This window comes from Brachyistius frenatus, unplaced genomic scaffold, assembly GCF_029030835.1.
Source record: "Brachyistius frenatus isolate BFR_SWC_R1_liver_20210118 unplaced genomic scaffold, ASM2903083v1 Contig_138, whole genome shotgun sequence".
Lineage (NCBI taxonomy): Eukaryota > Metazoa > Chordata > Actinopteri > Embiotocidae > Brachyistius > Brachyistius frenatus.
In genome coordinates, this window is record NW_027210737.1 from 1 (window position 1) to 65,000 (window position 65,000).

The window sequence follows — 65,000 nt, forward strand, 5'->3', positions numbered from 1 at the left end:
TGTATGTATGTATATGTATGTATGTATGTATGTATATGTATGTATGTATGTATATGTATGTATGTATGTATGTATGTATGTATGTATGTATGTATGTATGTATGTATATATATATGTATGTATATGTATGTATGTATGTGTATGTATGTATGTCAATGTATGTATGTGTATGTATGTGTATGTATGTGTATGTATATGTATGTATGTATGTATGTATGTATGTATGTATATGTATGTGTGTGTGTGTATGTGTATGTATGTATGTATGTATGTATGTATGTATGTATGTATGTATGTATGTATGTATGTATGTGTATGTATGTGTATGTATGTGTATGTATGTGTATGTATGTATGTATGTATGTGTATGTATGTGTGTATGTATGTGTATGTATGTGTATGTATGTGTATGTATGTATGTGTATGTATGTATGTATGTATGTATGTGTATGTATGTATGTGTATGAAGAAGTGTGCTTCAGGCTGTGGTGAAGAACTGTGCGCCTCCAGGAATGGTTTCTCTCTCAGTCCACTGCTGCTGCATCTGTAATGTGAGCCTGCTGTCATGTGACCGGCCCAAGCCTCAACTAGAAGTTGTTTTGAGACTGTTTTGTTCCCTCTGGTGAACTTTCACCCACTTTTTTTTTTTTTTTTTATAGACGCCATATTGTCATCAGGAGGATTTCCACCATAAAACCTTTAAAGGAACACAAACCCTCAGCGGTGACAGCTGAAGCGCTCACAGGGACAGACGTGTGTAATGAGACAATTAATACATAAATAAACACAAAATGCAAGTAACCAGGAGGAGACAAACAAAACAACCTTCAGATGAACAAAACAAACACAAAGACAAAACAACAGGAAGGACCTACAAACAACATGTCACTGTCTCTAAAATCTGGTTCATACAACACGTTGATAAAAGAAAAAGGAGAACTGCTGAGATGTAAACTGTCCCTCCATGGTCTCCACAGAGAGAGACACTGAGAGACACACACTGAGAGAAACTGAGAGAGACACACTGAGAGACACAGAGAGACACACTGAGACATACTGAGACACACTGAAAGACACACGGAGGCACAGAGAGAGACACTGAGATATACTGAGAGAAACTGAGAGACACAGAGACACAGAGAGACACACTGAGATATACTGAGAGAAACAGAGACACAGAGAGACACAGAGATATACTGAGAGACACACAGAGACATACTGAGACACACTGAGAGACACTGAAAGACACACTGAGACAAACTGAGACACAGAGACACACTAAGAGAAACTGAGAGACACTGAAAGACATAGTGAGTGACACAGTGAGAGATGCACTGAGAGACACACAGAGACATGGTGAGTGACACATTGAGTGAGACACTGAGACACCTGAGAGACATACAGGTCATCTGTTTGCAGTGATTGTCTCTGAAGGTTGTGCAACAAAACGTGATATTAAGGGTTCCATCAATTTTGTAATTTTCAGGTATTTATTTGAGATATTCTGTTGAATCAGAAATCCAAAGCAAATTCTGATTGATATTATTTGTACCTTTCAAAGGTCTCACTTTATGAATGGACTCAATGTCAGAATGAGTGGGTGAGTGAGTGAGTGAGTGAGTGAGTGAGTGAGTGAGTGAGTGAGTGAGTGAGTGAGTGAGTGAGTGAGTGAGTGGATGGATGGATGGATGATGGATGATGGATGGGTGAATGGGTGGATGGGTGGGTGGATGGATGGACGGACGGAGGGATGATGCTCTGCTATAGAAAAATAACTGAACTACCACAACCTGCTCAGGTGAAGGACACATCAGATGCTCCACCCACCTAGACCTGCAGGGGAACCATGGAAACGATACTGACATACTCATGCAGCATACTATAAGTCCTATAAGTACGATAAGTACTGTAAGTACCCAAATGGTTTAGTCAATATGGTCCATGAAGAATGAAATGATGGAAACTTTTCACCATCTCGGCTGCTTGGTAGAAACTACAAGCAGTACGACATCCTGCTGTTGTACTGAAGCACAACAGAGTGAGTTCATCACAGAACACTGAAAATAACACAGTAACCCAGCCTAAGCTCCCAATCACTTACTACATTTACTTTCAGTACGGACTGCAGTTACTCTTAATAAGCATATACTGTTGCATGTAGTATGCGTACAACTGGGAAATGCTACTTCAAAATAAAAATGTGCCTTGACCTTTGACCTGCTTTGTCGTATCCGTAGCGATCTGTATATAGTCAAAATAAAAGGATGCGATTTGGAACGAGTAGGCTTCCTATTAACGCCTCTTCTTCTTCTTCCTTTTGTGGGCGGAGCATCAGCGCTACCTACTGTCTCGACGGCTCAGTCAATGTGACGCATCGTCCACTGCGCAAAGGATTGTGGGTCAGAACATCCAGAGTATCATGCTAGCCTTCAGACTACAGAATATGACCCGATGTAGTAGAACATCCTGGTACTTTCGATGTTTTACAAGTATTGGGACATACCAAATGTGTTTCTGGCATACTAAACAGTATGTTAGTATAGTAGTCTGGTAGTATAGTAGTATGGATACTGGGACACAGAATGCTCTGTCCCAGTGCATGCTGGGAAGGCATCTGCTAGGAGGTCCTGAGTTCGATCCTGGATAATGAAAGCTGCAGATATTTTGGCATGTTACTGAGGTCATTTCCTGTCAGTGCAGAACAGCGGTGATTTGAAACAACAGGACTCTGTAAGAGTCGAACATGGAGGAGCACCATCAGTTAGTGACCTGAGGGAAGCGTGTCTTCAGGAACACTGTAGGATGATGTCTCAGGGAGGACAAGTCCTTCAACCGGTGGAAATCTGCTGCTCCCTGGTGAAGGAAACATGCTGCTACATGCACGCTGGTCGCAACTCCTCATGTCAAACCTGGGTTTCCCAATCTGACTGAGCACGTTGACATGTGACCTGAACATGGAGGCAGGACGGATGTGCTTGTAAAAAACACAACTGTGTGAACTGAGCTGAAGTTGAAAGGCTTATAATGCAGGGGAACAACATGGACTCCATTCAATTCATTTATTCTTGGATATAATCTAATGAATTGCATAAAAGGTTTTTCCTTTCAGCTGCAGCTCCGGAGGCCTCAAACAGGCTGGAGAGCAAATATTTCATATCTTAAAAGTACGAGTTCAATGCTTTCGTGTTTCAGTCAGTTTATCGGATGATATCATAAAAAAACGATGAAATGGAATTTTTTTCGTAAAAAAAAATTCTCAGCAGAACAAAGACGTCCGTCAGTCTCTGAACACTCTGCCCTCCACAGAGGACCGTCTCCCTCCAGAGAGGACCGGACCGTCTCCCTCCAGAGGATCCTCCACAGAGGACCATCCATATTTCAAAGACAATTGATCGGTATCTCAAACTTGACCTGCTTCAGAGCAGGTTCCTCTGCAGCATTAATAACCATGGCAACATATCCGGTAAGAAGTGAACCATCTTCATGGTACTGAAAACCCAGTTTAACATGAAGTTATCAATAACTGGAAATCCTGCTAAGCAGTAGACCGAAGAAAGGACTAGTTTGTTTTAGCAGTTAAACTCACTTCTACTTCAGAAATAATTAAGAGGAGTATTAAAATGTTCCAACAAAATCATTTTCTAATGACCGACTGTTTCAATGGAAGAAAAGCTGACAAACAGCAGCTAGTGCCTGTAAAGTCTGTTAATATTTGGGTCCAGGTAGTGAGAGACTACATGTAGTGGTGGGACAGATTCTCTAACTGTCCAACTTGCACTTTCTTGCCAGACACCATGAAGACACATTTTTAAAATGTAATATGAATCAATGATGCAGAGACCAAAAGATGAGTTCTGATATTTTATTTGTAGAGTTTACCACAGTTCATCACATTCAGACATTTACTCCCGTTTCATTTCGAAGCCAGCAGATGATATCGCTGACTCAAGAGCTGCATCACTTCCTGCTCCTGAAAATCAAGGAACGCAAAGTTCAGCTGGTTCATTGGAGAGCAGAGATCAGTGATAAAGATGGTGAAACATTTACATCCACAGATTGAACATGAAGAGACGGCTCATGTTCCCAGCAGGTCTTCTGAGCCGGCGGCTGCAGAAGCCCACTGGGAGGAGTTTTAATTTCTGGTCAATTCCACAGCAAATCAGGAACCAAGAATCCTGAGAGCCTTGGTATATGACCAACCACACACCACGGAGAGATCTACTCACAGAGGCTGCTGACTCTCCATCTCCACGACACGCAGGAGGCTGAAACAAAGGATTATCACATTAGTCACGGTTTTCTTTCATTTTATTATATTGTCTGGATTATTTCTGCAGTTAAAATCCCTGGGACTCATTTCAGTCATTATAAATGTACTTCCTCTGTAGTGGAAACATGTTACAGCTGCTCTCAGAAAATCAGGACCCCTAAAGACTCTATGGAAAGGGCTGAAAACATTTTAACATGTTTAAATAAACATCACTGGTGTGAAGAAAAAAAAAAAAAAAAGGGACTCTAGCAGAGAAACGGAACTAACTGGATTACGTTTTAAAAATGACGAAACACTTCTTGACTCCCATCTCCGGTCATTTGATCAGTTTCTCTTTAATAAAAATGTCATAATGCTCATGTGTTCTGCAGTAATATCCCACAGTGCTCATGGCAGTGAACATGTGGGTAAAGCGAAACTGCAGGTTTCCTCTCCGAGGTATTTCCAACGACACGGCCCTACAGTGAAAGGTCAGTCGGGATAGACCTCGGTGGACGCCGCTCCTCCAGTCAACACTCACCGTCACACGGATCCCTGCTGAAGCTGAAGGTCCGGAGGAGGAGCCTCTACTGCAGCGCCAAGCTGGAGGAACAATAAGCACATCTAGTTCATCATTTCATTCATAGCAGCCACTTCTCTTTAAATCACATAAAACCGGTCATGACAGAGCCAGCAGGCGACCAACTGATGTGAACAGGAACAACTCAGGACCTGACCGACATCATGACTTCATCAGTTTCAGTGATGTGTTCAGACTGAAGACTAAATAAGTCGGAGGAGTCGTGCATGTTGAGCAGTACAGATGCATGAAGTGTTTCAACAACAATACCAGGACTCCAGACACGAGCAGCCTGGAGACCAACGATGCCAGATGTTGACGTAGTCTAGCACTGACTTATGAACAAAACCAGCTGATGGAGCAGCTGGCTGCAGATACCACACAGTGCTGTCATGGTTACCAGACCAGTAATGGAGTACCACATCTGTCCACATACAACAACCACCTGTAGATGTTGGTTCAAACCAGCAGCCGACTCATTGTCTCATTTATTTAAACATAGTTAGTGTGGTCGCGTTCCTGATTAACGTTACAGAAATACAAAACCTCAGCATTAAAATATATGAGCACACGTATGACGAGGATTCATGTTCTTGTATCGTTCATTTGCATTCCTGATATATGACAACATTTGTGGTTTTAAGTACCTAAAACCTTCCCACTGTAGTATTCAGTCTTTAACCACTTACATGTGCTGGGATTCAGTGACATGTACATGAAAAGCGACTACACGCCCCCAAAAACAGGTCTTCTTGAATCTTCTTTTCTAATGAATGAGGGATTATTTTCAGATGGACCTCCAGAAAACTAAGAAGAAGGAGTGACTTTAGCTAACAACACCGAGATAACTGATGGACACATTTTATTCACTTTGGATTTGATGAGAGAAGTTGAATGGGAGTCTATGGAGCCGGAGGCTTTTTGGAGCCGACCTCTAGTGGCACTCGCTGGTATTGCAGCTGAAGACACTTCTGGATCAGAACCATTTTACAGACCTGAAGCGACAGGTTTCACTGCAGTGGTGTTGAAGCTTCTGTTAAACGTGTACATCCCAACTGTAGTAACTAGCTAACCCACAGAGAAGCCCTGGTTACTGCAGCACACACCTCAGACACTAGTGGCATAATATGATTAAAATCAATGAAGTGTTTCAATGTAATTTACCTCGTGGGGAGAGGGTGGGGGGTCCCAAGTCGAGCACACTGTGGCTCACTGATGAAGTTTTCCTCCTGTGTGAACAGAGAAAGTTTGTAGGCTTTAAAATAAAGACGGTGTGGATGAAACTCATGAATTGACATCATGACTTCATCAGTTTCAGTGATGTGTTCAGACTGAAGACTAATAAGTCGGAGGAGTCGTGCATGTTGAGCAGTACAGATGCATGAAGTGTTTCAACAACAATACCAGGACTCCAGACACGAGCAGCCTGGAGACCAACGATGCCAGATGTTGACGTAGTCTAGCACTGACTTATGAACAAAACCAGCTGATGGAGCAGCTGGCTGCAGATACCACACAGTGCTGTCATGGTTACCAGATAGAGTACCACATACAACAACCTCTGAGGTTTTGCTTCCTTCAGAGAATAAATGACTTGACGACTCCTCTCGCTGACCAACGTTTAGTGGACTATTTACAGGACGCCCCGGTTACTAATGTCAACGCACCCCGTCTTTACTTGCATCATGTTGCTGCATCAGTCCGGGCGGTGAGGACACCTGCAGGAGGAGGAGGAGGGATGAAGGTCAGAACATCTCTCCAGAACTATCAGCATGTTCAGCTAACAGTACAGTAGCATGTTCAGAGAGGCAGCTGTCACTCACACTTCAGAGCAGTTGAACATATTTTGCCAATCATCATAACACTCAGACAAGAGCATGTTTAGTATGAAGACTCACCGAGCTACACCGAGGACATGTCCAGAACCCGGAGGACCGAGGTCATGTCCAGAACCCGGAGGACCGAGGTCATGTCCAGAACCCGGAGGACCGAGATCATGTCCAGAACCCGGAGGGGAGACCGAGGTCATGTCCAGAATCTGGAGGACCGAGGACATGTTCACTTCACTGACATCAAATAAAATATATAAATATACACAACTTGTAAAATGTAGCAGTTGTCAGTTCCCATAAGTAACACTGCTGCAGGAAATCACAGCAGTGAGTTGCAAGAGAATTGATTGTTCTGTGCACTGTGTGAGCTCGACGGCCCACCGGCAGGACCGAAGCGCACACGGTGCCGCCAACAACAACAACAACACTGTTTGCACTGCTGGTGTCTGGACACAACTTTGAACCCTCAGGTAGTCATTTCTCTAACAATCACATACTGCTGCACTTATATGGAACCTTCAGTGAATTAAAATAAATACAAAATCCAACTGGTAACCTTTCTAACAAAAAAACAACAACAACATCAACATGGCAATTTTTCTTATTTCTTTGTCTTATCATACCCACTTCTAATTCAGTGATAAAATAGGTTCAGGCTGAAGATAGCCACGGTAATCGTGAGCGTCCCACAATCCCTCCTACCTTCTCTCAGGAATGCTGACTCAGCAAGGCAACACCTCCAAATGGGTTCTTTGAATAAAGAGTTTGTGCACAAAGTATTTAAAGAAATCGTGTTGATAAAGAACAGAGAAACTGACCTCCTGTCCCAGACGGGAGGAGAACTGCTCCCCATCAGTCAGCAGCCGGGTCACAGCCTGCAAAACAAAAAGCTCCGTTTCATCTCAAGTCACTTGGACTGTGAAGCAGCGGTTTGTTTGTGAAGCAGAGGGAGTGTGCCAGGCCTCATTGTCACCATTCAGCCACCAACAACGCAGAGGTGAAAGCAAAACCTGACATTCTGTAGCCACCGCTGGTCTGAGATCAGCCCACCGCACAGGACCACCCCGAGACCAACCAGCAGGTGGCGCTGTGGTGTCAGACAAACGTAACCGTTTTAAGACGGGCTTCAGTGCCATGAAACAAAGACTGAAGGACCAACCTCTGAACACACTGGTGGTCGGTCAGCTGGGTTCAGAAGATCACGAACATTAAAACGCCTCGTTTCAAACTGAATTCATGTTTTTATTCTTTAAACAGCAGCTTTCAACCAACCAGTTCAGTTAGCAGTAAATCTCGACTTGAGTCTTCGTCCGGACTCACAATCACTTCGATGTCTGAGATGTTTCAGATCCACAAACATCCTGAAGATTTAACTCTGAGCGGTTCATCAACTTACAGCCGTTCAATGTTTGAACATTATTCTTACCTCTCGGGATTTTCTCCCAGTTTGACCGCGAAATTATCAGAACAAACAGTACAGCTGTGTGTGTGTGTGTGTGTGTGTGTGTGTGTGTGTGTGTGAATGTGTGTGTGTGTGTGTGTGTGTGTGTGTGGGTCAGACGGAGCTGAAGTTAGCTTCCGATTGGAACCACGAGGAGTTCAGTGAAACTTGCAGCATCATGGATGCTTTTAAATCTGAAACTGACCTGCAGTCAGAAGTGAAATCTTTCATTGAGATATAAAAGGTTTCACAGACTTGAAAGCTTTTTCAGATCCACATTAAAGTCCAACACGCTTTAGGAGGTGGAAAAAAACAAAACCGTGAATCCCTCCAACACCGAAGCGGAAGCGAACTTCCACGTTTCAAATTGAGGAGGATAAAGAAAATGAACCGGAGGGAAAGGCGCGTGAAGGGGAACTTAATTCACAGACAAGTTGAACTCTCAGACAGCCGATGGTCCATTGTTCATTTAAAGAAGCAGTTCTAGCATCGTGCTACATGACAGCTAGGTTGCTATTGCTAACTAGACGAGGACAACGTGGTGGATAAAATGTCAGAACTTCCCGTCGCAGTTGCCGAATAAAATCAAATGTCATATCGTGTATCGTGTCTCTGTGTCTCTGTGTCTTTACCGTGTCTGCCGAATGACTCGGATAGTCTTATCACCCACTGAGTGATCTTTCTGGAAAGGCTGGTACATCATACACCGGCAGGAAGGCATGGAAAAAGGACCCTGAAGACTGCTGCAAAGTTATTTATAGGAGGCGTTACGTCAGTTGAAGTCGCTTTTCGACAACCAGGTCTGCGTTCAAGGCAACTCGGAAATTCAAGTTTCATTGAGCTGAATGAGAAATCCGTCCGATATATCGACCTATGGATGTCAACAATACATTGAGCACAAAATTAGTAGATTAGACATGAGTGGCACTCAAGTACAAGTACGTTTACTTTGTAAAAATAAGTACTCAAGTAGAAGTATTAAGACGAGTCATCAAAATAACGGATAGAGTTGAAGTAACTTAGTTTACAAAATCCCCAACATGACTTTTCCCGTAATATTACACTCTAGAAAGACTTTCTATTGCATTCTGTGCTTGATTTTTCCTATATTATATTATGTTAAATTATCAATTGGAAGGAAATGTCAGATAAGGATCTTAAACCATGGCATTGTTTCAGTAGTCAATAAGATTTAAAGAAGTGGCCAAATTCAACTGTAATCTTCCAAGAAAAAAAAGGGATTGTGGTGAGCCACACCAGTGATGTAGTTATCAGCCTCATTCAGCTGCAGAGCGCCACCAGACCAGAGATCAGCAGACCACCAGTCTTCATAGTGAACATTTCATCTGAATGTTATAAAGTAAAATAAAAATCTAGTCAATCACTAACCAGTCTGCATTTGTGCTGCTCAGTTTGGGATCAAACCAGTCAGTTGAGGAAATGAGGCACCTCAGAGGGTTAGGATTTAAAATCTCACAACTGTTTAATATGTAGAGCTTAGTGCAGTTAAAAAAAAAACATGCCATTGTTTTTAACTGTGACTCAACAGCCATGGGATATTGAAGCCTTTTTAAATCACAACCCTCTGAGGTGACTCACATTTCTTCAACTCAAATATCTGCTCGAGTCAGAGTAAAATCCTGCTGCACAACTCAAGTGTTGATGACTTTGTATAAAGTTAAGAAATCAAATGAATTATTTGGATACAAGCAGTCAGTCCTTTCTAGTTTACTTTATATCATGGTGGTAAATGGTCCTTCAAAGTTATAAATTGTAAACTAAACGGAGTCCCGACACCAGTCCAGTTTTAGGTCACACGATCCTCACATAATTCTGGATGTGAACATCTTAATACTTTTAGCTGTTCTCCTCCATGAGCCGACCTTCGATGGTGAAACACCTTCAGGAGTCAGCAGAGTCGGTACATCACTACTGACCTTCAGCCTTTGTCATCTTTCATCGTCCGCAAATTCAGGATCTAATTTCAGCTCATTTTTGGACTTCACTGTATACGTCACCTTATAATTATCCACTCTGAGACGGACAACTTTTCATCTACGGTCACATTTACAGTAAAACTCATACAACTGACACTACGAGGGAAAATCTTTTCCTCTTTAATTAAAACATATTTAACTTGCTTTGGGGAATACAAATGCTCTGAAGCCTTCGGACTACTACACCTTTTAAATACAAAATGAAAAAAAACGATACTTGGCTTAAAAACTCTGCTTACATTCGTTTGAACAGAGAAAGTTTAGCATTTCAAGTCTTTTCAAGATAAGCCAATGCAGGAGTGAACACAAACACGAAAAATCTATTTAAAAAAAGAAAAGAAAAGAAGTGTAATTGAGAATTGGTTTCAACAGAAGGTTTGCACAACATCACTGACCAGTTTTACATGACAGATAATTGGCCCAAATATAAAAAAACAAAACAACAAAAGTGTTTTTTTAGGTCATTAAAAAAAAAAAAAAAGCTCGTCAGCCAGACGGTCTACAGACGGCAGGTTTGTTAACGCTTTCAAACATCTCTCCACTCACTGTTGTCAGAACTAGCAGGGAGCAGGTCGATGCAGAAGTCAGTGGTGGTCGAAGGACATTCAGGGGACACTTTGGTTTTCAGAGTCCTGAAGTGTCATCACTCATCTAAGTTCTCAGTACATCAACATTACACTGTACATGTGACTTCAGCTAGAAAGTTCTGCAGTGACGCTCCGGTCCTTCACTCCATGCTGTCCGGGTCTGCTTGGGCCATGTAGGCGTCCAGTTCTGCGTCCAAATGTCCCTTGGTCTTTGACATGTAGGCGTCCAACTGGTTGTCCAGCTGTTCCCGGGTAACGGAGGGTCGACCGATGCCTCTGCCCCGCCCACGGCCACGCCCGCCTCGCCCGCTGAACCCGCCGCGCCCACGCAGCCCGCCGCGGCCTGTCCAACAACACGGCAGCAAACAGTCAGCAGCTCCGAGTTTTCTCTTTTCAGAATAATTCAGTTATAGTAAAAAGTACACGCTTTATTTAATACTTTAATTATGTAAAGAATAGAAAATAGGGGAGAGGAAAAAAAGGTTCGCCCCTGACCTCTGGCTACTCCTCCTCGAGCTACTCCTCCTCGAGCTACTCCTCTGGACAGAGGTCCTCCTCTTCCAACAGGTCCTCCGTGATGGCGGCCTCCTCGACGCATCGCTGGACGGCCAGTGGGACCGCGGCCTCGCATTGGACCACCTGGAGTCATTCGCTTCCCTGCGTGACATTAAGGGTTAGGCTTTGTGTCTACTGAGGAGTGGACGGAGCCGAGTCAGACTCGTATTCACGACTGACACACCTCTCAGAGACAGCGCTCCCCTCATCACTCCTCCTCTGGCTCGTCCTCGGAGGCCTCCCCTGGTCATCCCCCGCATCCCTCCTCGGCCTCCAGGAGCTCCTCCACGCATCAGAGCGCCGACAGGCCGGCCCAGCCTGGCCTGGATGTTGCTCTTCCCCAGACGCTGCTTGAGGCTCTGACACAAGTTCATCACGAATGCAGTTACGACAAAGGAGTTCAGCCAAAGCAGCTGGGCAGTTGTGAGTCAGTAATCCTACACGTGGGGTCACGGGAGCTCCGCTAACTACAGCTAACCAGCAAAAAATGCAGCCGGTACACCAGCTTGACTGTGAGGAGCTTTTTCACGGTCTCCAGAGGGTTCGTGAGAGCAGGGACAGACATACAAACATGATTTCATTACCATCAAAGATATGTGTTCAGATGATGTTTTCATATAGAACCAAATCCCTAACGGCAGCATTAGTTGAGACAATCCCGTAGGAGGTGGATTTAACAGACTCCCATCTTGGACATAGAGTGTCAGTGTACATTCACGTCTCTGTGGACATGTCCACTAACACTCAGCCCGGCTGGTCGTTGCCCTCACCTGCTTGTGGTTCAGAGCAGCTTGCACTGAGGGCCGGTTCTCCATCTGCTGGGCCAGCCGGCGATTGCGGGCACTAGCCAAATGCTGCTGTTGCATGGTGGCTCGAATGCTTACCGCAGTGGGTTGCTTGTTCTTCAGCATGTTAGTGAAGCTTTAGAGGTGGGAGGGAAAAAGAGGGAGGAAGTAAAAGAGGGGGACAGGGGATACACAGAGGAGGAGGAGGAAGCAGGGTTCCACATCAACTCATTTCTCATGTTATGGACCGTGTCGGCTCTTTTGTCACAAAAGACTTACGCCCACTTGTTGGCACTTGTTATTTTCTCTCTCAATCATATGACAATTAATCCAGACTTATTTGGACTTAAATTGAGCATGTGTTTTAAACGAGAAGAAGAAGAAAGCAAACAGATCAAGAGAGAAACTCAAGAGAGCAAAAACATACTTGAGGACAGAAGCAGAGAGAGAAGGTTTCAGAAGAAGAGCCACGATGTGCCACTTACAGGCCTCCGGCTGATCGGCTGGGATGTCGTCGCACTGCAGCGGAGGCCCGGGACATGAGGTGCGCTTGGCCACTCAGCCACTTACAGCATGGACCGTGACTTATAGTTACACCACTGAATGAGTGGTGCGGGAGCAGGGAGGGGGAGGGGGAGCTCTGTCACGTCCAAGCTTGGACTGAGCACTTGGTCTTTTATAGATTGGAATAGAGAGAAAGACGGAGAGAGAGAACATGAGGATAAAGGAGCACGAGCTTCACTTTCATTGGTTTGAGAGAGAAACGTGTGAGAGGCAGAGACGAGCCCGTCTCCCTGGTTTGCCTCACGCCTTCCTGGCCCCTTTAAAGGCGTATACTGGACGTATACAGTGCTGAGTAAACAACAGGGAGCATGTGTGCCAAGCCATTTGTAGGACAGTGGTCTGGTCCAGCATAGGCTTACCAAGCATGACCACTACCCCCTCCCCTCGTCTCTGTATGTACACTGCTCATACAAGACGTTTGGCCCAGGAAAGCCCTTCCTATCCCACAATGCAATCTGCTTTAACGTGTCAACAAATGTAGACAAAGTTGTGTGAGCAGTGCACACACAGGGAACAGTAGGAACAGCATCCATGTTGGTTCCGGTCCCCAACAGTAGCCTCCAGTAGAGAGTATTAGACCCTTCACAAGCCAAGGCTGGCCCCGGCATCAGGTGACTAACTGCTGACAGGGTGCGTGGCGCCTCACCGCTCATTCAGGGACACTTTGGTGGTGCTTTTCAGGACAACTTTTTGGGAGGAGGCTGCACTCATTTTGAAAGACTTTGATTGTAGGTCTCCTGGAAACAGACAGGACAGAAAACAAAACAATGTCGTCAGGTAGTCATGAGAGGGGATGTAAGCTGAATGGTATCAGTGTGGACAAATATAACTGCATACAGCATATGAACAAAAAGGAGAGTTCACATGTATATGATGTTGTACAACACTGCTGTGCTGTCTGATACCAACTATCTGTTCACAGCAATATGTTGATTTAGGCAAACGAGCACCAAACAAGTAGCCTGGATCCACCAGACTGCCACTCAGCCTGATTTGCATGACTTTAAACATATGTAAACATCCTTCCCCAGCCACACCTCCTCCTCATGTCACTATATTATCATGGCATTGAATCCAGGACTTGCATGTTAAAGAAACAGATCACGTTTGACTGGTCAAACCAGACCTCTGTTGCTGTTTCTTTTACATTAAAATGATACTAAATACTTTCACACTCAACCGGTGGAGAAAGTTTCCCTGAGATACAAATACCCTGCACAGGAGGAGAGGAGAGGAGGGGGAGAGGAAGAAGAGAGGGAGAGGAGGAGGAGAGGAAGAAGAGTGGGAGAGGAGGAGGAGAGGAAGAAGAGAGGGAGAGGAGGAGAGGAAGAAGAGAGGGAGAGGAGGAGAGGAAGAAGAAAGGGAGAGGAGGAGGAGGAGAGGAAGAAGAGTGGGAGAGGAGGAGGAGGAGAGGAAGAAGAGAGGGAGAGGAGAAGAGGAAGAAGAGTGGGAGAGGAGGAGGAGAGGAAGAAGAGAGGGAGAGGAGGAGAGGAAGAAGAGAGGGAGAGGAGGAGGAGGAAGAAGAGTGGGAGAGGAGGAGGAGGAGAGGAAGAAGAGAGGGAGAGGAGGAGGAGGAGAGGAAGAAGAGTGGGAGAGGAGGAGGAGAGGAAGAAGAGAGGGAGAGGAGGAGGAGGAGAGGAAGAAGAGTGGGAGAGGAGGAGGAGAGGAAGAAGAGTGGGAGAGGAGGAGGAGGAGAGGAAGAAGAGAGGGAGAGGAGGAGGAGGAAGAAGAGTGGGAGAGGAGGAGGAGAGGAAGAAGAGAGGGAGAGGAGGAGGAGAGGAAGAAGAGTGGGAGAGGAGGAGGAGAGGGAGAGGAGGAGAGGAAGAAGAGTGGGAGAGGAGGGGGAGAGGAGGAGGAGAGGGAGAGGAGGAGAGGAAGAAGAGTGGGAGAGGAGGAGGAGAGGGAGAGGAGGAGAGGAAGAAGAGTGGGAGAGGAGGAGGAGAGGGAGAGGAAGAAGAGTGGGAGAGGAGGAGGAGAGGGAGAGGAAGAAGAGTGGGAGAGAAGGAGGAGAGTGTTTTCGGTCGTCGGAGTGAGACACGGTAAAAGCCTCCATGTTGTTTCTTGTTTATAGGTCGCAGGTTTTTACTCTCTTCTCAATCAGAGCAGAAAAGTATGAATGTTTAACCTCTAACCTGCCAGATATCAAGGCAGACACAGACGGACTAGCCTTTTCCTTCACATTTGATAAAAACGTGTACTTTCGTTTCCAGATCCCCGAGCAGGTCACCGGGAGTTATTATTCTCTTGTGGAGCGAATATTTAGTTTAACACGACTTCCATTCGCAATTGAATTTGTCACATTTAATTGCACATATGTTTAACAAGAGTTCAAATGTGTAATAATGTTCAGCAGTTCTTACTTACAGTGGATATTGTTTCGGTGGAGAAAAGCCTGTCAGCCCGCTAGCGTTAGCTTTAGCAGCTAGTTCCAGCACGGTGTGTCCGTCCTTGTATTCTTCTGTTTAAACGGAGGTTAACATGAGTTAACTTGCTGAATAAGAGCTATTAAAAAACAACAACAACTCTAAAGAAAACTTCGGCTGAAGTAAATAGTTTTTCAAATGTTCGTGACACGGTGCTCTCGACACGTCCACCTAAAATGGAGCTGCTGGCTGAAGTGACTCCTGACGAAGAAAATGGAGATCTTCTCGTGACGCGGACTCGCTGGTTCGTCACTTCCTGTCTGGCTGTGTTGACGGTTGATTAAAATGGCTGCAGTGGCTTTAGTCGAGGCTTCTTCAGGTAAGGACGTTGTCGCCGAGGGGCTGCTCGACCTCCTGAGACCAGCCATCCAGCAGCTCGATTTGCATGTGCACTCAGTCAGGTAAATTACATTTGTCATTGGATCCTTAATAAACGTCAATAAACTCATCTGCGCGAACTAATTCATCTTTGGGAATCCCCTGAGTCTCTCGTGACTTCCCTGATTCCGACCTGTGTATGGTTTTATTAATAACCGAAAATAAAATTGCTCTAAATACGGAACTCATCTAAAATTTTCTTCAGTGTTTAGTTTTCAACGTGTTTTAAATATTGTCATGTCACTTCCCATCATGTGATGTTTTGTTTGAACCCGCAACACCTTCATCATTTGATGAGTGTTGTTTGTTTCAGGGAATCTGCTCGGTTTTAAATGAAGCTGCATCGTTGTACTGCATCTAAACTGATTTATTGTGCTACATTCTTTATTTGGTATTATTTATTTCCCTGGATGAATGAAATCATTTTATTCCTTGCAGAGAAAGCCAGGTAGAATTACGAGAACATATTGACAATCTGGCCACAGGTAATGGCCTGCTTTTACATTTAATAAAAAAATATATATATATATATTTTTTTAACACGTTTTTAATATTACATTTACGAAGTAGCTCCACTAAATAACATTTGTGATTTTATCTTGTGCAGAGTTATGCAGGATAAACGAACATCAGAAGGTGGCTCTGGACCTGGACCCTTATGTAAAGAAGCTGCTGAATGCAAGACGTAGAGTCGTGCTGGTAAACAACATCCTGCAGAACGCTCAGGTCAGTGTGGGGCTTCTTCTGGAGGTCCAAACCTTTGTCTCTCCTGTCAAGTGAGAGTAAATAAACGGGGACCTTAGCAGTCTCCAGAGCTTTACAGTGTTTCCTGTTCACACCCGCTTACAGACCAATGACATCAGAGCTGCCCTTCAAGGTGCTCACCAGCCACGGGAAGCAACTCCGGGTTCATTTTATTGCCCAAGGACACTCCAGCCACCTTTTTTAAAAAAACGCTGTTGACACATAGTTTTGTCATAGGCTCCCCCTACTATACCGCTGTAAAAAGTTAAAGGGGCAACAGTAGGGGGTGTTGCTTTTTGTGCCACAACGCCCATGAAATATATTGTTTCACTCAGAAATTGATCCATTGGGTCTGAAATCATTTGATAAGTCTAGAAGAGCTGCACAGTTGAATTACATTATTCACATTCAAGTTCTCATAGGGCTAAACTGTAGGTTAGCTGCCTCAGCTGGTTCCGGATTCTGGTGCTCTGCTCAGTGTTCAGGGATGTCTCACCACACACCACATTTAGAAAACTCTGAATACTATGACATGCAAAGAGGTTTATCTGATGGTGGTAGGCATATTCAGCATTGTGCTAACTCATTAGGCAAGAAAAAAAAATATCCTTAACTCAGAAAAAAAAATCACTTTGGTGTGCACGGTGGGTGGTTGCAGCAGTGGTGGAGTGTTGGCTGGTTTCGGTGCCTGCTGATTGGTTAAAACGAAGCCAAGGTTTACACCCAGTAGGATGGAACGACTGTGATATGATTCCCTGTGGAGCATATTGAGACCAGATATTCATGCAGTGAAGTTGACTCTTGTTCCCACCGGGCTACCTGTTTTCATCAGCACTCCAGATCTTTTTAACAACTTCAACTTGTTGTTTTGTGGTTTCCCGGTAGCCGACCCACTCTACACTATGTGCTCAACAGCAGACAGACGACATCAGAGAGTAGAGAATGAACATAGTGAAGAAACGTAGCAAATATAAAGTCAGATATTTGCCTCAGGGGATTAACGGAGAGTTAAAAGGAGAATGCTGGACTTACAGGGGGACACAAACAACACCTCAAATGGTTGCCTTTCTTGTTCTACTGCCCTCTGGTGGCTAAAGATTCAGTTCATGCACCTTTAAATATTCCAGCTAACGCTGCCTCCACTACTATACCAGTGTTATCACTATTTCTGCTGTCACCTCAACTACTTTTATTTTACTCCATTTCTGACTGCTACTACTGTAGCATGTATGGTTCTTATTCTTCCCACTGACATGACTTTTTACTACAAATACTCTAGTACCATTATTAATACCAATATTATATGACTGCCACCGCAAGTACCACTCTGCCTCTACAACTTCTGCTATAACTACTAGTATTACTATCAATGTTATTCGACAAATAACAACTTAACCTTATTATTCGGTCCCCAGGAACGTCTGAGGCGACTCAACCACAATGTGGCCAAGGAGACTGCGCGGAGAAAGACCATGCTGGAGGCATCAGGAGTGTTCACCTCCCGCTCCCCCAGCAAACCCTGAGCCTCCTGCTGCAGCGCTGCACAGCCAATACTGTGAGCTGTCCTCACCAGGAGGGACATGTCAGCACGGGAAACTGCAACACCAAGAGGACATGTCTTCCTTTGAAATGTACTTATGTTTGTTAAATGACTTGCTGATGTCCTACACTGCTTTTGTCGTGATACAAGCCCAAGCTGTTACCTGCTTCTCATCAAGCAGCTTTAAATAGGTTTATTCTTATCATCTGGGGAAGAAAAACAGAATCAGATTGATATAATCACTAGATTATACATTATGGCGTATGATGAAGAGGTAGAGGTGTTTTGTACTCAGAGGAACAGTTATTTCATATTTCACACACTGATTCTACAGGTAAAATAAATACTTCTATCCAGGAGCAAAATATTATAAAGGATTGCCCTGGTAACAACATGCAGGATAGAAGGAGATCTTCTGGACTGGTCTCTGCTGCTGGAGAACTCTTCTAAGGGCACAGAGGACCTAGTCTTAGAAATGGAAATCAGTCCTCACGCCTTCTGCTCTCTGGCCTGCGAGAGCAAATGTGATCTGAATGACTCTCGATGACTTCAGAAAATTTAAAGACTCTTATTTCCATATTAAAAAGTGCAGATATGTTCAACTTCAGCTGTGAATGCTTGTGATTTTCCGATTTAAAAGAAAATATTCACTACATGATAATGAATGTTTATAAAGTATATGTAACATATTGTCTTCTATTGCTCATTTCCTAACATGCGGATGTTTTCATTAAAAGTTTCACTCCATAATAGGAAGGTTTTCCCCCGAAAATTACTGTTGATAATTTACCTGTTTTTTAGTTCCTTATAAGCAACACGGTCCAAAAAGGCAATCGGATCATTGACGGAATAGAAAGTGATCATCCCAGCGGGAGCCTGAATGTGCTCATCAATTTCCATGACAATGTTGAGTAATTGGGAAATTAGATTCTCTGTCTTGTATTGTGTGCTTGCCAGTAGACAAACTGTATATTTTCCCAGGTTGAGCTCACGCTGTGAACCCAGATATTTTTTAGTTTACTGCAGTTTAGCAATTTGTTTTAAGTGTACTACTGGACCAATCTATTTTGCCTGTTTTGTTACCAAATTTGAGTTTATTTTCTCTGCATTATTAGGTAATACAGATCTGTTAGACAAAGATATAGCATCTGGCCATTGTATTATGAGAGCTACCTTGTCTTCACAGTTCTGGTAACCAACATATTTTCTGTGTAGTCTTTCTGAAAGGTAGTCATGGTCCAAACTGTTTCAAAATAATATTTACTGACAGTTTTACACCCATCCAGCATACAGTCCTTTGCACTCAGGCTGAGTCCCCCCAATCATATCATTTGATAAAAACAGGCGAGGTCCTGGTTGATTTCTAAAACGTATTAATTTAATTTTGTTACTGTATACATGTGGCCCTCCCTTCATGCTCCTCCAAATAAAATTCACACATGAACTACCCCACTGTGGCCTACTTGTAAATTGTCTACGTTTGAACTACATATGCATTAAATCTTTCCATTATCACTACTTGAAGATCACAGCTGAAAAAAAAGGTAAACAAAAGATAAGGTAATAGTTTTGTTGTTAACTTTGACCATAAAAGAGTGGAGTTGTGTGTCTGTGTGTGTGTATGTGTGGGGTAATCTCAGCGGCGCCCATAGACTGTATATAAAAAAAAAAGTGGCGGCGCCACTTTAAAAAAACAGTCTCGCGGGCCTGTCAATCTCGACGAGCAAGACAGACTCGGGCTAGCGGTCTTGCCGTGAGAACTGCTGCTTCATTGGTCGAGAGCGGCAGTCTCTGTGAGACCTGACCGCCTATTGGCTGCAGTTTGTCGAGACACAGACACGCACGACGTCCCCCCCCAATTGTTATTGTGGTGTGCGCGAGAGGAGCTGGCAAGATGCACGAGGTGGCAGTGAGCTGATAAAAGGATAAAATAACTGAGAAACACCGAGCTAGCGTATTACACCGTGTGAGAAATAAACATAGCTCCTTCCACTACAGGAATTCACAGAAATCCCCCTGTGAGCACAGAGCCACACAGGTCCGATACAAAGGGCTATAAACACACAGCAGCTCCGGTCAGCACACAACACGGAGCGCTATCTGAGTGCCACTCTTGAGGCAATTGTCGGATAGCATAGCGATCTTTCTGTCCAAGTTGTCCTCTCCAGCCCGGCTGATGTGTAAGTAGAAATCATTTATATCGATCGTCGTTTCTCCTTCTCGGCCAGTATCGCCACCAGCCCACCAGTGTGTAAGAATAGGACGGGTCAGATTAGCCTGCTAAATTGTTGCTTACTGTAACCTGCTTTTGTCCACAACAATTGCTGCTCTCCTTCTTGTCTCCGTGTCTCCGTGTCGCTGCTCACACTGACCGATGTCTGCTCCGTCTGCCGGGCTCTTCACGCCTTTTGGCTTTCTATCGGTTAAACTTGAAGTGTACATGGATTTCATGCTTCATCTGTATTTATCTGTTATATATCAGCTGTGTCTCAAACATGTTGAGACAGCGGACTTGGTGACGCATGTTAATAGACACGGGATGTCATTGAAGGGGACGTGGATGGCCTGAAAGGGCTCCTCCGGCTTTAGGAGGCACACACATGATGGCTCATCTGGTTCGGCTTTCCTGACACATCGATGCAAGTTTTCATGTGATGCCCTCCGGGTTTCACATTGTTGTAGAGGTTGGGGCCTGTATCACGGACAATATGTTTGAGAGGAGACATGGAATAATGGTGTGTGTGTGTGTGTGTGTGTGTGTGGGGGGGGGTGGGGGGTGGGGGGGTAGGATGTGCAGCAAACACTGTCTACATATCATGCTGAAATAAAAGGTTATATAGTGGGACATGCCATGTTTCCACATGATTCACTGGTTGCAAATTTGAGTTTTGAAACTCCTCCGAGAAAAATGAGAAGTTCAAATATGCAGCATGTTACACATCAGGCTGTGGTCTACAAAGGGGCCATGTAAATTGGCACATGTATTCACACACTGAATGCAAATGATGATTATTTTTTATTATCAATTAAACTCATTCAATCTATCTTCTCAGTTAGTAATTTAGCCTTTAAAAAGTCATACATGACTATTTGTTTCAGTTCTGGTCACGTTACAATTTAAAATATCACATAAAACTGCTGCTTCATTTTAATTTGACAGATTATACCCTCCAACTGTTTACAAATGAGTTAAAATTAGCTCCACCTGTAGCAATTACAACATTAAAGGAAAGCTGGTGTACATGAGGTGCTGTTCGTTTCCAGGCAGCTACTTTCTGTGTTTACATGGAGTTCGACACAGACAAGCGTTTCAAACAATTTGTGTAGAATTATCTGGAAATCTGTGAAAGTCTTGTGCTACTTGCCCCAATACACGTTGTTTGCGCGAGTATTTGTTTCATAAATCTGTACAACAGGTGACAAATGCAAAGTTAACTTTAAAGACTTATGTGGAATAACTTGCAATAAGCTTGGACGTCTTCTTTAAAACTACTTAAATGTAAAGGCATCTGAAATAATGATTCAGTCATCCAATACCAATCAGACAAAAATCTTATATTGGCCAGAATATATTGCTGATATTACTCATTTACATTTACTTAAAGGAACAGCCCACCAGTTTTACATGTTAAGTTTACTTTTACTACTCAAGCCTGTTTTATTATGTTTTTATTATGTGGATGTTTTTAATGATGTTTTAATTTAGCTTTTTTTCTGACAGTGTTATGCTGTTTTATCAGATTATGTGTTGTCCTGTGGTTGATGCTCTTGTGCAAAGCAGATTCCCTCCAGAGGCATCACATGTTTTCATTCATTCATTCGTTCATTCTGGATGGCCTTTACACATCCTGAGTGATGCCATCAACATTATGTTTGTTTGTGCTGGATAGTCTAACGAAAATGTTAATCACTTGATTGCTGCTAGAGCTTGACCTGCACTACAGACAGTGATGTGATGTGAGCGCATCTCTGCCTCCTCTGCACAGATTTGGACCCTTCTGTCTTTTAAATCTGTGTCTGCAGTACTCACATGGCAGACCTGTACTTACAATGCAGTTTTACTGTGGGATTACAACTTTCACCGTTGTAAAGCATTTAAATACTTTGTGTACCACTTGATAGTTTCCAACAACTGTTGGATTTACACATTGAGCTCTCATCCACTAACTCCTGGTCTCTTTGTTCTCCGGACAGGGAACGACTCAGACCTGGGCCATCATGATGCCAGTGAACTTTCTGGTCACTCATTGGCTGACCAACTTAATACCAGGTAAGGAGGACAGCAGGATGTGTATAGAAGCAATACCAAGTGTTTGGGCTCTTACCTACTGCAGTATCTTCAAATGAAGAAGATTCATACAAACACAGCTAATAAGCCCTTTAGTTTATGCACTTCTCAACTGTGTTGACTGCAAAATTTAGATTTAAAGTCTGTGTGACTTTTCATTTTAAAATTGGAGGAGAATATGCAGTCTCTGCTGCTCTGACCAAGAAAGCCCCGGCTGACCGAGCTGCTGTAAAATATAGTTGGAGCTGGTTTTCTACCAGCCTTTGCTTATTTTAGGGCTTGTTTGTGCTGGGCTAAATGAATAATAGCCAATTGTAGACTGAGTATTAAAAAAATGGCCGTAGCCTCCAGGTGTGAAACATCAAACCAATGCGGAAGTGACTTAAAGTGCAATACCAATAGCTTCTGTCTCCACAGACTTCCTGTCAGCTTCTCTCATGAAAGACTACAAAGCAAACTCCTTCTGATCAGTCCTCTGGTGGTCCATCTGAAAATAATTGAATAATTCCTTAGATATTGGGCCTCAAAAAGTGGGGCGTGGCTTGTTTGATTGACAGGCCTGCGGTGCAGTCAGGTTTCTGCTGTAGGTGGGGGGTCAACGTGCTCCCCCCCCAGCTCGTCCAAATATGGGCTCTTCTGGCTCCTAAAAAAAGCCAAGATGGTGACGGACTAAATGCCAAACTCGAATCTTCAAAAATGATATTTTACAAACCGGTGGGTGATGTCACAGTAGAGCGCCACTAGCTACCACACAGGAACACCCCAATGGCATCTAAAATCTGATATATCCTCATTTGTTGTTCAGTTTACTGTTTAAAATCATGATCTGTATATAAAAGTGTACTCTGCACACGAGTATGTAAAAGTACATTTCAGATTTGAAACTAAATTCAAAGGAGAAAAATATTGAAGTTGGGAGAGTCATGTATGTCACGCTGTGATTGGTTTGCTTCCCTGTCACCTATGACAACTGGCCTCATCGTTTGAGGGCCACGGGTGTATTGCGACTACGTACTGTATATACTGACTGTGTGAGTGAGTGAGCACTTCACCTTTGCCAAGTTAATCCATCCACCTGACAGGTGTGGCACATGAATATGTTGTTTAAACACAGATGTACATCGGTCTGGTCACAATAAACGGCCTCTCTAAAATGTGCAGTTTTATCACGTAACACAAAGCCACAGATGTCACAAGTGTCGAGAGTGTGTCCAGGTGGCATGTTGATTGCAGGAATGTCCACTACAACTTTTTCCCGTGAATTGAACGTTCATCACTACCATAAGCTGTAGATCCCAGCAGCCTCACGCCCACAGACCATGTGTAGCCACACCAGCCCAGGACCGCCACATCCACTGGCTCCACCGCTGAGATGGTCTGAGACCAGCCACCCAGACTGCTGAAGCAACAGGTGGTTTACACAACTGAGGACTTTCTGTCCAAGCTGTCAGAAACGGTGTCGGGGAGCGGTGCGCTGATGTGAACGCTGCAGACAGAGTGGCCCACGGTGGCAGTGCGGTTGCGGTCTGGGCCGGCATGAGCTGCAAACACAGGGGTATTTTATTTATGGAAATTTGCCAAGATCACATAGATATTGTGAGGAGATCCCGAGGCCCATCGGTGGGCCATTCATCAGGGAGTGGAGCCTCGATGGTATCGAGACAACGAAGAGGCCGAGGCGCCGGGCAACCGAGGGCACGGTGTCGTTGATGCTTCCTTTTGGGGAGCTTTTTGAAAGCCAGACAAGTGGCTCAGGATAGTGATTGTGTTGGGGTGCAGCATCAGGCAGGGGGCTGCTGAACTCTGTGCTGGCAGACTGTATGGTTGACTTGAGGCTGGCAGACCAGAAGTAATCACAGGAACCAGGGACACATTGGCCCAAACACTGAATGTTGGAGAAAGATGTGTTTCCTTGTGAGGCTCTTTGAAAGATAATGAGTCCCACGCTGAGCCAACTCTTAGCAACTTTCACATTTGCACTTGTACAGTTTTTTTGTACTTTTTTGTGAAATTTAACTTTTATATACCACCTGTTTTGTGTTAGTTGTATTTTTCTCTTACTTTGTAGGTTTTGATTGCTCCACAAGACCAAAACAACGTTTTTGTATGAGAGAACTTGTCATTCATCTCATTCTGAAGAATACATACTGGCAACCCTCTAATTTAATAGAATACACTTGTAGTCTACTTGTGCTCTGATGATGGGGAAGGGAGATTATGAATTTATTAACTATAGGATTTTTTTTCCCAGTTGTCTTTCCTGCATTTGGCCGCTGCAGCTGTGCTGTTTTTAATCTGGATTATGTGTTTAATTTTAAATTTATTATAGTTTGTCCTTTCCTCGTCTGCTGCTGTTACACTTGTCCATGTTTGTGATGGCAAACTCCACCCTTATTATGTTGGTAACCATCTTTGTGTCAACGCTCGCTCAGTGTGATCACGTTGGTTAGGTTTAGTTAAGCCAGATAACAAAGATATCCCAGATATGTTGATCCTGCTCTGGTTGTGTCCAGCCAAAACACAAGGACTTCAATCAAAGGCTCATTAAAGAGGACTTGAAACAGATCTTAGCCTAATGCTGGCTGCGTACAGAGAAGAGTCCATGTGAACGGCGCCCTCTTGTGGTATTCAGATTGTCGGAACGAGAAATTTTCTTTTAAACCTCGAGTTCACGAGTTGTGACGTGCTTACTGACGTTTACAGAAAGGTCAGAGGTTATGGAAGTTCATTTTTCGTTGGCTGTTAAGCTAATATATTGTAGTTTTAGTCATCTAGAGTTTGTCTTCATAATTTAGATCAAGGGTGGGCAATTAATTTTCCCCAGGGGCCTCATGAGAAACTGGGACTGTTGTAGAGGGCCGGCCCAATAGGCTGAACTCCATTCTGCTCAATATTATTTATGTCTTTATAAAAAGCAGTAAATTGTATGTTTTTTTTTATTAGCTGCTACTGGTAGTAGTAGATGTTACAATTAGGCTATTAAAATGTGGTGCAAGCATTTTAAAAACGTCAACATTATATCACAATTCAATCAACTTTCACAAAAAGATTTTGAAAATGAGCATATTTTTGCAGTATTTCAAAGAACAGCATTAAATTAACTTTATACAAAAATGTAGTAAGTGCTATTGATATTTTGTTTGAAGTGTAATTACCCCATTTGTGTTTTTCAGTTATTTGTTTTTGTTCAGTGAGAGAAGGGTTAGTAATAAGTATAAGTATAAGAGCAATGACACCTCCAGCCCACAAAGCACACAACCAATGATTCAAGTCTGAAAAAGGGTTTATAATTACTGACTTACTGAATTAAAGACTGGTTTTTACTTTGCCATGTTCCTCAAGGTAAATTACTCACAAGTCTCTGACACAACTTAGTTAACAAGTTAACCTCAGGTAGCAACTTAATGGGGAAGAAACGCCCGACGGAGTTGGTCCCGGTGAGAACTTCTCCCTCCACAGCTCTGCTGCGGCTCAGCAGGTAAAACTGGAAAAACTGATAAATTCACTCGATATCTCTTGGGAATCTCAAAATGCTGTACTTTGCTCCAGATCTGCTTCCTGTACCTGTTTTAGCTGCAGGGTCTCCGGTAGGTGAGTGGTGGTTCAGAGAGGAGGAGGCGTGGCTAAGGGCTCTGCTACGTGCAACCGCCAGGACGTTCAGACCACTAGCTCACGTGGTGAGACGTTTAGGGAATGTCTGTAAATTAGGCTACTGAACTACTATGCCTAGGTCTGACTGAGATTATAGTCTACATCGGAGGAAAATGTTGATCTTCCCAACGGCCTCATCTTTTCACTCCCTGTTAGCTTAATAAATTGTTAGCGTCTGTGGCTTCTAGACGCCATCCATGTTGCTGTTGCCCAGCAACGATGTTACGACTTAACCACTTAAACGCCAAGCATACGGTGCACATGAGCTCCCATGTTGTAACCACGAGCTCAAGTGTTCCATTTGAACGCAGCATGGCTAGAAGAACACACTGAGTCGCTGACTGCAGAGTGTCGGGGGAGGTTGAGAGCTGAGAGCCGTCCTCCCTGCACATCTACCACATCTTCCTCCACTAAACATCTCCACCATCATCAGTAACTACTCTGGTGTCTCTACGATTCGAGTGTCAACTCATTATTATGAGTTGTTCACACCCTTTCACTGTTTTCACACATTGTGTGATCCCTGACTACAAGTGGAATCAGTTGTCTGTGGATGAATTGATACCCAAAGCTGGATTTAAGTGACCAAAGATCAGAAATTTCAGAGAATCAAGATAAACAAAACCTAGAATCTTATTTCAGTGTGGTGGAGGCTGAACTGTTTTATCTTTAACATTTGTTTCTTGTTTTATATTAATTTTTATTTTTTAATTTTTTAAATGAACTATAGCGCTTGTACAAATAATGAGGTGGGCCAGTGGCTTGAACCAGAGGGTTTCCGTTGTCAGCAGGATTTTTTTTTTGCTAACTAAAGAGTAATTTGAAATTACTTTATTTAAAAAAAATTATTTAAATAAAATTTGTGGGGTTCCCTCACTTTCACCTAATTGTGTCCAGTGTATGAAGTGGAGGTCTCTGTTGTTCTGCCTCTGTGCCTTCAACAGTCATTAGTTTTTCAGGTTGCCAATGGATCTGTCCATCTGTCTATCCGTCCGTCATCTGTCTGTCCATCTATCTATCCTTCCGTCCATCTGTCCTATTCTCGTAAATGTGATATCTTAAGAAAGGCTTGATGGAATTTCTTTAAATTTGGCACAAGCTTTCACTTGGTCCCAAGGATGAACTGATTTTATTTTGGGGGTCAAAGGTGAAGGTTACAGTGACCTCACCCCCTCCCATCCTTGTCCATGCAATATTTGAGGAACGCCCTGAGGGATTTGGCAAAAACATTTATGTGAATTCAACTATGAACTGATTAGGTTTTAGTGGTCAAAGATGAAGGTCCATGTGTAGGTACAGCAGGCTCAAAAGGTCAGAGTTACTGTGACCTCATGTCCATCATTTTTTTTTTAACGTAAAAAAACATTTATCACAACAGCTCTCTTGGTCTGATTCCGTTTTGGTGATCAAAGGTCAAGGTCATTGTGTATGCACATCCATCCCATCTGTCTGTCCCAACTTTCTTGAAAAGTGTTACTGGTATGAATTTCAACATACAGTGGGTACGGAAAGTATTCAGACCTCTTTAAATTGTTCACTCTTTGTTTCATTGCAGCCATTTGCTAAAATCAAAAAAGTTCATTTTATTTCTCATTAATGTACACTCAGCACCCCATCTTGACAGAAAAAAACAGAAATGTAGAAATTTGTGCAAATTTATTAAAAAAGAAAAACTGAAATATCACATGGTCATAAGTATTCAGACCCTTTGCTCAGTATTGAGTAGAAGCACCCTTTTGAGCTCGTACAGCCATGAATCTTCTTGGGAATGATGCAACAAGCTTTTCACACCTGGATTTGGGGATCCTCTGCCATTCTTCCTTGCAGATCCTCTCCAGTTCCGTCAGGTTGGATGGTGAACGTTGGTGGACAGACATTTTCAGGTCTTTCCAGAGATGCTCAATTGGGTTTAGGTCAGGGCTCTGGCTGGGCCAGTCAAGAATGGTCACAGAGTTGTTCCGAAGCCACTCCTTTGTTATTTTAGCTGTGTGCTTAGGGTCATTGTCTTGTTGGAAGGTGAACCTTCGGCCCAGTCTGAGGTCCAGAGCACTCTGGAAGAGGTTTTCTTCCAGGATATCTCTGTACTTGGCCGCATTCATCTTTCCTTCAATTGCAACCAGTCGTCCTGTCCCTGCAGCTGAAAAACACCCCCATAGCATGATGCTGCCACCACCATGTTTCACTGTTGGGATTGTATTGGGCAGGTGATGAGCAGTGCCTGGTTTTCTCCACACATACCGCTTAGAATTAACGCCAAAAAGTTCAATCTTGGTCTCATCAGACCAGAGAATCTTATTTCTCATAGTCTGGGAGTCCTTCATGTGTTTTTTGGCAAACTCTATGCGGGCTTTCATATGTCTTGCACTGAGGAGAGGCTTCCGTCGGGCCACTCTGCCATAAAGCCCCGACTGGTGGAGGGCTGCAGTGATAGTTGACTTGTGGAACTTTCTCCCATCTCCCTACTGCATCTCTGGAGCTCAGCCACAGTGATCTTTGGGTTCTTCTTTACCTCTCTCACCAAGGCTCTTCTCCCACGATTGCTCAGTTTGGCTGGACGGCCAGGTCTAGGAAGAGTTCTGGTCGTCCCAAACTTCTTCCATTTAAGGATTATGGAGGCCACTGTGCTCTTAGGAACCTTGAGTGCTGCAGAAATTATTTTGTAACCTTGGCCAGATCTGTGCCTTGCCACAATTCTGTCTCTGAGCTCCTTGGACAGTTCCTACGACCTCATGATTCTCATTTGCTCTGACATGCACTGTGAGCTGTAAGGTCTTATATAGACAGGTGTGTGCCTTTCCTAATCAAGTCCAATCAGTTTAATTAAACACAGCTGGACTCCAATGAAGGAGTAGAACCATCTCAAGGAGGATCAGAAGAAATGGACAGCATGTGAGTTAAATATGAGTGTCACAGCAAAGGGTCTGAATACTTATGACCATGTGATATTTCAGTTTTTCTTTTTTAATAAATTTGCACAAATTTCTACATTTCTGTTTTTTTCTGTCAAGATGGGGTGCTGAGTGTACATTAATGAGAAATAAAATGAACTTTTTTGATTTTAGCAAATGGCTGCAATGAAACAAAGAGTGAAACATGTAAAGGGGTCTGAATACTTTCCGTACCCACTGTAAGCATATATTTTTCATAAAACAACAACATTTCTGAGTTTCAACATTTGATATGTTGTCTTTGGTCTATTTTCTATTAAATACGGCTTTACATGGTTTACAAATCATCACATTCTGGTTTTATTTACATTTTACACAGTGTGGATGACTACAATATACAATATATATCATTTGTAGAACAGGTTCTCCCTGAATGACCCGAGGGTTCGGCTGTAGATGGAATTCTTATAAAAAGGCTAGTTTTAGAGCCCCTTGTGTTGGTTCTTGTGAGCACTCTGAGGGCAGAAATGTTCTAGATAGAACCCTCAGAGAGCGTTCTTGATGGAACTATTACTACTAAGGTTGTCTGTCCATCCTCTCAGATGGTTCTGGATGGAACGTTTCAAAGATGGTTCAACTTAGAACTTTCTGTAGAAGTTTCAAATGGAACCTTTACAAAGGGTTCAACCTGGAACCAAAAAGGGTTCTGCTATGGGGACGAGGAAAAAAATACCCCTTTGTGGTTCTAGTAAGCCCCTTTTATTTCTAGTGTGGGACACTCACTTGTCTGGGGATATGTCAAATGCAAAAATCCCTTCCACCATATTTTCACCAGTAAATCTCCAGCCAGACAAGGTGTGTGTCGCTTTAAGTCTGTTCATTGCCAGTATGAGATGATACTACTTGTTCATTAAGCAGAACCAATCTTCCTCTTGTGTCCTGTGACAGCAGCATCATGTCAGTGAACCCACCGAGCAGCAACGACGCCTGCCTCAGCATCGTGCACAGTCTCATGTGCCACCGGCAGGGCGGAGAGAACGAGGGTTTCGCCAAACGGGCCATTGAAAGTCTGGTGAAGAAGCTGAAGGAGAAGAAGGATGAGCTGGACTCGCTCATCACTGCCATCACCACCAACGGGGTCCATCCCAGCAAGTGTGTCACCATCCAGAGGACGCTGGACGGACGGCTGCAGGTCAGTCCACGTCCCACATTTTCAACATTTAGACAACTCGCGTCTTCCAGCTGCACTATTCGTACTGTGTTCTGCCTTCTGTACACGATACAGCACATCTGGATGTCAATTCCTTTCACCTTTATATTTTATTATTAGGAATTTGAAAGCCAGATTTGGATTGTTGTGACAATTTTCAATTCTTGTTTAATTTTATTCAAATGAATCAAACTTGTCAGGTTTATTCAGTTCAAATCACAACATAATTCATCTTGAGGCACTTAACATAAGAAGGTTCTAATGAAACAACCATACAACATTATAGAAAGGAACTCAACAACTCCCACAAGAGCCACAGCTGGAAGGATAAACTCCCTTTTAACAGGAAGAACTGTACATATCTTAATTCAGAAGTCTTTATTCTTTAACTGGATGGACTGATGAGGCCACTGTTTTGAACTGGCAAAAAAAAATTGAACTAGTTACTACATGTGTTTTTACTTTACATGTACCTTATTTATATCTTTTAAGGGATAACTGAGAGACATGAATTGTGTCTTGGAACAAAAGAAATTCTCACAACATGTGGTCCAATTATTGTGAAGCAGAGGTGGTGTACAAATATGGAAATATCATTTATATAAAGAAAAAAATTAAGTTTTGCACATTTCATGTCATTTTAAAAACAATTACATGATTATTATGATGGTCAGCTGTGTGGAGGCTTGGATACAAGCTGCAGGTATTGTTGCACCTTATCTCAGTAACATAACCACGATTCTATGAGCCTTTAAGGCTCAATGTCCCAATGAAGTATGTGGGCTTACTCTGTCACACCTTTTTCTCACCGTCTGTATTAAAATCCAGTGACCATCTTCAGTACATACAATATTTAATATTGGCAGTTGTAGTGTTGAGGTCCAAAACTGCTCTACTTTTGGACTGTACTTCACTGCCTGTTTCAGTCTGAGGACATGTAATTAAATGGTTTCTTCCTCAGCAAACTTGGTTTCATTCACACAGCAGCCAAACATTAGATGTCTGAGGTCATCAATCCGCTGCTGGAGGTACTCATTTTCCTGCTGTGGTTTGCAGAGTATCATAAGGAGTACACTAATAGAGTTATGGTGTGTTGGCTCGATACAGTGGGATGTGCAGTGGACTCAGGAGGTATTGTTGTAATGGTACTGTGCTTTGTCCCCAGGTGGCAGGGAGAAAAGGCTTTCCTCACGTGATTTATGCTCGGCTGTGGCGCTGGCCCGACCTCCACAAGAACGAACTCAAGCACGTCAAATTCTGCCAGTATGCCTTCGACCTGAAGTATGACAACGTGTGCGTCAACCCCTACCATTACGAGAGGGTGGTATCACCAGGCATCGGTAGGTCGGCTTCGTACTTCAACATCTGACTCAGAGCCTCTGTACCTGTACTCTCTAATTTTATTAATGATAAAAATTAAAAAGTGTTGTTCAACTCAAGCTCTCATCCTGTTGTGAGCATGTTACTGGTCCTTCTTTTTCACTATCTTGTCAAGGTTTCATTTTTTATTCTGTCTGTTTTTTCTCAGTTGGTCTCAGCCTTCAAAATTCAGGTGAGTTTCATTCCAGAGTAAAAAAGAGCATGATTTAACTCTGTAAACTTAGAATAATACCAACATGAAATGGGGCACCACTTGTTCCATAGACAGTCGCCACAATTCTCCTAAATTAAACATTAATAAATTTGTAAATCTCAGGAATTTTATTATTTAATTTATGCAAATATACAGTATGATGACAAAATAGTGTATCTCAGAGAATCAGCCATCCCAAACAAAACTTTAGTTAATCTATTTGAACCAGAAATCGCTTTATTATCACAAAGGTACAATTTGAAAAAAAGTCCATTATTTATTTTATGGACCATTTTTCATGTAATGTTACCTTAGTTTGCAAAACATTATTTTACCAGTCTGTTTGGAGTCTGCATCTGAAAACACTGTAGGAGTGCTACATGACCACCACCCCTCGGTCCCTAAGAGAAACGGGACACCCTACCTTACATGGGCATGGACAGAATGGAGGGGCGGGGCCAAGGGGGGAATTGGGATTGGACGTAAGAGAATGTCCACATATTTAATGGAGCATTGCATTCTACACAGAATGAAAGAAAGTGTCACTGTATCTCTTAAATAACAGTATATATATCGTTTAGTTGGGACCTGAGGCAGCACAGGAGGGATGCTGTTGCTAAGCAGTAAATATAGAGCATGATGGGTAACAGCTGCAGGGATGGTTAAAGATAAAGCTCACAACTGACACATCACTACAGTTGAACAATGTCACCTGATCTGTAGAAATAAATAATAACTTTCAATCCATATAGTTTTGAACTTTATTAAGTATTTGATGGTTTTAGGATGAGACAGGTTCCAGAGAGTTATTCTCATAATAAAGACTACTCATCAGAAATACTAATAATATGAATTAAAAACAATTTACATAAATATATAAATAGTAGTTTCATGTGGATTACAACATTACGCAGCCTTATTTTTTACTCTCAAGTCTGTCCATTCATCAGTGAATACACTGAGCATATTACATTTATATTAATATAAATATATTTATGTATTTAGAAACAAGCTGATTGAACTACACAATCTCTTTTATTTCTGTAAAACACAACAAATAGAACCGTTTTCTGTTAATATTAATACATCAGTAATTGACAGTCTGACAAAAACAAGAGAAAAAAACGACATGTAAACTGGGTCTATTATTGTTTAATAATTTGATTTGTGCATTTTTATAGACACCTGTTTTTTTCCTAATATTTAAAGTTTGTTTTTAGTTTGTCAACTTGACAAAATATTCAGTGAGACTTCTTACCAAATGAAAGATCCAACAATTTTCTTCTCTAGTTGGACAGTTAATTGCATGAGCAAGAGTCACTGGTGGACATTTGTGAATGAACTGAGGGTCTGTCTGTTGTATTTAACTCTTTGTCCCACACTGTCGGTGAATCTTTAGAAGCATCCCTCCACCTGACCTCCCCTTCCTCTGCCTCCTGCAGCAGCACCAGGTGGGCTGATCAAAGAGGAATACATCCATGACTGTATACAGATGGACCTTCCACCCGGCATGCCCATGTCGGACCACCAGGCAGCAATGAAGTTGCCTCCTCCAGACCACTACGGCCCACCTCTGCCCCCCCCACAGCTGTCCTCCGAGCCCCACGGACCCCCACCCGTTACCAGATACCCCAATCTGCCTGTTTCACCCGAAGGTCAGCCTTTTCTTGTTCTTGTTATTGAAATTATTTGTGAGCTGAGAAATTGCTCAGGCTTTTATTTTGACGGGTTGGTGGAAGATTCTGGGACACAGTGAGGTAAACAAAACCAAATAATGAGCGGAAGATGTGTGACAGTGTCAGTCACACAGTGTCAGACAGTGTCAGTCACATTGTCAGTCAGACAGTGTCAGTCAGACAGTGTCAGTCACAGTGTCAGTCAGACAGTGTCAGTCACAGTGTCAGTCAGTCACAGTGTCAGTTAGACAGTGTGAGTCAGACAGTGTCAGTTAGACAGTGTCAGTCACAGTGTCAGACAGTGTCAGTCAGACAGTGTGAGTCCGGTCTGATGTTTCCTGTGGTCCCTCCAGTGCCCGGCCCCGGCTCCATGCTGCCTCTACAGGGCAGTGACGGTGATGGCCGTCTCCAAAGTCCATCTCCACAGGGTCAAGTCACTCAATCACCACCTCCGACCCCAACCCAGCCCCCTCCTCAGCAGCAGGCTTCTCAGCAGCCCTTACAGCCCCCCCACCCACAGCCAGCCCCCCTACCTCCTTCTCACTCGCACAGACAGAACGGATACAGCAGCAATAAACACTCTCAGAGTCAGCCGGCCTTCCACAGTGAGTTCACGTCTTTGCACTAACACGATTGTTCTGTATACATTTTATTTCATGCTCCAGAAATGGTTCACTAAAAGTGGATAACAGCTGCATTTACTGGGCAAACAGACCAGAGTTGGTTTTAAAAGGATCAAAGTTCAGTCACTGAACTGGAAGGTTCATTTTATTACGTGAAAGTCTTCACCTCACTAATTCACCTGTGCTGTCCCAAGTCAAAGTGTCTGTCTGCCATTGACCATTTTAGTAACTAATCAGTGTAAAGGTGTTAAGTTGTAGGAAAGACATACACATTTAAATGTTACAGAGCGTTATTCCTGGAGGACATTTCCCAGATTAATTTTAAAGTGGGATGAAGGATCAATCCAGAGCCCTTTAAGGGTCACGGCAACAATTCTTCAAGGACATCTTTTGCGTTTCCTGGCAATACTTTTCTTCCTCCACTCGCTCTGAACCACATGTCTGTTTGCACTCAGCTGCTCTGGTCCTCATGAACAGTAGTGTGCTGGTCCATTTCAGCTATAACACTTTGCAGATACTTCAGGAATTAGAGATGATGTGACAAGTTGAGCATTTAGTGCTCCTTTATGTTCAGGCCGATCCCCGACAGTATTCAGCTTGTTGATCTGAGCAGAGCAGCAGCTGCTCTGTCGGCTGTGATGGTGAAGCTGGGCTTATAGTGGTTATTGTTTGGACTGTAACTGCTGCTGTGGTTCAGGCTGTGGTTTTATGGATATTTCTAGATGTTACTATTTGAATCTGCGATGCCTCTGTGACAGTATGTGTTACAACCATTAAAAATGAACGACCAAGGAATGAAGTCAGCTTCTGATTTGTAGCTCGGTGCTTAAGATGCAGGTTAAGGGAAATGACTGAGCTCTGAGCTACACAGTTTATTATAATTCGTCCAGGTTGGACCTGTGTAGGTACAGTGCATCCGGAAAGTATTCACAGCGCTTCACTTTTTACACATTGTTATGTTACAGCTTTATTCCAAAATTGATTAAATTCATTTTTTTCCCCTCAAAATTCTACACGCAATATCCCATAATGACAAAGTGAAAATAGTTTGTTTAAAATTTTTTCAAATCTATTAAAAATAAAGAACGAAAATATAACACATACATAAGTATTCACAGCCTTTGCTCAATACTTTGTTGAAGCACCTTTGGCAGAAATTACAGCCTCAAGTCTTTTTGAGTATGATGCTATAAGCTTGTCTCCTATTCTTGGGCAGCTTCTCCCATTCTTCTTTGCAGGACCTCTCAAGCTCCATCAGGTTGGATGGGGAGCGTCGGTGCACAGACATTTTCAGATCTCTCCAGAGATGTTCAATCGGGTTCAAGTCTGGGCTCTGCCTGGGCCTCTCAAGGACATTCACAGAGTTGTCCCGAAGACATTCCTTTGTTATCTTGGCTGTGTGCTTCAGGTCGTTGTCCTGTTGGAAGATAACCTTTACCTCAGTCTGAGGTCCAGAGCGCTCTGGAGAAGGTTTTCATCAAGGATGTCTCTGTACATTGCTGCATTCATCTTTCCCTCCATCCTGACTAGTCTCCCAGTTCCTGCCGCTGAAGAACATCCCCACAGCATGATGCTGCCACCACCATGCTTCACCGTAGAGATGGTATTGGTCAGGTGATGAGCGGTGCCTGGTTTCCTCCAAACATGACGCTTGGCATTCAGGCCAAAGAGTTCAATATTTGTTTCATCAGACCAGAGAATTTAGTTTCTCATGGTCTGACAGTCCTTCAGGTGCCTTTTGGTAAACTCCAGGTGGGCTGTCATGTGCCTTTTACTGAGGAGTGGCTTCCATCTGTCCACTCTACCATACAGGCCTGCTTGGTGGAGTGCTGCAGAGATGGTTGTCCTTCTGGAAGGTTCTCCTCTCTTCACAGAGCAACGTTGGAGCTCTGTCAGAGTGACCATCGGGTTCTTGGTCACCTCCCTGACTGAGGCCCTTCTCCCCCGATCGCTCAGTTTGGCCGGGCGGCCGACTCTAGGAAGAGTCCTGGTGGTTCCAAACTTCTTCCATTTACGGATGATGGAGGCCACTGTGCTCATTGGGACCTTCAATGCTGCAGAAATGTTTCTGTACCCTTCCCCAGATTTGAGCCTCGATACAATCCTGTCTCGGAGGTCTACAGACAATTTTTTGGACTTCATGGCTTGGTTTGTGCTCTGATATGTCAACTGTGGGACCTTATATAGACAGTGTGTGTCTTTCCAAATCATGTACAATCAACTGAATTTACCAGGTGGACTCTAATCAAGTTGTAGAAACATCTCAAGGATGATCAGTGGAAACAGGATGCACCTGAACTCAATTTTGAGTGTCATGGTAAAGGCTGTGAATACTTATGTATGTGATTTTTTTCGTTTTAGATTTCTAATAGATTTGCAAAAATTTCAATTTTTTTATTTCACCTTATCATTATGGAGTATTGTGTGTAGAATTTTGAGGGAAAAAAAGAATTTAATCCATTTTGGAATAAGGCTGTAATATAACAAAATGTGGAAAAAGTGAAGCACTGTGAATACTTTCTGGATGCACTGTATAGTGGTCACCAATCTGGACCAGGACCGTGGCCTCAATGTGAAAGCTGTGTAATGTCCCTTTGCTGCTTTCTGACTAATCGAATAAAGGTTAAAACTACTATACTTGTAAAATGTGGCACTACATAATGAACTCGTAGTTATATGTTCTAAACCACACATGCCCGATTTATTATTATAAAGTAAATATTGGATAAAACTTGTGCATTCATATATTTTAGGGTGTGATTTTGTCAAACATTACATTTAGATCATAACTGCACATGAAAAACTGTTTCAGTGTTGGTTTGAAAGATACAAATGTCTGTGATTTGCTAAATGGTAATTCAAGATTATTTAATCCAACCACCAGATGGAGTAAGATTCCTGTTCCTGTATTAAAAACAGATGTTTGGTGTGTTTCCATGTGGTTACAAAGTGTTCATTAGTTTATTGAGTGAATTGTTGTACTTGACTTTGATGAAAGCAGCACATGGTCCCACTGATCCCATGTTATTTTCCTATAATTCATCAGTTTGGACAGGCAGCAGCACAGCCTCCTACACCTCCTTAGGACCTCAGCAGAATGGGCGTGGCCACCAACAACCTTCTCTCCATCACCAGAACCACCACTGTAAGATGTCCTTCAAAATCTGTATGTTGTAACCACAGACTGCATATAAAAGTTTGTAGCTTCCAGGTCTGAAAAATGAGGTGAATGCCAAAGTGTCTTAAGCTGCAATACCAGCGAGTGTCACTAGAAGTCGGCTCCAAAAAGCCTCCGGCTCCATAGACTCCCATTCAACTTCTGTCATCAAATCCAAAGTGAATAAAATGTGTCCATCAGTTATCTCGGTGTTGTTAGCTAAAGTCACTCCTTCTTATTAGTTTTCTGGAGGTCCATCTGAAAATAATCCCTCATTCATTAGAAAAGAAGATTCAAAAAGACCTGTTTTTGGGGGCGTGTTTGTTTGATTGACAGGCCTGTGGTGCAGTCAGGTTACAGCTATCGGTGGGCGGGACGTATTATTGTCAGGTTTCCAATCAGATCAGTCAGATCCACCTCTGGCTCCTCCCCCAGCTCGTCCAAATATGGTCACTTCCTGTGCCGAACCGCTTCGAACTAGCAAGATGGTGACGGACAGAATCTGAACTGGAGGCTTCATAACATTCATAAACCAACGATGACATCACTGCTGGATGATGACATCACTGATGGTTGATACTTGGATTTAACCTGAAAACTCCACAAAATACTCACTTCAACTCTGAGGGATCCCAAACTGAGCAAGGGTTCACCTTGATTCTTTTCAACTGTTTTTATATTTTCAATCTTAACGTGACTTATTATTATGTCATCAACAAATAACTGATCATGTCTTGAGTCATACTAATTATGAATTACAAGACATAGATGTGGTGTAAGAGAAATATCTCAGAGTTATGGGATTGTTTCATGTCTTTTTCGATAAATCTTCTTCTTCTTCTTTTTCTTCTCCTTCTCCTTCTTCTCAGGGTCTCAACATCATGGCTCCACCTCATTTCCTCCTTCTGTGTCCAATCATCCAGGTAAGATACTATTACAACTGATCTTAACTGTATATATCATATGAAGACATAATGATGTTGCCACTGTTTTGTTACTCCTGTGATTAATGTCTGTTATGTGTCCATATGTTTCACATGCTGATTGTTGACAGTGAACAGGTGCTCTGTAGTTGTTAAGGGATGTGATTAATGTGTATTTATTGATGTTTCAGACATTTAATCCATTTCAAAACAAAGAAGAACTCATTAACCTTTAAATATACAGGTTTTGTAAACCAGTTTTCATAAAACAATCGAACTTTAGAGCTCAGAGACACAAACAGAGATACTGGATCAGTAATACGAGATGTAATGTTGCCTACACGTACAGGCATCGATGGATTTATCGTTACCAACTTACACCGAGCACACAAACTTTGTTCAATGTCTTTTCATCTAATCATCATGTAGAACATTTGGAAAAAATGTCAGTAAGGAAAAATATTATTTTAACAACCTTAAAGCTACTTAAGAGTAAACGAAAGTGTGACATCTACGCTGATACAGATCATATCTGAAACTAACACACTGATTCTTTGTAACAACGCCGGCTAACTCGGCTTTCGTGGAGTTTCTGATTTAGTAGGAGGTGACTAATGTGCAAATGCTTGTGGAAGACATTCTAAAAAAAATAAAGATGCAAGTCCTGCTATGTTGCAAAAAGATATCTGAAACAACTGCAATGAAGAAGCCTTTCCATTCACTGTGACCTACATTCACTCATCTCGCTCTCAGGTACTTCACTGTTTGTGACTGGTCTTCAGAGGCAGAATATTTTTCCAGCAATCTTACACTCACTAAATCCATGACTTTAATAAATAAATCTAGTCGGATGCATGATGATTGTCTGTTAAAATGTCTGCTAATTGTACGATCCTCCCTTAAACAGAGACGCACCCTGCAAGCTGTTGCCTGAAGAACAGTTGTCGTAAATCTTCTGTTAGTTGGTCCATCACACGGTCGGTGTTGTTGTTGCAGGACCAGAGTTTTGGTGCTCTGTCTCCTACTTTGAGATGGATGTTCAGGTGGGTGAGATGTTCAAGGTGCCCTCCAGCTGCCCCGTGGTGACCGTGGACGGTTACGTTGACCCGTCAGGAGGTGATCGCTTCTGCCTCGGCCAGCTGAGTAACGTTCACCGCACAGACGCCAGCGAGAGAGCCAGGTGGGTGGACGACCACCAACACTTTTATCAATGCAACCAAGTTTGTCTTTTTTATGTGAAATACCTTATGACAAAGTAGTAAAGATGAATACTCTATTTAATTATTTAACGTGTTTAATGACAACACACTGAACCAGGAGAACTTCCTTTGTCTGACCCGTTTGTGTGACCTGCCTAGAAATACAGGAAACAAAATACAGTAACGCTACAGAAGCTCGTCGTCAAACTCAGAATGAGTTTTATTTTGAGTTTTAAGGAATTGCATAGGTCAGCATGAAAAAAAAACACTTAAAGGAATCACATCATTTTATACGTGACATTTTATTTGAGAACGATACTTTACAAAACTCTTCTTCATAATTCAATGCAGTCATTACACTCATTACTTCAAAGCCATTTTTCCCCTGTGAGGATCATTAGACAGGTTGTTCTGCGTGCTCTTCCACCTCTGTTGCAATGAGTCCAAATACTAATTTTTTTTTAAAATTTTGATATTTTGGGAACGTAACAGTTACGCTGCTCCTCATTTACAGAGTGTGCATGTGTTGTAGACTCTGATAGCCAAGACGGATCAAAGTCTTCGTTCCTGTGTTTGTGAGGGGTGCAACTTTATAAACAGTGCTGCTACTTCTCTAGCTTGGACTGCCATCATAACCAGCAGCACTTCTAACGTTGGCATCCTCACTGTGATGTATCAGTGGCTGAATCCTGAAACAGACAGCAGAGGAAACTAGTGCAACTGTCAATGATAGCAAACGTAATAGAGACCGTCACACTGGGTTGGAATGTAAAGGGTGCAAATAATTTAAGTAAATAACACAATCGTTGTTGTTTTTTTCAGAGGGGGGGGGGGACAGGACAGGACAGTGGAAGTAGAAAGATTGCAAATTTGACCATGAACTGGCAATCTTATTATATCATTTAAATGTCTACTTTAGATTTAATTGCTTTGCAATCACAATCTTGAAATTCTTTTCCATAATGTCAGTCTTTTTACACAGTTTGCTCAATCATAACGAACCTTAACTTTCACAGAGGTGAAATAAAACAAAAACCTTCATCTTGGTATTAATTAAATGTCAACGTGAATAAAGAACACTCATCCAATATACTGAAATCAGATGCTGGATCGATGTTGACGATGAGAAATGATCACGCACACCTAAAGCAGTTCATTTATTAACACCACTGATGAAGAGCAATGAGCTCCAAACGCCACTGATGTTGTGGTGTTAATAGATAAACTGCATCGGGAGCTTTGACTGTGAATAATTTACTCTCTGAACATTAAATAAATGGCCGAAACTGCTTTAACCTTTTATGCATAAATGACACGGTGTCACACTTTGCTAGATTTACTGAACCAGATGAGCAGATGAAAAAGGTTTTGAATTGTTACCCCTTTCTACCCAGCTGGCTTAGACATGGTTTGAGTTTGTGGAGGTGAAGGTACAAGTTCACCTCAAAATTGACAACAAAATTGGACTGCACATCTGTACCGACACACCCACTGTTGCACTGTTCTGCCAATCTCAGCGCAGCCGGCTTTATGTTGAACCACGGAAATTGCAGCTTGGCGCAAGCGCAGAAAAAAGAAAAGAAAAGAGAAGCCCATTGTGCCCCATTAAAATACCAATGCGCCTGGATCTGGCCCCCAGAGACAAAGAGTCTGCCTCTGAGTATTTTGGGACCTTGGTGATGTTACTCAATCTGGGTCAGTCAACATGTGTCTGTATGTGTTACACAGAATTGGTTAAGAGGTCAAAGGTCAGAGGCCCAGGTTGTAAATTTGAAACAATGGTCTCTGACCAGTTTATCTGCTTACTGTACAGAGTCATCTCTAGGTGGTTGGGAATAGATGAGACAATGACGATGTATAACTGACCTACAGGACAATTATTGAATGCCTGTATACAATATGAGCAAGAAATATTCTGTATATGCTTTGAGTTGGTTTGACAAGACTTTTCGTTATAAGCAGAACGTTGTGAGGGAAATGGCCCCACATGATGCTGATCAAGATAATATTAATATAACTTTGGACAACCTCAGCAGGGGTTTTGTGTTTTTCTTTGAGTCTTGAGTGTTAATGCAGCTTTTCCACAGTTCACACAGTGGCTTCACAGCAAGACAGTATTGATTGGATTTCCTCACGATACTTGGCTTCCACTCACAGTGCAAAGACACGCATGTTGAAAAACGAATGGCCGATGTCACTGCTGGTTGCCGCTTGGTGTCAGCTGAGACGAGCTCCAGCCCCCCTTTTCTGTTTCCTCAGTAACAATTCTACGGTTGAGTCCTTCATGTTGGCAACGAGTTTTTTACTTTGAGTTTGTACACGTCAATGCTGATATTGCATTGCTGGCTTTAATTATTTTCAGTTAGGGATGAATCATTTGTATCAAGTTTATTTGATTTATTGGCATTTTTGTTTCATGTTTAGAGAGTAAGTATAGTAAACAGGTCAGAGTCTTACATGGAGGATTATTGACAGTATTTGAGTTGACATTCTTTAAAATAATCACAAAACTGTTTTTTCACTTTGTTTTCTGTTCGGTACCAAAATGTCCATAAATAATGTTGCATTGTTTTCCCCTGTGTTGCAGGTTACATATAGGTAAAGGTGTGCAGCTGGAGTGTCGGGGTGAGGGGGATGTGTGGATGCGCTGTATGAGCGACCACGCTGTGTTTGTACAGAGTTACTACCTCGACAGAGAAGCAGGCCGAGCACCAGGTGATGCTGTTCACAAGATCTACCCTGGAGCCTACATCAAGGTCTGCTCAATCTCATCAGCAATCTCTGTTTTATTTTAAACTATTTCTATACATTTAAATCAGCTGTGAGCAGCATTAAGCTCACGGGTGGCATTGTACCAAATCATAAGCCACGTGCGGATTTATTTTTTGTTAGCCACGAACTAGCAACTGAATGAAGTGCATGAGCTGTTGTTAAATGTGATTGAAGACAGATTCGTACCATGTTTCCAGCTCAGATGGTCCGTCCGTTCAGTGTGCTGCCGTTGTGGTGAGAGCTGCTTGTGTCTCGGCAGGTGTTCGACCTGCGGCAGTGCCACAGACAGATGCAGCAGCAGGCGGCGACGGCTCAAGCTGCAGCCGCTGCACAGGCAGCCGCTGTGGCGGGAAATATTCCCGGTCCAGGCAGCGTCGGAGGCATCGCACCTGCAGTTTGTAAGTGTTGATGAGACTGTTTTCTGATTTACATTCACTGTGCATGGGAGAAGCCACTTTGAAATATAAACTCTGTGGTAAAGTTGAAGGTAGAGTTTACCTTCATTAAAGAGGTATATTCATTTTTCACAACTTTGGAGTGTGTCTCCACCAAAACATGGAAGAAATATAAGACCACGACTTTTAAAATACTTCATAATGTTCAGTTTACATTCTGCACACAAGTTCTCGGACTAACAGCCCGATAAACTGTCTTTCAGAGGATCACCGTGTTAATCTGCTCACTGGAGTCTTTACGACCAGACATAGAGCATCTGAACTTTATCAGCAGATTTGTTTTGCCTCAAAGCAACACACAAGCTGCCCTACGTTCTTGGGGGAGGATGTTGGGGTGAATGCAGCTTGTGAGGAACAACCAAAGTCTGTGGCTCATTTTTTAATAGCTTGCTGGCAATCTGAAATCAGAGGCGAGACACGTCTGCATCTCGTTCGCTCTTTGCCACTTTTTACACAATACCTCTGTTGCTCTCTTAAAAGCAGAACAACAAGCCCCTCCCAATCCCTGTTTGTATGTTGTGTATGGAGCAGCGAGATGGCAGAACGGTGCAACATTCCTGCCTCCAATAGGCTCTGTAGAGTCAGGTCTATACCACCATTAAAATGCAGTTGGAACTTTTTCAACTGTCCCATCTTGGAAACTCAGACCAGTTAAATGTGACGCTTGCTCCTTCATACACACCAGATCAGAGTCTGGCCTGTAAGTGATCTGTCACCACTTCAGGTCTGCTTCAATTGCTGGAACATGTTTAGAGAGGTTGCCACTGATGACCATCAAGTAGATTTGGAGGAATATGCAAAGTCTACGATGTACATGGATACATACGGAGGGGGGTTATCCCCATGTCCAAAACCTCCATGGTGGACGCAGTTACTAGGAATTATGGTTGGAAGGTCGTCGGTACCTTTTGTAGTAGCAGTCCAGAAACCTGCTGGTGGATATCGGTGGTGAGGCAAGCAGTCAAACTTAACAAGGACGCCTGAACAAAGAGGCCTGAACATGGAGGCCTTTTGGGTCTGGCTGGCCAGGATCTCTTGAATCAGCTGAGAGGTACCTACAGGCCAGGATGGCTGCAGCTGTGTTGTGGATCCAAAAACTTGGAGTGGGAGAATTTCCGGGAGGTCCATTGAGATCGTCTTTTGTTCGGCCTCAAGGAAGTTTTGGGAAACCATCCGACGCCTCTGGAGGGAGCAGGGCTTTCCGGACTCTGGTCTCAGAGGGGAAGGAGCACTTTGTGGAACTCCATAATCTGATCCTCCAGGGAGGAGGCAGAGTCTCCAGCCTCGGGGGGAAGTCTCACTCATATCTCTGGCAGAGGTTTCTGAGGCTGTTAAGAAGCTCCTCAGAGTGGATCAGATCCAAGATGCTGACATACTGCGATGCTCCTTCATGGAGGTTGGAGACAGTGAATGTAGACTGGCAGACTGATGGTTTCTGTATTTGGGGTTCTTGTTCAGGCGGGATGATCAGTGCAGCGTCGTTTTGGTGAGGAGGGTGCTGAGCTGAAAGGCAAATCTTTCTATGTAGCAGTCAATCTGTGTTCCTCCCCTGACCGGGAGTCTACCGGCAGGGTGGTCGGGCTCAGGCTTACAGGTGGAGTAAAAAGCTATGCACTGATAAAATATTGGGGGAAATTTGATTTGATTTATCTTTTACTGTTTATGTTTTACTGTTCAGGGCGGCACGGTGGTGCAGTGGTTAGCACTGTCGCCTCACAGCAAAAAGGTTCTGGGTTCGAATCTGGTCCTGGGCCTTTCTGTGCGGAGTTTGCATGTTCTCCCTGTGCTTGCGTGGGTTCTCTCCGGGTTCTCCGGCTTCCTCCCATCATCCAAAAAACATGCACCTCAGGTCAGGTTACCTGGCGCCGCGGTCGTGGCAGCCTGCTGCAGCATCTCCCCCCTGAGAGCCCCCCTGCTGTAGTGAAGACATTTCCCCTCGGGGATTAATAAAGTGTATAAAATAAAAAAATCAAATCAAATCGAAAGGTACTTATGGAATAGTTATGGCTCACTAGCATGAAAACAAATTTCACTGCTGGTTTGAATGTTTGGATTTATATCAAATTTGATGTCGCCAGAGGACAATTATTAAAGGTTGGCCTTCTGAAACAAAAGAGAAATGTGCTTTTTTTTCCCAGGTATGATTACTGACATTTTACATGTGAAATATTGGAAATTCCCAAACTCACAGATGTGAAATGTCTGATATGCATCTAATTGCTGTTCCACATCTAAAAAAACATGTTTAACCTGTTAGAAATGTCCTTGTGCTTCTTTTTTCAGGTGTGACCGGCTCAACCTAATTTGTTTGCAGAAATCTTCAGTTGTTAGTCAGTTGTTGACGCTGTGTGATTGGATGAGGAATGGATAACTGATGGTCACATATTCTGGCTGCTGATCTCTTGTTCTCTGACAGGTCTGTCTGCAGCAGCGGGGATCGGCGTGGACGACCTGAGGCGACTCTGTATACTGCGGCTCAGCTTTGTGAAGGGCTGGGGGCCCGACTACCCGCGGCAGAGCATCAAACACACCCCCTGCTGGGTGGAGGTCCACTTGCACCGTGCTCTGCAGCTTCTGGATGAGGTGTTACACACTATGCCGTTAACAGACCCCGGGCCTGCTAACTGAGGACCAAGACCGGATTCAAATTCTTTGAATGTGCACATACAGATTTGAATATTTTTGTTTCAAAAATGCTGCCTAAATTAAACAAAAAAGAAATCAATCAGAAACACACAAAAAACAGAAATGATCAACAACCAAATATGCTTGTAACAATCAGTGCACTCATCACTCGTATGCTTTTTCACACACACACACACACACACACACACACACACACACACACACACACACACACACACACACACACACACACACACACACACACACACTGGAACCAAAAGGTCTGCCCAGACATAGAGATGCTGATGTCGTTAAGATTTTTCCAATGTTTTACTCTCTACAATCTAAAATCAAACAAAAGGGAGGTGGATCTCTGAAGGGGAACATTCAGGGCCCTGTTCTCGTACCCGGTGCAGCGCAACCTTTCCATTCACTTAATCATATAAAATGACGCTGACTCTTCTAGTCTGTTGAATTGGATGTGAATCAGGCAGTTGGCGTGCGTCATGACGCAGCAGCCGATCTCAGCCATAAGATATAAAAGACACTCAGGTTAACTACAAATGAACTGCAATTAAATCACACATAAAGAGGAAACAATTCAAAAGCCTTTTCATCAACTCATCTGGTTCAGTAATGTAGCCAGAAGTGCACGAAGTCATTTACGAACAAAAGGTTCGGCCATTTAATTCTTGATTAAAAGTAAATTATTCACACTCAAAGCATCGATGAAGTTTATTTATTAACACACAACATCAGTGAAGTTTGGAGCACATTGCTCTTCATCAGTGTTGTTAATTCATGAATTGCATTGGGTGCTTTAAGTGTGAATAATTTACTTCTGTTTACTTCGTTCCAGCACCTGACTTCACTATATTGGATGAGTGTTATTTGTTCAAGTTAATATTTAATTAATGTCAGTGTTTGGTGTCTATAAAATACAGGTTTTTGTCCTCCATCTTTGAACAGCTTCCTACACTGAGCAGCGGTTCTCATTATACCAGTGAAGTTATTTATAACATTAGTTACTTTCTCCTAAGCTGCTTTATTATCATCAGCTTGTGGAGGCCGACTCATAAAACCATAAAATCGGTGATTACGAGCCGGAACCTCCTGGAAAAGTATGCTGGTTGTCTCCTGTGGAAAGTTTGGCCACACCCCCTTGTGTCCGCGCTGTGCCTCGGCAGATGAAAATATGGCCCTTAGAGTTTGTGTTCTGACCAATTTGTTTCTGTCCTGAAGACATTTGAATGCACTGTAGAAATCCAGGGATGTGTTTCAGAAATCCAGTTCTCCTTTATGCAAGTTGGATTTCTTCTTATTGTAGGGGTGTACGGCACATTCACTCATGGAATATACACACACGTGTTAGGAGTCAAAAACACTCCAGACAGATACCTGCATACCTCTGGAAAACGCTGACAGTAAACTCACAGTGAATACAATCACAATCACGCTTCTCTTTACGTCTTATCAACGGAGCTGATGTAGAAGTACGGATCAAACAAGGCAGTGTTATGTCATCTTTGTGCTCGTATTGCGCTTGTCACTGTATGTTGATTTAACTAAAACTGTTAGCGGATAGCTAGTTAGCTTTCTTATTACACTAACTATATTATTTTTTTACCAAAAGACTAAAAAGCCAAAAACAAGTAGCTTTAAAGTAGTGTTGTTGTCCTTTGTAATGAAACAGTGCTACCCTGTATGTAACCAAATGTTTGGTGTGAATCACCAAAGCCAGAATACCTCATGAATACAGTGCAAACTCACAGTCTAGTTTTCTGGCTGAGGCCTGGGACACACTACCCATGTGACGGTCGCACAGCATCCTGACCATCGTCTCGGTGGTCGTGTGAACAGGTTAGAGACGTGTGTCACCTCGCTGCTGCAGCGCGTCACCCAGGCAACAGGCAAGATGACTACTTTTCACACGTGACACAAACAGTTGGCAGAAAAAATAACCAGGAAAAGGTCTGTGATCACATGTACGCGATATGCTCATTCCAGTGTAGGCTCGAATTCTGTCAATGATTTAACGTTCGCTCTCTATCTCTCTCCATCTGTGTGTGTGTGTGTGTGTGTGTGTGTGTGTGTGTGTGTGTGTGTGTGTGTGTCTCTCGCTGTGAACAATAGTTAACAAACATCACGTGACTACGCTTTGGTTACATCTCGGCACTTGTTGGACCCGTAGACTGTATGTAAAAATGTTCGTAGCTTCCAGGTCTGAAAAATGAGGCTTTAAGCTGTAATACCAGCGAGTGCCACTAGAGGCTCCATAGACTCCCATTCAACTTCTCTCATCAAATCCAAAGTGAATAAAATGTGTCCATCAGTTCTCTCGGTGTTGTTAGCTAAAGTCACTCCTTCTTCTTAGTTTTCTGGAGGTCCATCTGAAAATAATCCCTCATTCATTAGAAAAGAAGATTCAAGAAGACCTGTTTTTGGGGGCGTGTCTGTTTGATTGACAGCCCTGTGGTGCAGTCAGGTCACAGCTATCGGTGGGCGGGACGTAGTATCGTCAGGTATCCGATCAGATCGGTCAGCTCCACCTCTGGCTCCTCCCCCAGCTCGTCCAAATATGGTCACTTCCTGCTCCGAACCGTTCCGAACTAACAAGATGGTGACGGACAGAATCTGAACTGGAGGATTCACAACGTTCACAAACCGATGATGACGTCACTGATGGTTGATGACATCACTGATGGTCGCTGCTTCGTTGGACATCAAACATTCTCATTACTGATGGCCGTTTTCCAAAGTAATAACATATAGCTGACAGCTGCAGTGCCACAGCAGACACTCTTACACTGTGGATACGCACACGCGAGCGAGCCGCAGCAGCACAGACGGGTAGCTGTAACACACACAGAGTGTGGGCAGTGTGGCCCAGGCCTAAACAGCACACACTCTTCATCAGTGACATGCTGAAGTCAGTCTGTGATTGGGTACCACCACTAACATCTCTCTGATGGGACCCCGACTGCAACACTAAGCTTTGTATTTCTTTCTGTTTCTAATATACGTGCTGGCATAAGCAGTGATAGTACTGGAGGAGCTGACTGTTATTTGATACTCTGGATTATTAGTTATCCTGTGAAAGAGAGAAACAGGAAGTTGGACTGTGCAGAGACAGAAACCTGAGTTCCTGTATGGTCAGACCAAACATCAGGCTCCAGCCTCTGCAAGTGGCACTTTCTGCTCTCTGCTCGGTGAGAACGTGGTTCCAGCCGTGGACGCAGCAGTTTACTTGAACTCTGGCTGGTTGCCTGCGCAGGTTCCAGTGTTGGAGAGGAGAGGATTGAACACAATGACTTGAGCTTGCTCGGTCTCTGCAGGAGGCCGTGTGCCTCACGGGAAACTGAAGAGGAGCTCTCCGTCTTCTTTCCTGTTACGTTTAAGGCAGCTGCTGTCATTCACCTGCATTTATGTAGATTTTGTCAGATGACTCTGAAAATAGTGACGTGGATCTGTATTAAAAAATGAATACCAGGAGTACTCCTAGATGGTGCTTAAAGTTCCCAACAAATGCTTTCCTCGTTTCACAAATTACGGTCAATTTATTCATTTCAATTAAAAAGTAAGTACATGAATTGAAATGTGGAATTGACAATTGAATTGAATGAAAAGTATAGTGAGTGTATTTAATGTGAGGTTCATTTAATGTACACAGAACTGTCACATGTTGATGTGAAGGGCACATGTAGACACCTCGTATGGTATTATCTCTTGTTCTTAGTTTGTCCTCACTGGTTACTCGCTCACTCTGACTGGTGAAGCTTTGTGTCTTCAGATCAGTTCATTTTTGCACAATAGGAGGACTGCAGCCACTCATAACTCTTTCAACACACACCGGACACGTGTGTCTGATGTATGCCACATAATTGCAACATACACAGTTCAATTCCCGTCTGTCCCTTATCTGTCGACTATCAAATGAAACTGGAATGCCAAAAAAAAAGTCCTTATAAAAGATCCTAATTAAATGTGTAGTGTATAAAGATTGACTTGAAAGAAATACAAATGTATCCTTTAAAGCCAAACCCCAGCACGTCCTACACACCCTCGACGTATGTTTCACCGTATATGTGCAGTTGATTCACACTGAAGCAGGAAACACGGCAGACTTCAGATAAACTGCTCACAACAGATATAAAGCTGAGTGGACCATGTAGGAGATCTGCTGACTGAATACAACTGTACACTATCATCACCATCAAAAGGTCAAATATTTGGACAAATTCAAACTGTTATGTGGGAAAACTGTCCAAATGTGAATAAATGTAAGATACTTCTACACTGTGGAATCTGAGGAACATTTGTTGTCTGATTCAGCTGCTTTACAAAGATCAGTCATTAACATATGCATTTGTGCCTTTTGTTGTCAGCCGTAGAAGCACCAACACTGGACTGAGTTTGTCTTCTACACAGGAGGATCCATGTTGCACATTGTGATTTGGTTTCCAGTTGCTTTGATTCTACTCGGTGGTTCCCTCAGGTATCTGTGTAGCTCACTGAAGATATCCGACACATCAGAAATTACAAACAAAGCACTCATCTTACCTGACTAGTTTTATTTATTGCCTTTTGGGAGTATAAAATATGAAAGAGTATACTTTGATTTTAGCATGAACAACACACCCAATGTCATTCTCATCAGTTGTCCTCTGACAATATTCAGGGATGTACAAGTATTCTCAGAACACGAGAAAGTCATCATCACCATCAGTCGCCTCAATGATGCATTAACACGGTTTATCTGCACATCACTATTAAACACACAAAGATCCAAACGACTAAAGCTGACCTTCAAATTCATGACGTCACTGTTTTCCATGTGAGCTGCAGGTTACAGCTGTCAGCAGTTAAAGTACAAATCTCAAAGTTGAAGTCGCTGTGTCCGAAGGAGTTTACACAGTGGGGGCGGAGCCTGTGGCCCTGTGATGAAAGACATGAATCAGCCGGGTATCAGCGGGGATTCTCATGAGGCTTAAAGCTAGCGTCGCATTTTGTTTTATCACACAGCAGTGGTCGTTCCACCAGAGAGGCTACATGAATGGGATTTCTGGGAAGTGAAGTGTGAAGATGGTCGTAAGAGATCAGAACAGAAATCTTCGAGATTGTTACTTCAAAAGAAAAATAGGTATTTCTTTAGAAAAGATTTAATTGACCTCTGATAAACATTCATTCCTGTCCTGTTATTTTCCATGAAGGTCAGACTTCTTGCTCCACTGCAGACAAAGGTGACACTACTGCATGTCCACTAGGTGCACCAACTAAACATGATCTCTACTTCCGCAGAGTGACTACTGAGTTACATCATCCTTTGTAGAATACAGCTCGGTAATTAGGGAGAAGTTACAGAGCCATTCAAAAAAAAAAATGTGGATGCCATTTTCTTCAGAAGTTTCAAACCTTTGATGAAGCTGCAGTCAAACTTGGAGAAAACTCATAATTGTTTGATCTGCATCCAATCTGTGGTCCAGTGTCTGCTTCTGTTGAGCCCTGCAAAGTGACACCCAGCTGTTCCATGCAGTGGTTGATAAGTATGACTCGTTGTCATGTTCGCCCCATCTGTGGTTCGACAATATGAATACAGTAGACTGTGTATCGGTATAAAAACATGTTGTAATAAAAACACTGCAAAATGATCCAAGTTCTCTGACTGCTGGTGCCGATGTTTGTTGTGAGAACGCTCGCTGTGAACGCCTTGTCGAACAGCCGCCGCCTGGTGGGACTGTGCTGCTGCAAGGGGACACTTCTCTCCCAGGAAGGACGGCTGTCATGTCTTTCTGCAAAGTAAATATATTACATGATTATTATTAGTAGTAGTATTATTATTAGGACCCCTTTTCCAAAAAGTTGGGACGCTGTGTGAAACAAATAAAAACAGAATGCAATGATTTGCAAATCATGTAAACCCAAATTTACTTGAAAATAGACCAAAGACAACATCAAATGTTGCAACGGAGAAATTGTGTTGGTTTGACAAATATGTGCTTATTTTAAATTTGATGGCAACAACACGTCTCAAAGAAGTTGGAACAGGGTCAACAAAAGACTGGGAAAGTTGTGTAAAGATGGAGGAAAAAAACAAAACACCTGATCAACATCTGACAACTAATCAGGTTACCATGGCAACATGATTGAGTATAAAAAAGATGATATCAGAGAAGCAGAGTCTCTTAGCAGTGAAGATGGGGAGAGGTTCACCACTCTGAAAGACTGTGTGGGAAAATAGTTCAACAATCTAAGAATAATGTTCCTCAATGTAAAACTACAAAGAATTAGTGGATTTCATCGTCTACGGTTCATAATATCATTAAAAGATTCAGAGAGTCTGGAGAAATCTCTGAACACAAGGAACAAGGCTGGAAACCAATATTGGATGGTGGTGATCTTCAGGCCTTCAGGCAGCACTGCATTAAAAACACACTATTCTGGAGTGGAAATCACTGCATGGGCTCAGGAACACTTGTGAAAACCATCGTCTGTGAACACAGTTCATCGCTGCGTCCACAAATGAAGGTTATATACAATGAGATATTCAGGTTTTGGAGCAACATATGCTGCCATCCAGACAACGTCTCTTTCAGGGAAGGTCTTGTTTATTTCAGCAGAACAACGTCCAACCACATTCTGCACGTATTCCAACAGCATGTCTCCATAGTAGAAGAGTCCGCTGATAAACTGACCTCCTGCAGTCCAGACCTGTCAATCATTGAAAACATCTGGAGCATCATGAATTGATTGATGATTTGCAATTCCTCAAAATCTGTTTTCATTTACATTTTACACAGCATAATAACTGTTTTTTTTGGTATATCACTGACTAAATAGTTTTCAGCAGAAATCACTCCAATCATTTTAGGTCATTAAATAGAGTCGTGCTCAGATTCAGCAGCAGCTGTCAGACAGAAGACCTCAAACTAGAAATTCACAGGATGAGATTACAAAGATGAGTATAGATGTGCAGTGTTCAGGGGTTCCTGCTCATATGAATGTTTAAGGCAATGAACACGCAGATTAAAAAGAAGGCTCTTCTAATCACTGATTGATCAGCCATAACTAACACCTGTCAGAAAGAGTGAGATGCAGACAATAAAGTGAGACCTTATTGTTGTTGGATACAGAAGTCAGTTCATTAAAAGTTGATTCTGTAACAGCAGAGAAGAGGTCCTCGTTGCCTGATTAAGGTTTGAATCAGCAGGATTTCCCTCCACAATATTTATAAGTGGAAAAATCAACCAAGAGCCGTGTCAGTGGTAAAACACCGTGAAGGACGTAGAACATGTTATCTCACTGCAGTACATGTAATTCAAGGAGGGAGACACCAAGGAATGTGGCACATGAGAATTTAAAATCAGCACTGAGGTCGGGTACCAGCGGGTACCAGGGAGTACCAGGGAGTACCAGCGGGTACCAGGGGGTACCAGGGAGTACCAGGGGGTACCAGGGAGTACCAGGGAGTACCAGCGGGTACCAGGGAGTACCAGGGGGTACCAGGGAGTACCAGGGAGTACCAGCGGGTACCAGGGGGTACCAGGGAGTACCAGGGGGTACCAGGGAGTACCAGGGAGTACCAGCGGGTACCAGGGGGTACCAGGGAGTACCAGGGGGTACCAGCTCTGATCTGAGTTCACCCTAGAAAACATACTTTGGGAAGAGTTGAGGAAAGCACATAAACACATGATGGAATGAATCAACGAAACAGATTTAGGGGTTTATCTTTTTGTTTTGCTTTGTATTTTTCTTCCTGCCAATGTTTCGCTGCCCACTCCAGTCCAGCAGGTGGCGGTAATGCAATTTTAAGTTGGTCTGCCAACCGCCAATAAACCCCAACAACAGAAGAAGAAGAAGACGAAGCAGTAGAAGAAGAAGGGAAGTGTTGAAACCGAGTCGATCACTTTACTACAGCGAAGATGGAAGATTTCAAACAGACCTGAGCTCTTCTGACTCTTCAACTTTCCTCTGAATACAACTTCAGCAAACACAAAGTGTCTCTGCAGCTCCAGAGGTGGTGCGGCAGCACCGGGCCAGGATGGACTCGTGGGTCCGCTTCAACGCCCAGAGCCAAGGCAAGGAGAGAGTCATCAGGTAACGGAACCACCTCATGAGCACCGGACGTTCAGTCTGCTGCCCTGCGAGGTTAAAAACAGCAGACCACCCGGAAACAAAACGGTCAACAAACAACAAACAACGACGTTGGAACAACCGCTGTTTGTTTACTGAGAGAACACACACACACACACACACACACACACACACACACACACACACACACACACACACACACACACACTAGCTGCTGGTCGTGTTGGTCAGTGTGAGCTGATTAAACGGTTCACTGACTGTTTATTACTGAGACAGACGAGATGAAAGGTTCTGGTTCTGGTTCTGGTTCTGCTCCCATCAGAGACTCTTTATGTGCTCATTTACTTTGGGAATGGATCCCGTCAGTTCTTGATGTGTCAGCTTTCAAAGTGTGTGTGTGTGTGTGTGTGTGTGTGTGTGTGTGTGTGTGTGTGTGTGTGTGTGTGTTCCCAGGGCTGCTCAGTATGCCTGCACCCTGCTGGGCTCCACTCTGCACCGGGGCGAGGCGGCGTCAGAACTCCGCAGAACCGTCAGTCAGCTGGAGGCCCACATGAGCCTGACGAGGAAACGTGAGTGGGTCCGTTCGTGACTTCTGTGAGCAGCACCGCGGTGCCACTGACGCCTTGTGTCCCGCAGTGCTGCGTCTGGGGAACTCCGTGGAGGCGCTGGAGGCCGCCAAGAGGTCCATCCACCTGTCGGACAGCGTGCTGCGGCTCTGCCTCACCATCGGACACCTGAACAGAGCCATGTACTTCGCCTGCGACAACGTGCTGTGGGCGGGGAAAACGGGCCTCATCTCCAAACTGGACCAGAACAAATGGAGTCAGAGATCTTTCAGGTCAGTGATAGAAAGTCATCAGGACGTCCTTTATGGAGAAAACCGTAAACTGAGGCTGTGAACACGGACTGTGATGTTGTTCTGCAGGTACTACCTCTTTGCTCTGATCCTCAACCTGACTCGGGACGTGTACGAGCTCCACCTCCTCATGGAGAGTGAAGCTCGCTACAGAGCCACCAAAGCCCCGCCCTCCCCCAGCACCACCCCTACCGCTGACCACCTGTCCTCCACCTCCTCACCTGCCCTGCGGGGTGCCGTGGCCCCGCCCGTCCTTTGGGCGTGGCTCCGCAGACAGCTCCATCTGGTGGTGACGGTGCTGCACAGCAACCCGCCGCTGCTGCTGGACCTGCTGAAGAACAGCTGCGACATCTTCATCCCGCTGGACCGGCTGGCGATCTACCCCACGGGGCCCGGCTTCGTCGGAGCCTGCGGCCTGGCCTCCTCCGTCCTCTCCATCCTCACCCTGCTCCACCCCTGGCTCAAACTCAAGCCATGACCCCCGGCCCGTCAGAGGCAGAACCAGGGAGGAGAATCCCACAGCGTTAGGACACAGGTGGTTCTGTGTCTGTGTGTTTGTAGTTGAGGAGTTTGTTCACCCAGCTGACAGCGAGTAACTCCTCCAGCTCTGAACTGTCCTGCACCGACACACAGAGCTCCTCACAGAGCTCCTCACAGAGCTCCTCACAGAGCTCCTCACAGAGCTCCTCACAGAGCTCCTCACAGAGCTCCTCACAGAGCTCCTCACAGAGCTCCACACAGAGCTCCACACAGAGCTCCTCACAGAGCTCCTCACAGAGCTCCACACAGAGCTCCTCACAGAGCTCCTCACAGAGCTCCACACAGAGCTCCTCACAGAGCTCCGCCTCGGATCAGTACACATCCACACGGACATCCAGCTGCTCATTCATCAGCGCCACTCTACACATCAGTCCTGCATCCATCTCCCAGCGCTCTCACACTTCAGCCATCATACACAGAAAACATTTCAAACACAAAAGCACCTGGTCGTCCTCTCAGTCACCTAAAAACAGCAAAACACCAGCAGGTGTCAAATCAGACAAAAAAACCTGAGATTTCCTGACACAGAAAGGTTGAAGTCAGCAGAGTGAGGAAGGCCGCCTGCATCGTCTTCACCGTGGCAGTGTTTTGTTGTTGGATACACTGAGACTGCAACAAACAGCCAACACCTCCATTAACAGAACAGATAAATGGTACCAACATGCACTGAGCTCAGTTTGTTTCTGGCCAAATTCATTCATTCATCCTCCATCAGTTTAAATAAAACTTGTCCGATTTCCGTTGGGTTGCTTTGCTATGAGGAATCATGGAGACCTTCAGATTATAAATATCACCACAGTACAAGTGGTGCAGGTTGTTTCTTCTCACATATCTCATGTTTCACGGCTCTTTTCTGTGAAGTGAAGCAGCAGAACCAACACCGGGCTGCTGAGGTTCTGGATTATGAAGCCCAAACATCATCATACTGCTTCTGGAAGGAGGAAAAATATTCATTTGACATGCAGTTCCTCACACATCCACTAGTGGGCAGCATCATCTGTCCCATAATCCTCTGAAACTCCCTGTAAAATAGCAGCAGCTCTGATGATGTCACGAGTTCTCTCTGGACGGTTGTATGAAATCTGCTGTGTGTGCAGGACTCAAACAACACGGTTACTTATTCATCTTTTAACTGTCTGTGTGAAAAGTGAATGAAAACTACTGAAATTGAAATGAACTATTCTAATCTTCAAGCAGAAATAAATGTATATATTTAGAATTACAGCAAATTCATATTTTCTAACCTGCAATCTGAAATAAATATATAGAGGAATTTATTGGTACCAAGAACAGCTCGCTGAAACGAAGCTTCGTTCCTCGTGACAAGTGATGAAATTACAAGTTATTTTCTCGTCTGTCAGAGTGAAGCAGAGAAAGTGTGAAAGAAATAAGATATTTTTTCTTCAAAGTTTATTCTAAAACTGGCTCCACAGATTTGTTGGTTCCTGCTGAAAACATTAGAAATAAGTCTACAGCTGCAAATATGATGAACATTATGTGATAAATCACCCGTTATTAACATTAATATTATAGTTTCAGGTCCATGTGACTAGTCGGACTGCCTGGATGCAGCCTAGGCTGAAGAGATAACAGCTGGAACAAACAATGATGGAGGCCAGTTACTTTTATCAGTGGGAAAGTGAGAAAATGGTCTTTTTTTCTTGTTTTCAGGGAAGGTACCAACAGATTCCTCCTCATCTTCTGTCACTGGGTTTGTGCTTTTTTTCCTTGACTGGACTTCCTGATTTAATGTCATTAAATATAACAAATACTTCCAGAGTCAAGACATTTTCTGTTCCATCAGTGAAACCACTGCTGTCGGGAATTATGAGATTTTCTACACATTTTGCAGTGTGACCTGGTTGATAAGTTGGACTTCAGACTGAGTGTTTCACCTTCGAGCTCCAACTCAAACACCTGCTGTGATTTAGACACGGATGAGACGCAGGATAAACTAAAAACGTTTATGTCACTGTTAGAAACAGGAAGTACAAATAAAACAAAGGGAAAGAAGAAACATCACAATAAAAAAATGACATGAAATGAGGCCAGTTGTTTGTGTGAACACGTCAGCGGCCCGGCGAACGAACGAACGAACGCGCCTCCAGCTGGTGACCCGCGACGTCCGGCTGACAGGACGTCAATCAGCTCACCAACTGTGGAAACAGAGCACAACCTGTCAGGTCAACACAACAACAACAACAACAACAACAGCACATCCGTCTTTTAATAAAGAGGAAGTGGAGCGTGTGATGTTGGTGATGAAGGAAGCCACCTCGTCATCACTCCTGCGTCTCCATGCTCTCGTCCTCTCCGTCTCCTCCCTCCTCCAGAGCTTCGTCCTCCTCCTCCTTCCTCTCCGGAGGCTTCTCGTAGGCCTTCTCAGACGGAGTGACGATCACACCGTCCCAGGTGGACATCTCTGTCGCCAAGTCTGCATCAACACATCACAAGCCATTTATTAGTTTCAAGAAGCACAGCTCAACATGTCCAGAAAACAGAAGAGCTGTTCTGAAACCAGGTTTATGATCCTGAACGGAGACGGACACCAGTCCGTTGTGGGACCGCACTTTTAGCCGGCTCCAGTTATTATACGTGTGCCTTAAGGGGCTCAGGACCGTGTTCATCTGCACACGAGTATTTGAAAAGGACGAAATAAAAAAATAAGTATGCATTTTATGGCTGAATATACAAAGACAGACTTGAAAAATAACCCTGTATTAATCCGCTATGAACAGTTTCTAACAAGTGCAGCCTTGATGGAGAGCACATCGAACGCACAACTCCACATTCTCATGACATCATGACATCATGACATCATGACATGGACAAAAAGTAGGAATGTGAGGAGCCGCAGGAAACGGAAACATGACGGAGATGATCTTACAGCTGGCGTCTCCCTCCAGGCCGAGGATCTTCCTGTAGCCTCCGTGAGAGAGAACCCTGACCAGAGTCTGTGCTGTGAAACACACCATATCCTGGAGACACACACACACACACACACACACACACACACACACACACACACACACACACACACACACACAGTTATCACTGTCATCAGGCTCGGCAACTCCTCCAAAGTGTTTTCAGCTGCTGTGATGTTTTCTTCCCAACGCCACCAATAAACAACAGACACACATCATAGTGTGTGTGTGTGTGTGTGTGTGTGTGTGTGTGTGTGTGTGTGTGTGTGTGTGTGTGTGTGTGTGTGTGTGTGAGACCAGACCCACCTGCTGCTCTAGAGTCATCACTGTGTGCACTCTGAAGTTTCCACTCTCACAGGGGTCGGTGATGCCCACTGAGCCGGGCAGGAAGAGACCAGCAGCCAACATCTGCAGGCAGCGCCTTCAAAAAGGTCCAACAAAGAGAGTCAGAGAAAACGGTCCGTCTGTAATGACTGAACAAACCGACACCGAGGAGAGTAAACACCGACCTGTAGGCCACGTTCAGGGACAGCGGCTGCCTGGACGGGTTGTTCATCACGGCAGAGTGGCCCTGAAACAAGAAGGACAAACCTCACTGCTGTGACCTCATTACTGAGGGACGGTGTGGTGCTCACTGCTGTGACCTCATCACTGAGGGACGGTGTGGTGCTCACTGCTGTGACCTCATCACTGAGGGACGGTGTGGTGCTCACTGCTGTGACCTCATCACTGAGGGACGGTGTGGTGCTCACTGCTGTGACCTCATCACTGAGGGACGGTGTGGTGCTCACTGCTGTGACCTCATCACTGAGGGACGGTGTGCTGCTCACCGTTCACACCCAACAGAAACCGTGTGACGCTCTGATCTGGTCCTGAGATGACCTGGACATGCAGCCACACGGTCGTGTTGTTTACTCACCAGCAGGTCCAGGATCCAGGGGGTGAGGGGTTCGAAGCCGGGGAAGCGCAGCCTCAGGTCCTTGAGCAGGCGGATCAGGACTTTGACCCTGAGGATTATGAACAGTTCAGGTGAGTTCACGGTAACAGAAAGCAGCAGGTTTGATACGAGTGCAGAGAAACGGCCTCACGTTGACTGAGAGGCATTTTCCTCGAACCAGCGGGCGTGGCGGATGGCAGCGAGGGCGCTCTGCAGCACCTTGATGTCCACTGAGGAAACAGGAGGAACAGTTAGCTCAGCATTTTATTTCAGTCAGATACTTTTATTTTGACAGGCTCCGTCATTAATACAACGCAGGTCAATCAAAGCAGCAGAAACGTTACGTGTGTTTACAGTGTTTTCTGATCCTTTCATGAAGTTTGATCACATAGTGTGTTAGAAGATAGTCGAGTATAATCCATCAACCATCAGTGATGTCATCAACCATCAGTGATGTCATCGTTGGTTTCTGAACGTTATGAATCCTCCAGTTCAGATTCTGTCCGTCACCATCTTTACTAGTTCGGAGCGGTTTGGAGCAGGAAGTGACCATATTTGGACGAGCTGGGGGAGGAGCCAATGGACACGCCCCCCCCCCCAAAAAAAAAAAAAAAAAAAAAAAAAAACAGGTCTTCTTGAATCTTCTTTTCTAATGAATGAGGGATTATTTTCAGATGGACCTCCAGAAAACTAAGAAGAAGGAGTGACTTTAGCTAACAACACCGAGATAACTGATGGACACATTTTATTCACTTTGGATTTGATGAGAGAAGTTGAATGGGAGTCTATGGAGCCTCTAGTGGCACTCGGTGGTATTGCAGCTTAAAGCCTCATTTTTCAGACCTGGAAGCTACGAACATTTTTATAAACAGTCTGGTCAGAACACATTTGACACCAATCTGCAGCGTACAAATACAGATTTATGACCTTTTTACAACATTTCATCGTCAAAATACAAATAATCAGTGTTTAAATAAACAAATTATCTTTCTAGAGTTAATTCAATGTGAGAATTTTTTCAAAAACATTAGGTGATGGACTAATGACGGTCCCTCAATCAAACCAACATTAAAATAAACTCAATCCCAACTAGATCAGGATATGATCCAGCATCGTGTGTGTGTGCGTGTGCGTGTGCGTGCTGAGGACGTACAGTGCAGCTCCGGGTCCAGCTTGCGCAGGTTGGGGGGGACGGTGGTGATGAGAATCTTGACGGTGGCGTCAGCTGAACTGATCTCGAAGCCCGTCTCATTGGTCAGCATGGACAACACTGAAAGCAGCGACACGCTCCATCAGACATGACACAGACTCACATACATGTTGTTAAACAACACGATGTCACTGAAATAAACTAATAATCAAGTTCACTGTTTTATCCTGAATAAAAGGGAACAAAATGAGAGCTGGTTTTCTGCATGTGGTCGTCTCTCCGTCTGTTAAACATCATCACAGCTGCTCTTTAATGGATGTCAATGTTCTCTGTGTGTGTGTGTGTGTGTGTGTGTGTGTTACCTTCAGACGGGTCCTGTGTGCGAAGGGTCTCCACCACTTTGTTCCCAAGAGCAGCAACCGCCTCCACTGTAACAGGAAATACATTCATCATCACCACAGAAACTGATAACCAACATCACAGATCAAACTTGTCATTTCCTCAGCGCGCACACGCACGAGTTGATGTTTTACGGGACAAAGTCAGAAGTTCTGCTAAAAGAGCCGGTGGCCAGCTCACTCTTCAGTACCAGAGGTCACGGGGTCATGAGTGTGAGCAGCTCAGATCACTACGTTGGTAGCAGCCACAGACTCCAGTGTGGACAGTAGTTTCTGTTAGAAGTATTAATACTCTGCTATGAAAAGACAAATGGATGTGTTATATTATGATGTCATAGTGAAACCTACAGTAGCGTGATCTCTGCTGCTTCTCACACCACCAATGAACGGCCGTTATTTCTCATCATTTCTTCGATGTCCAGCGGGCTCCGAATCATAAAGCTGTGGTTCGTCATGCGTGTTTATTTCAATGTTCCACCTCTTCTGTAAAAACTCCTGAAGGAATCTCGTTTCTTCCGGATAGACTCGACCGTGCTTCGCCGCTCCGCCTCTTGTGAGGTGGATCTAAACATCTGCTGCAATATATAAACATCTGCTTCATTCCCTACTGATGATGTCATCAACCTGCAGGTTTCTCTTTAAAGAACCTGAGCAGCACCTGAACTCCTTCACAGTCACAGTTTGGATCATTAAACCTCCCGTTCATACGATGACATCACTTCCACTGATCACTCACATGTCGGGAGGATCTTCAGGATCACAACCAGGTCCGCGACGTTGTGTCCGGTCGTCATGGTTCCCTTCTTATATGAACCCACCTGACGCACCTCTTCGATTTGCTACCAGGGGACACCGTATTAACATGGGATGGATTCATACTGGCTAAAATAAACGGTTTAGTCAACAACACATTCAATCAACCAAAACACTATTTATGTACAAAATATGAGCGAGAAACCCAACAAACAAACAAAACAGTTACTAAACACTCTGTGTTTATTCATGTAATGCTGGAGGGTTATTTAAATATGTCAACATGTCTGACACTTTATTTCACACTGACACATTAATAATAACAAATAGTCTGCCAGGTGGGTACATGTATGACTCACCACTTCAAAGTTTCCCGGTGCAACAATCAGGTTGTCGATGACATTATTGATCTTTGTGACCAGCGACAAGATGGAGGACTGAATACAGGACGACAACAGAGGACAGGGTTTCTGGGAGAAAACTTCAACGACAGTGGGTAATTCAAATAATTCAAACAGCAGGTTATTATATAAAATAATTCAAACAGCAGGTTATTATATAAAATAATTCAAACAGCAGGTTATGATGTAATCAACGCATGTTGGAGGACCGACCTGCTCGGCCGGTGTGGGGCTCAAGTCCTGGTTCCTCTTCAGCAGACACTCACTGAAGGCCGTCTCGTCAGGAGCCGGCTTCACTCGGGGGAACGCCATCTCACACTAGTGACACACAACAGACACACTAGTGACACAACAGACACAGTAGTAACAAACAGACACACTAGTGACACAACAGACACAGTAGTGACACACAACAGACACACTAGTGACACAACAGACACAGTAGTAACAAACAGACACACTAGTGACACAACAGACACAGTAGTGACACACAACAGACACAGTAGTGACAAACAGACACACTAGTGACACAACAGACACAGTAGTGACACACAACAGACACAGTAGTAACAAACAGACACACTAGTGACACACAACAGACACAGTAGTGACACACAACAGACACAGTAGTAACAAACAGACACACTAGTGACACAACAGACACAGTAGTGACACACAACAGACACAGTAGTAACAAACAGACACACTAGTGACACAACAGACACAGTAGTGACACACAACAGACACACTAGTGACACAACAGACACAGTAGTGACACACAACAGACACAGTAGTAACAAACAGACACACTAGTGACACAACAGACACAGTAGTGACACACAACAGACACAGTAGTAACAAACAGACACACTAGTGACACACAACAGACACAGTAGTGACACACAACAGACACAGTAGTGACAAACAGACATACTAGTGACACACTAGTGACACAACAGACACACTAGTGACACACAACAGACACAGTAGTGACACACAACAGACACACTAGTGACACAACAGACACAGTAGTGACACACAACAGACACAGTAGTGACACAACAGATACACTAGTCACACACAACAGACACACTAGTGACACACAACAGACACACTAGTCACACACAACAGACACAGTAGTGACACACAACAGACACAGTAGTGACAAACAGACATACTAGTGACACAACAGACACACAACACACACTAGTGACATAACAGATACACTAGTGACACACAACAGACACACTAGTCACACAACAGACACACTAGTCACACAACAGATACACTAGTGACACACAACAGACACACTAGTGACACACAACAGACACACTAGTGACACAACAGACACACTAGTGACACACAACAGACACAGTAGACACACAACAGACACACTAGTGACACAACAGACACACTAGTCACACAACAGACACACTAGTCACACACAACAGACACACTAGTGACACACAACAGACACACTAGTCACACAACAGACACACTAGTCACACAACAGATACACTAGTGACACACAACAGACACACTAGTGACACACAACAGACACACTAGTCACACAACAGACACAGTAGTGACACAACAGATACACTAGTGACACACAACAGACACAGTAGTGACACACAACAGACACACTAGTGACATACTAGTGACACAACAGACACAGTAGTGACACACAACAGACACAGTAGTGACAAACAGACATACTAGTGACACAACACAGTAGTGACACAACAGATACACTAGTGACACACTAGTGACACACAACAGACACACTAGTGACACACAACAGATACACTAGTGACACACAACAGACACACTAGTCACACAACAGACACACTAGTCACACAACAGATACACTAGTGACACACAACAGACACACTAGTGACACACAACAGACACAACAGATACACTAGTGACACACAACAGACACAGTAGTGACACACAACAGACACACTAGTGACATACTAGTGACACAACAGACACAGTAGTGACACACAACAGACACAGTAGTGACAAACAGACATACTAGTGACACAACACAGTAGTGACACAACAGATACACTAGTCACACACAACAGACACGGTAGTGACACACAACAGACACAGTAGTGACAAACAGACATACTAGTGACACAACAGACACACAACAGATACACTAGTGACACACAACAGACACACTAGTGACACACAACAGACACACTAGTGACACAACAGACACACTAGTGACACACAACAGACACACTAGTGACACAACAGACACACTAGTGACACAACAGACACACTAGTCACACAACAGACACACTAGTCACACAACAGATACACTAGTCACACAACAGACACACAACAGACACACTAGTGACACACAACAGACACAGTAGACACACAACAGACACACTAGTGACACACAATAGACACACTAGTGACACACAATAGACACACTAGTCACACAACAGACACACTAGTCACACAACAGACACACTAGTGACACAACAGACACAGTAGTGACACACAAGACACACTAGTGACATACTAGTGACACAACAGACACAGTAGTGACACACAACAGACACAGTAGTGACAAACAGACATACTAGTGACACAACAGACACAGTAGTGACACACCACAGACACACTAGTGACACAACAGACACAGTAGTGACACACAACAGACACACTAGTGACATACTAGTGACACAACAGACACAGTAGTGACACACAACAGACACAGTAGTGACAAACAGACATACTAGTGACACAACAGATACACTAGTCACACACAACAGACACACTAGTGACACACAACAGACACACTAGTCACACAACAGACACAGTAGTGACACACAACAGACACAGTAGTGACAAACAGACATACTAGTGACACAACAGACACACAACACACACTAGTGACACAACAGACACACTAGTGACACACAACAGACACACTAGTGACACACAACAGACACACTAGTCACACAACAGACACACTAGTCACACAACAGACACACTAGTGACACACAACAGACACACTAGTGACACACAACAGACACACTAGTGACACAACAGACACACTAGTCACACAACAGACACACTAGTGACACACAACAGACCCACTAGTCACACAACAGACCCACTAGTGACACACAACAGACACACTAGTGACACACAACAGACACACTAGTCACACAACAGACACAGTAGTGACACACAACAGACACACTAGTCACACAACAGACACACTAGTGACACACAACAGACACACTAGTCACACAACAGACACACTAGTGACACAACAGACACACTAGTCACACAACAGACACACTAGTCACACAACAGATACACTAGTGACACACAACAGATACACTAGTGACACAAAACAGACACACTAGTGACACAAAACAGACACACTAGTCACACAACAGACACACTAGTCACACAACAGATACACTAGTGACACACAACAGATACACTAGTGACACACAACAGACACACTAGTGACACACAACAGACACAGTAGTGACACAACAGATACACTAGTGACACACAACAGACACACTAGTGACACACAACAGACACACTAGTGACACACAACAGATACACTAGTGACACAACAGATACACTAGTGACACACAACAGATACACTAGTGACACACAACAGATACACTAGTGACACAAAACAGACACACTAGTCACACAACAGATACACTAGTCACACAACAGATACACTAGTGACACACAACAGACACAGTAGTGACACAACAGATACACTAGTGACACACAACAGACACAGTAGTGACACACAACAGACACACTAGTGACACAACAGACACAGTAGTGATACACAACAGACACAGTAGTGACACACAACAGACACACTAGTGAAATACTAGTGACACAACAGACACACTAGTGACACACAACAGACACAGTAGTGACACACAACAGACATACTAGTGACACAACAGACACACAACACACACTAGTGACACAACAGACACAGTAGTGACACACAACAGACACAGTAGTAACAAACAGACACACTAGTGACACAGCAGACACAGTAGTGACACACAACAGACACAGTAGTGACAAACAGACATACTAGTGACACAACAGACACAGTAGTGACACAACAGATACACTAGTCACACACAACAGACACACTAGTGACACACAACAGACACACTAGTCACACACAACAGACACAGTAGTGACACACA

General features: G+C 43.7%; 5 protein-coding genes, 1 long non-coding RNA gene and 4 other non-coding genes across 14 annotated transcripts in view; 3 read left to right on the top strand and 7 right to left on the bottom strand.

The window, feature by feature from the left end:
• Positions 1-3,848: 3,848 nt before the first annotated feature.
• Positions 3,849-7,378, bottom strand: LOC138630654 (uncharacterized). The gene is made up of 6 exons (XR_011311655.1): positions 7,364-7,378; positions 6,728-6,867; positions 6,497-6,547; positions 5,994-6,058; positions 4,791-4,852; positions 3,849-4,265 (listed from the first exon to the last, which is right to left on the bottom strand). It is a non-coding gene; the product is annotated as an uncharacterized lncRNA (long non-coding RNA).
• LOC138630660 (small nucleolar RNA SNORA18) lies at positions 4,629-4,762 on the bottom strand. Its single transcript, XR_011311659.1, has one exon. It is a non-coding gene; the product is annotated as a small nucleolar RNA SNORA18 (small nucleolar RNA).
• LOC138630658 (small nucleolar RNA SNORA8) lies at positions 5,080-5,218 on the bottom strand. Its single transcript, XR_011311657.1, has one exon. It is a non-coding gene; the product is annotated as a small nucleolar RNA SNORA8 (small nucleolar RNA).
• LOC138630659 (small nucleolar RNA SNORA8) lies at positions 6,214-6,352 on the bottom strand. Its single transcript, XR_011311658.1, has one exon. It is a non-coding gene; the product is annotated as a small nucleolar RNA SNORA8 (small nucleolar RNA).
• Positions 6,624-6,696, bottom strand: LOC138630657 (small nucleolar RNA Z40). Its single transcript, XR_011311656.1, has one exon. It is a non-coding gene; the product is annotated as a small nucleolar RNA Z40 (small nucleolar RNA).
• A 2,818-nt stretch (positions 7,379-10,196) lies between the features above and the next one.
• On the bottom strand, positions 10,197-15,186 carry chtopa (chromatin target of PRMT1a). The gene is made up of 6 exons (XM_069715098.1): positions 14,955-15,186; positions 13,237-13,327; positions 12,012-12,162; positions 11,426-11,600; positions 11,182-11,343; positions 10,197-11,029 (listed from the first exon to the last, which is right to left on the bottom strand). Exons 2-6 carry the CDS (start codon positions 13,299-13,301, stop codon positions 10,827-10,829), a joined length of 756 nt encoding a protein of 251 aa, XP_069571199.1. The 5' UTR covers positions 13,302-13,327; positions 14,955-15,186; the 3' UTR covers positions 10,197-10,826.
• An 8-nt stretch (positions 15,187-15,194) lies between these two features.
• On the top strand, positions 15,195-19,127 carry snapin (SNAP associated protein). Its single transcript, XM_069715100.1, has 4 exons — positions 15,195-15,414; positions 15,830-15,876; positions 15,999-16,117; positions 17,551-19,127. Exons 1-4 carry the CDS (start codon positions 15,299-15,301, stop codon positions 17,656-17,658), a joined length of 390 nt encoding a protein of 129 aa, XP_069571201.1. The 5' UTR covers positions 15,195-15,298; the 3' UTR covers positions 17,659-19,127.
• A 398-nt stretch (positions 19,128-19,525) lies between these two features.
• smad10a (SMAD family member 10a) lies at positions 19,526-47,216 on the top strand. Of its 4 annotated transcripts, none has more exons than XM_069715117.1 (13): positions 19,526-19,855; positions 21,870-21,945; positions 29,451-29,694; positions 30,878-31,052; positions 31,241-31,264; positions 32,728-32,940; positions 33,315-33,566; positions 36,631-36,729; positions 37,611-37,664; positions 38,661-38,844; positions 41,451-41,619; positions 41,895-42,033; positions 44,507-47,216. In XM_069715117.1, exons 1-13 carry the CDS (start codon positions 19,852-19,854, stop codon positions 44,716-44,718), a joined length of 1,845 nt encoding a protein of 614 aa, XP_069571218.1. In that variant the 5' UTR covers positions 19,526-19,851; the 3' UTR covers positions 44,719-47,216. The 4 variants fall into 4 exon arrangements, with proteins under 4 accessions (XP_069571218.1, XP_069571220.1, XP_069571219.1 ...); XM_069715119.1 differs by having other exon boundaries at positions 32,731-32,940; XM_069715118.1 differs by having other exon boundaries at positions 29,454-29,694.
• A 5,343-nt stretch (positions 47,217-52,559) lies between these two features.
• pex11b (peroxisomal biogenesis factor 11 beta) lies at positions 52,560-55,979 on the top strand. Of its 2 annotated transcripts, none has more exons than XM_069715125.1 (4): positions 52,560-52,809; positions 53,260-53,375; positions 53,443-53,644; positions 53,732-55,979. In XM_069715125.1, exons 1-4 carry the CDS (start codon positions 52,754-52,756, stop codon positions 54,138-54,140), a joined length of 783 nt encoding a protein of 260 aa, XP_069571226.1. In that variant the 5' UTR covers positions 52,560-52,753; the 3' UTR covers positions 54,141-55,979. The 2 variants fall into 2 exon arrangements, with proteins under 2 accessions (XP_069571226.1, XP_069571227.1); XM_069715126.1 differs by lacking the exon at positions 52,560-52,809 and adding an exon at positions 52,820-53,225.
• Positions 55,980-56,152: 173 nt separating this feature from the next.
• ilf2 (interleukin enhancer binding factor 2) overlaps positions 56,153-65,000 on the bottom strand; it is an 11,611-nt gene continuing 2,763 nt past the window's right edge. The window contains exons 4-15 of the mRNA XM_069715124.1: positions 60,982-61,086; positions 60,727-60,804; positions 60,351-60,453; positions 59,579-59,644; positions 59,220-59,336; positions 58,218-58,296; positions 58,049-58,136; positions 57,639-57,700; positions 57,436-57,550; positions 57,090-57,180; positions 56,478-56,636; positions 56,153-56,358 (exon numbers count right to left, since the gene is read on the bottom strand). Coding sequence (XP_069571225.1) covers positions 56,485-56,636; positions 57,090-57,180; positions 57,436-57,550; positions 57,639-57,700; positions 58,049-58,136; positions 58,218-58,296; positions 59,220-59,336; positions 59,579-59,644; positions 60,351-60,453; positions 60,727-60,804; positions 60,982-61,086 — 1,056 coding nt within the window. The 3' untranslated portion in view covers positions 56,153-56,358; positions 56,478-56,484. The remainder of the gene's footprint in view (positions 56,359-56,477; positions 56,637-57,089; positions 57,181-57,435; positions 57,551-57,638; positions 57,701-58,048; positions 58,137-58,217; positions 58,297-59,219; positions 59,337-59,578; positions 59,645-60,350; positions 60,454-60,726; positions 60,805-60,981; positions 61,087-65,000) is intronic.

What these genes read in the sequence shown, in the direction of transcription:
- chtopa (XM_069715098.1), bottom strand. Translation starts at nt 13,301, where the DNA reads ATGAGTGCAGCCTCCTCCCAAAAAGTTGTCCTGAAAAGCACCACCAAA. An exon ending in CTGCTCTGAACCACAAGCAG is followed by an intron (nt 11,601 to 12,011) that starts GTGAGGGCAACG and finishes AACTTGTGTCAG; the next exon opens with AGCCTCAAGCAGCGTCTGGG. An exon ending in GGGAGCGCTGTCTCTGAGAG is followed by an intron (nt 11,344 to 11,425) that starts GTGTGTCAGTCG and finishes AATGTCACGCAG; the next exon opens with GGAAGCGAATGACTCCAGGT.
- snapin (XM_069715100.1), top strand. Translation starts at nt 15,299, where the DNA reads ATGGCTGCAGTGGCTTTAGTCGAGGCTTCTTCAGGTAAGGACGTTGTC. An exon ending in TTGCATGTGCACTCAGTCAG is followed by an intron (nt 15,415 to 15,829) that starts GTAAATTACATT and finishes TATTCCTTGCAG; the next exon opens with AGAAAGCCAGGTAGAATTAC. An exon ending in ACATCCTGCAGAACGCTCAG is followed by an intron (nt 16,118 to 17,550) that starts GTCAGTGTGGGG and finishes TTCGGTCCCCAG; the next exon opens with GAACGTCTGAGGCGACTCAA.
- smad10a (XM_069715117.1), top strand. An exon ending in CGCTGGACGGACGGCTGCAG is followed by an intron (nt 29,695 to 30,877) that starts GTCAGTCCACGT and finishes CTTTGTCCCCAG; the next exon opens with GTGGCAGGGAGAAAAGGCTT. An exon ending in TCTCAGCCTTCAAAATTCAG is followed by an intron (nt 31,265 to 32,727) that starts GTGAGTTTCATT and finishes TGCCTCCTGCAG; the next exon opens with CAGCACCAGGTGGGCTGATC.
- pex11b (XM_069715125.1), top strand. Translation starts at nt 52,754, where the DNA reads ATGGACTCGTGGGTCCGCTTCAACGCCCAGAGCCAAGGCAAGGAGAGA. An exon ending in GGCAAGGAGAGAGTCATCAG is followed by an intron (nt 52,810 to 53,259) that starts GTAACGGAACCA and finishes GTGTGTTCCCAG; the next exon opens with GGCTGCTCAGTATGCCTGCA. An exon ending in TGGAGTCAGAGATCTTTCAG is followed by an intron (nt 53,645 to 53,731) that starts GTCAGTGATAGA and finishes GTTGTTCTGCAG; the next exon opens with GTACTACCTCTTTGCTCTGA.